This window comes from Polypterus senegalus, chromosome 4 (assembly GCF_016835505.1).
Source record: "Polypterus senegalus isolate Bchr_013 chromosome 4, ASM1683550v1, whole genome shotgun sequence".
In the NCBI taxonomy this organism is placed as follows: Eukaryota; Metazoa; Chordata; class Cladistia; order Polypteriformes; family Polypteridae; genus Polypterus; species Polypterus senegalus.
In genome coordinates this window covers 27,404,992-27,477,080 of record NC_053157.1, presented here as the reverse complement: position 1 = coordinate 27,477,080, position 72,089 = coordinate 27,404,992, and positions in this window count along the sequence as shown.

Below are 72,089 nucleotides of genomic sequence, written 5' to 3'. Positions count from 1 at the left end.
AACTTTTTTTCCACAAAAAGCTCTGTAAATACATGAAACTTTGTAGAGCACAAAAGGCAAAAATGAGTTGCCAGCAAGAGCAATCTAAGGCAAACAAGTCCTGACTAACAATCAAATGGCACCGTCAAAACATGTCAAGTCAACTCAAGTTGGAGAGCATGCAATGGTACAGCACGTTGTCGCACCCACCCCATGACAAAACAACTCAGGATTCCAGTTGGCAACCCCCTAGGCAGACATGCGGTCCAGTATCACCCTCCGGAAATGACTGTCTATCTGCTGCAGCCAGGTGTTACGTGGGCGACCCCTTGGCCTGGTCCAGCCACTCGGTTCCCCAACAATGAGAATCCTACGAGCTGGATCACCTTTGGGGAAACGCGCCACATGACCGTAACTGACGCTTCCTCACAATGCAGGTAAAGTGCCTCATTCAGGACTCCATGAGCAAACACAAAGTCAAACCAACGGTACCCAAGTATTCTCCAAAGAGACACAGTACCAAAGGAGTTCAGTCTTTGTCTCAGGTCACTGGAGAGTGTTCATGTCTCACAACCATATAGCAAGTCAGATAGCACCAGGACTCTAAAGACTTGGACCTTCATCCTATTACATAGATATTGGGAGCTCCACACACCACTTTCTAGCAATCTCATGATCCTCCATGCTCTCTCAATCCGTCTACTGACTTCATAGGAAGAGTCACCAGAGACATGAATGTCACTGCCAAGGTAAGTAAACCTCTCGATAAGGTCAATACTCTCTCCGCAGACAGACACACTGCTGATGGCTGTGCTCAAGAGGTCATTAAAGGCCTGGATCTTGGTTTTTATCCAGGACACTCAGACTCTTCACTCAGTCTCTTGAGAGCCCCGATCAGAGTCTCCATCGACTCCGCAAAGATCACAGCATCATCAGGAAAGTCAAGATCTGTGAATCTTTCTTTACCAACAGATGCCCCACAGGCACTGACCCCATGACCTTGCCCAAAACCCAGTTCATACAAGCATTGAACAGAGTAGGAGCAGAACACACCCCTGACAAACCCCAGAGTAGAAAATGGCTAAAAATCAAATGACTCACAGAGGCACAGAACTAAACTAAGAAACACAAATTTGAAATGAACTGCCAGGAATTCTGGATTTATAGGGTGGAGGTCAGTTCCTGTAGCTGATTGGCAGGTGGCCTGGAGGACCACCCACAAAACACATGGAACATAACAAAAGCAGCTGACGCACATTTACATAAACAACATAAATCAAAGAATCAAAAATGAACAAATGAAACATAAAACATGAACCCTGACACTAAAGATTTGAAATCTTTTTACCTGTGATGTACTGTGTGCTTAATTCAGGGTGGGTTACCAATAGTCGACAAATTTGTCCATGTTTGGCAAATGTTAGATTAAGAGGGAATGAACAGCCATCCCATAAAAGGGCTTGTTCTAATCAAAACCGTGTTATGTATCAATTTGAATTTAGAGGGATTTTATCTTTTACTGCTTCTTTTATTAATTTGATTTATTATTTTTTCTGGGAAAAAGTGGCTGCTATAAGCAGTCCTGGTGAGGAGAAATGTCAAGGGTGCATTAGACATATACAGGGGTGCCCCAATGATGGGTGCTGGGTCCTCCACTCTTCTCTGTCTTCACCACCTCAATGGGCCCTATCATCTGATCCCAGGGTTACTCAATTCAGTGCTGTGCTGACAATACACAGCAGTACTTGTCATTCGCTCCTGAAGACAACATGGTATTGGCTATAGTCTCTGTATGTCTTACTGATATTTCCACCTGGATGAAGGACCACCATCTACAGCTCAACCTGGTAAAGACAGAGCTACTTGTTATCCCAGCCAGCCACTGTACTGTACAGTCTTGTTCATTATCACTAACATCTGCCCAGTCATTCTGCAAACTTGGGGTGGTGATTTTATAAGCAGCTATCTTCCTCTGAATATATTCCAACTGTCTCTCATTCAGACCTTATCTGACTGAGTATGCAGCACAACCACTGGACCAGGCTTTGCGTTTTGTCACATCTGGATTACTGCAGTTCATTGCTAGCAAGAGGACCATCATATTACATCAAGCCAATGCGGATATTACAAAATGCAGCAGCCCATCTTGCATTGAACCAGCCGAGACAGGCACATGTCACTCCTCCATTCAGGTTGCTACTTTGGCTCCCTGTAGCAGCACACATGCATTAAGTTCAAATTCTTGTCTATAGTCAATGGGTATACATGGAGACACTGGTGAGGTGCTGTGCTTCTTCTCGCCCACTCAGGTCCACCAGTGTACAGGGATCAAAACGGCACCTGCGTATTTCAGTCCACGGCAGTGGTATTCATCTTCCAGATATCTAACGTGAATTTGCAAAATTAATAAAAATTAATTCATCTGGTATATGCAACATCATAAACACGAATAACATCACCATACTGGCTTGAAATTCTTTACAGCACGGGACGTCGGTAAATTGTTCAGCACTTGATGGCCAGTGTTTAAAGATGCTTTCAATGGAATCATAACTGCCTCTTTTGAACCCATGCTGACTGTTCAGTCAAACTCCTGTACTTGCCAGGTGTTGCTCAATCTTACCCTTAATAATTCCTTCCATTAATTTACCTGTGATGCACGTTAAGCTTACTGGCCTATATTAACTTGAATCTGCTCGGTCACCCTTTTTACATCACGGGATAATATTTGCCATTTTCCAGTCCTTCAGAATTTCTCCAGTGCACAGTGACATCCTAAAAATATGTGTCAAGGGTTTATATATTGTCACACATGTGAGCTTAGGAGCCAGCCAACAAGTCCTAAGGTGAGTGATCTGCCACGAGATGAAAGGTTGATTTTGGGTAATAACGCCTCTCTCTCTCTCTTAACAGACCCAAAGAAGAAAAATAACAATCCCATGCACTTCCCTTCAGTACTTCTGGTTTCTCAAAATGGCAACTCCACACCAATCCCACTTCCGGCTCCCGTGGATGACATCACTTCTGGTCCCACCATGATGATATCACTTCCGCCTTTCTGTATTGATGTCACTTCCTGCCGAATCACATCCTGTCACCATTTTGTGTATATAAATCCTCATTTCAACACTGTGTTCTGTCAAATGCTTTGGTTTTTGATCATATTTCATTCATTTTTTCCTCACATCCGACGGACATTATACGGGACAATTTCCCCGACTTTTTGTGAAGTTTCGAGAGTGAGATTATTTATTACAATATGATCTCACTAACTGGTTTAACTGTTATCTGGTCCTGGTGATTTGTTTGATTTCAGTCTATTTAATCTGAGTAGCACTTCTCCCTCTACATTTTCTAAATCACTCAGGACCTTCTTAGTAGACCCTTTTAGCGGTGGGAGGTTATCTGCTACCCCACATCTGAAGACCTCAGAAAAATGTGAATTTAGAGTATCTGCTATTCACTGTCTGAATTTTTAATTTCCTTTATTATTCTTGATGTACTTCACTTCCTCCTTGACTGTTTTCTTTACTACTAAAACATGGGGTTGGATTTATATTCACAAAAAGAGGCTCGTAATGTGCACACTCAGCTTTTCAAGCAAAAATTGAGATTTATAAAAGATATATACAGTATATATTTACAACAACTCCATATGAAACATTTTCGATAAACTGAGAAATGACGACACCGTTAATCAAATAGAGAAAAGCAGGCAAACCACCTAATGCGTATAAAAAAACAAATTGCCTAACAGTTATTAGAATGTGCATTGATGTGACAAACATATTACACCTCAAAAAAGATAATTATAATGTGTAAACTGTATTTTAGTTTCCTTTTAAGAAAGACAATGTTACATATTTGCACTTTTTTGTGTGTTTTTTCACTTTATATTGGCAACATGTTGTTACTTCTTAGGGAACTGACCAATTGGTCAAGAATATCTCAGCTAAGCTTTAATCCATCATGCCACTGTGCTGTAAACCATTATCCAAATGGTGAGACCCTACATTCAGTTTCTGTATGGTGCGGGTGCACATACATACAACATAACCTGTTTTCCCAACATAAAAAAGCAATATGCAGCAATGCCCAGTTCTCTTAACATAATTGGAGCGTTCATATTGCAACAAGGACATCTATCAATAATGACACTGCTTTTCTTAAATCTGAACAGTGACATTCCATTAGCACTCAGGTCATCTGCGATGCCAAGAAGAGACTGACAAACACTGTGGCTCAGTGGCCTGTGACAGTATCATATGTGGTGGCTGGTGGCTTATTGGTATGGTCAGTGGCTGAACCCTTTGTGTTTCATTTTGCCTGTACTATTCATTGTAACAGCAATCGTTCATTACATGTGCCAGGTAATAGTACCTACCTGCTGAGATGTTGGCACCTTATGCTTTTCCCTGACGCCCAGAGCATACAGGAGAAGAGCTATAATGTGACACATGATCTTACATTTTCAGTTGCAGTGTGTCGATAAATACTCTTGATTGCAGGGGTCGCGACCTCTGTTTGTCAGGTGGGAGGCTGCTCGACCAGCCAATGAAGTTCTGCAAATAGTAATTGAATATGTATGAGGTTAATTAGCATGCTCCATATTTAGATGTTTCAGACCAGCGTTTGATGTGCATTCGCGTACGCACATTTACCAGGTGACTGTGATCAATAAAGGGTCAATTGCATAGAAATTTGCATATGCCAGGTTTTATAAATTACATTTTTACATGACGTGTATTTTCCTGTTTTTGGTGTTTGTATATTTTCCTGCTGAAATCCACACAACATTTTATAAATGATAATCCCTGGAGTGTTAAATAGCAGGAAGTAAATGATACTGAAATGTAAAGTTAATACTAAGAAAACCGAGGGCATGTTTATTGTGTTGGCAAGGGTTTCATTTGAAATTATAGGGAAGTTCAGTAGAAGAGGCTCATTCTTGGTAAATCACTGCCTGATTGGAGTGAAAATCCGTTATAGGAATTCCAGTTTTTCTTTTCCAAGAAACTCAAAAATCGATTGAAAGGGCAGCATTGTTAAAGAGCCATAATCAGAAGAGGAAGAGGAAGAGCATTGATGTCAAAGATACAATTCATTTCCATTCATTCATACTACAGAAGTACATCTGCTTAACTCTTTGTGAAAAGAGAGGACACATACACGTGGTCTTGTAGTATGATAAGAATGAGATACCCCTAACAGGCATTGAAGAACTTTGAAGCAAGAAACAGCTGCATTTGAAACTCCAGTGCTTTATGATCAGCATGAAAGCGCCTTTACATTAGGAAACGTTCGTGGTCAACTCTAAGTGCTTTACCCTTTTACAACTTAAAAAATAAATGTGTTATTATTGTTTATATGTGTATTTAGCAGACACCTTTATCAAAGCAACTTCCAAAGCAAGTTAAAATAAAAACAAGAAGGATTAGAAGGTACAACAGAGAACAAGATAAAAACTGAGCAAGAGGGAGTTGTACAACTACTGTACGATTTTCCCTGCAACTAGACTAGGATGCAACTAACGCTCCTAAAGTTATTTGTCAGTATATCAGCAGCTATCCTGTAGAAGAGACACTAAGCAGTTCCAAAATCTTTAATGAAAATGTACATTTTTAAAGACACCTAAACATCCATAAACTGGATGCAGTTCAAATAGCCAAAGGGAGTTCATTCCATAGAATAGAGAAACATTATCCAGTCTTATCACTACTGGCGGTCAGCAGGCAAGCAGGTGCAGAACAGATATGTCCTGAAGGGATACCCAAAAACTGGAGATATCGACGAGCAGAGCCATTCAGAGAACTGTAGGTCAAGACAAGAGTTTTGAACTGGGTCCTTACAGCAACAGGAAGCCAGTGAAGAAACCAAAGCAGAGACGTATTGGGCAAATTAATTGAACAAGTGTACTGAAGTGTACAGATCAGAGTCCAGAACAGAACTGATTTGCTTGTCACAAAGATGGTGGTTTTAAGGACAAGCGGAGGAAGTGATGTCATCAAGAGGGCTGGAACCGGAAGTAGTGTTATTGGGCCCTGGACCGGAAGTGGCGTCATCCATGGCATGGCCATCCAAGTGGTGTCATTGGGGTCAGGCAGAATCTCTTGTAACTGGTCTGCAGATAACTGAGAAAAAGAGTTAATGCACTCTGCCACCCCCTGGTCTGGCATGGAATTACTGTCATTTAGGCCTTTTAGATGTCTCCCATGTGAACGTGTGTGACAATATGAAAACTGGAAGCCATACAACCTGATAAATGTTAGATGTGTAGTTTCAGAAGGCATACAGACCTGTACTTACTCAAATATCTCTGGTCAAGTCAAATCATATCTTTCATTTCATTCATGCTTATCTCAATATGGCTGCCGAGTTGTGCTCTTCATTGTGCTCTCTTCATGGCCATGGCGTGTGAGAGAGAGAGGGAGGGAGGAGCAAAGTGACCAGCTTTATCCATTCCTGTTCAAATCCTTAGATCAATGAGGCGTTGTGGTACAGAATGGCCTCTGATTTAAAACTGTTCCCAAAAAGCCATACTGCAGACCAATGGCTGCTTGCAATGCCTTTTCACACACGCCCTCAAGTAGTGGATACCATTTTTTTAGCTGAAGCTTGCCAGCTACTGTAGGTAGTTTTCTGGCCATCCTGCGTGGGTTGGTTTATAGAAACGTCCTGCGTTGAATCCCCCTTGCCAAACCAGTTTGGGACACCTCCTCCCCCAGACCTGTGGGAAACTTCACATCCTGAGTCAGTCCTGAAGTCCTAAGGGTCTGTTAGTTAGACATGAAAGTACAACAAGCCTAATGAAGCTCTAATAGTGCAATTGGTATGTTTAGCTTACAAAATAAAGACATGCAAAATATTTGTCAGCTTATGTCCAAAATATCACTTCATCGTAAGAACCAAAGGGCAAATCAAATCATAAGTTATTATTTAGTGTAAAAGTCTAGAAATCTAGTAATTTTGACAATAATGTTGAAATGAGAAAACTGCAAAATAAATGACTGTCTTTAACAAGTCTTTTTGTTAAAAAAAATAATGCCAAATGAACTGTAAGCCAGTCATAAATAACCTGGCAGCCATGACATCAGATGTCTTCAGACTTCTGAAACTGGCACCCGTATTATCACTAACAAGAAAACAAATTAATAAATACAAACAGGACAAGTACGCTAAATACAAATCATAATTTAAAAAGGAATTGCCTCCATAGATAAATTCCCTTATTTTACGATGTCGTAGGCTAATTTAAGAGCTGATTGGCTGAAGATGAATGACTTTAGTGTTGTTTTAGATATAACATAAAAACAATGAATATCACACTGACTGACTAAAAGTGTTTGGGCTGATTGAAGTCTTTTTCAATAAGATTGTGTTAGCTTTCTTGAAAGATTAGTCTTGTAGTATATGTTCACTTTTATTATGTGTGTTTTTGTCTAGTTTCGGGTTTTTTACACTTAGGAAAACCATTTCTGACCTTAGTTTTCACTCTCAGTTTCATTGTGTGTGTGTTATTTGTTTTACCATCATCATTTTATTTACCTGACACTATACTGTTCGTGCATGATCACGTTTCTTCTGCTGTTATTATGAGAGTCAAAAGCCCTTTTCGGACAGGATTAGTTTTACACCAAGAGATGGCGTAAAGTAGTTTTAACTGGAGGACTTCTGTAATTTTAGTCCCATCCGAATAACTCATGTCAGTAACTATTTATGGATTGTGCGTTCATGTCTCAGGAAAGATTACAGAGCCTTTTACCTTCTATAGAAAATGCATAAGAAAACAACCCCAGGTTAAACGACTCGGTGTCGATGTCGGTAAAATTTTGTCATTTTCTGTGAAAACTGCATTTTTGGATTTTTGAGGTTTCCGTAGGAGGCAATTGAATACCTTGTCCGCACTCTGTGTGACACACATGACTGATTCATGCTGCCTCTGTCAACTGGACAGCTTGCGGGACAAAGAAGCTGGTTGCCGCTCTGATTCTTATCTTGTTATGAGGAGGAGCAATAGTTATGTAGATACAATGCATGCGTCTGTTTTCAGGTGACAACATTGCATGACCGTAGAAATCATGTCTAAACTCTACATTTTCCAGGCATATCTTATCCTATGCAAGTCCATGGTAAAAAAATTACCAATGTTTTGTGGTGACAGTGACTTTACAGAAATATGTCTTGAAAGCTTATCCCATCTGAATAGAGCTTAATTCACGTCACCACTAGTTCTGGTATAAATATGGCCTCATGCATCAACTTTGGTGTCCCTCATGGATAATCGTGACAATTACATTTTTACTATTAGTTATCTTATTTTACAAGTAGGCCTTAATGTTAGGTTTCTCTGGCTTTAACTTTGGTTCTGCCATTTGAGTAATGTCCTTCTCCTTGCCCTTTGGTTTTGTTCATTTTGATTTTCTGTATTCCTGGTTTAGACTTTTTGCTTTTTGTATCTTGGATCACTGTTAAGTTAATTCTCTGCTCACAACAATCATTGGGCACCTGTACAGTTTCCATAACAATTCCCATGTAGTTTTCTACGATGTTTTTAAAGGTAGTTGATGCTGATAAATAAAACAGAAGTGCTTATAGTAGATGAAGAAGAGAGTGAGTAGCCTGAAGTTAGGTGACTGAAGAGAGTCATCTATCAGTCCACTAGACAGAGAAACAGAGAGAAGGAAAGAGAAATGTGACCTGAGTATGTATGTATGGGTGTGTGCAGAGTGGGAGGTGTAAGAGATAATTCCAGCTCATGGGTACTCACGTTTGTTGTTTTCAAGGTGTTCTTCATGGCCAAAAGACCAAAAAAGTTTACTTTGAGCATCAAGTTTGAGGAGCAGCCTAATTTTGTTATAACTGAACAGAACACAGGTCAGCCACAACAATTAAACCACAAGTCTAGTATGTTGTAGGTACTCTCCTACCATCAAAACAGCTCTGAGTTGTTGAGCCATAGTCTTCACAAGATCTCTGATGGTGTCCTGTTGTATCTGGCACCAAGTCATTAGAAGTAGATCCTTTATATCCTGTAAGTTGCAAGGTGGAGCCACCATTGATCAGACATGTTTTTCAGGACATCTTACAGATGCTTCATCAGACTGAGATCTGGGGAATTTGGAGACCAAGTGAACACCTTGAAGTCTTTGTCATGTTCCTCAAACTATTTGAGACCAATTTCTGCAGTGTTGCAAGTCATATTACCCTGCATAGTATGCGGTCTGCGAAAATCTTTAGGTGGGTGGTATGTGTCAAAGTAACAGCCATATGAAGGCCTGGACCCAAGGTTTCCCAGCAGAACATTACCCTGAGCAACAGACTGTTTCTGCTCGCTTACCTTCTTCCCATAGTGGATCCTACTGCATTCTCTCCCCCAGATAAACAATACCCATGCACCTGGCCATCTACATGATCTAAAAGAAAATGTGATTCATCAGACTAGGCCACCTTCTTCCATTGCTCCATTGTCTAGTTCTGACACTCATGTGCCCATTGTAGGTGCTTATGGCATTGGTAAAGGATCAGCATGAGCACTCTGAATGGTCTGCAGTAATCCACAATGCACTGTGTGTTCTGACACTCCTCCCTCATGGCCAGCGTGAAGTTTTTCAGCAATTTGTGCTACAGTAACTCTTCTCTTGGATCAAACCAGCTGGACTGGCTTTCTCTTCTCACACACATAAATTATCTTTGGACACTCATGACCCTGTTGCCGCTTCACTGGGTATCCTTCCTTAGACCACTTTTGGAAGGTACTAACCATTGCAAAATGGGAAGATCCCCCAAGACCTCCCATTTTGGAGATCCTCTGACCCAATCATCTAGCCATCACAATTTGACTCTTATCAAAGTCACTCAGATCCTTATGCTTACCCATTTTTTCCCGCTTCCAAAACGTCACCTCTAAGAACTGACTGTTCACTTTTTGCCTAATATATCCCACCTTTTGACAGGTGCCACTGTAACAAGATAATCAATGTGATTCACTTCACTATTCCATGGTAATGTTGTGGCTAATCGGTGTAAATACATCTGAGTAAACAAAGGGGTTGAACTGCAGATTTTGCGTGTTCATCTTGGTGCTCTTTGCAATGAGTAAGCAGTAAGATGTTTATTTAGAAAAGCTGCTCAAACAAATATGATTAATGTTTTCTGGTAAATGTTGTGTTTGTCTAGACTTTGTTTGTGCAAACGTCTTTTCCACTGCGTGCCTTTTGAGAATAATGAATGCATCAGGGAGACAGTGGTCATTATGATGGATGTTTGTACATACGCCTCTGGATGACCAACCACAGGTACAGAATGTCACCTCAGACATTAGCTACTATCCTTCAGTTGCCACTGACACCCACCCACTTTCCTTGTTTAATGTTTTGTACCAGCGTACAGAGCTGGAGTTGCTTTGGCAGACCTCAGAAAGGTCCATTAGTCACTGGAAAACAGATAATGCCCTTTTAATTGCCTCATTTTATATAACTGAAGCTGCTGTACTCCACTGCCCAGCCCATGTGCTCTGCTTTTTCAACAATGTCCATTTATTGAAGCCATGGCAGGTTGCAGCTTCAGCAACTCTTGTAAATGCTCTGCATTTTCATGTTAATGGACTGTGAGACAATGGAACAAAAAGACAGCACGAGGAAGGTGCTGAAACAATTCAAAATGCATCAAACATGGTTTAGGATTGATAATGTGAAGATGGAATGAAATGACAACAAGCTAGTACAGAACTGAACACTGCCCTACATTGGATATCCAGGGAGGGGACCTGTTTGACACTGGAATGCCTGGGACAGCTGGCAATAGCGACAGCAAAGACCAATAAATATCTAGCAAGTGAGAAATAGAGGAAGAAGGGACATCCTGCACTTAAAGAAGTAGTGCACCTCCTACTACTATGGAGACAGAGGTCTTGTTAAAGTAAAGCATATTATTAAAATTGATATTGTGAAATAGAAAGGGAGCATTCTGAGAAGATATTACCCTTATCAGGGCTTTCAGCAGAGGGTGGATAGCCCAACACATTCTCAGAGGGCGCCAAATGAGGATGACAGGGCCACAGTGAAAGGCCTGCAAGCTGACAAGTCATACCTGGAACCATGCTGGCTTCATAAGACACTCAGCTACCCAGAAGCAGAGAGGATGAGAGAGAGATGCCACCAGGAGCTGCTGATGTATATGTTCTGATGGTCTTATAACTTCACAGGGCCACCCCATACTCCAGATGGGGTATAAAGGACACCCTCTATTAGTCCAGTGTGATAGAGGCATGGAACCACATTTTGGTCATATCATGGTCATGATGCCAACATGTCACCTAGATTTCTTAGGATTATTTGCAATGAAGTCTTGGTTCACAAGAATAATAAGTTTGATTTTATAGCAGAAGTTTTAGTGTCCTTAATCATTCTACAGTTTCTTCAGGTTGTCTGTTTTCATGTTGTCTTCTCATTTATTTTTAATTATGTTGTCCATTATAGCAACAACAACAACAACATTTATTTATATATTACATTTTCATACAAATGATGTACCTCAAATTGTTTTACAATGAAGAAAGAAAAATATAAAAATAAGAGTAGGCAATGCTAAGTAACAAAGAATACAGTAAGGTCGAAGGCCAGGAGGTCAGAAAAAAAACTCCAGAGAGCTGGAGAAAAAAAAAGAAACAAAATCTGCAGGGGTTCTAAGGCCACAAAACCACCCAGTGCCTACTGGGCATTCTAATTAACATAAATGACCTCGATCAGTCCTCATGGTTTTCAGGCTTCACGTGGAAGAACTAAATGATGATGATCATGTGGACTTCTGGCCTTCAATCCATCGATGTAGGGACTGCATGGTGCTTTGATCGGGTGGTGGTGGTGCAGATCGCCACCACAGAAAACCGGAAAAAGAACAACAAAGAAAGTAGGGATTAGTATGGATTGTGTAGCCATGAAAAAAATATATAATTAAATGCATATACAGAATATAAGGGTTACACTAAAATGAAGATATGAGAAAGCCATGTTAAAATAATGGATTTTTAGCAGTTTTTTAAAGTGCTCCACCATATTAGCCTGGCCAATTTCTATCAGTAAGCTATTCCAGATTTTTGCTGCATAACAGCAGAAGGCCGCCTCACCACTTCTTTTAAGTTTAGCTCTTGGAATAATAAGCAGACACTCATTTGAAGATCTAAGGTTACAATTTGGAGTGTAAGGTGAAAGACATTCTGAAATATAGGATGGAGCAAGATTATTTAAGGCTTTGTAAACCATAAGCAGTATTTTAGAGTCAATTCTAAATGCCACAGGTAACCAGTGTAGTGACATCAAAACTGGAGAGATGTGCTTGGATTTTCCTTTCCTAGTTAAGATTCTAGCACTGCATTCTGCACTTGTTGCAATCGATTGATGTCTTTTTTGGGTGGTCCTGAGAGGAGTGTAGTAAAAGTAATCTAGCTGAATGAAAACAAAAGCGTGAACTAATTTTTCAGCATCTTTCAAAGTTATAAGGGGTCTAACTTTTGCTATATTTCTTAAGTGAAAAATGTTGTCCTGGTAAACAATAATTCTAATGTTCTAATGTTCTACCCCTAAATTATTTACCTCTGTCTAGTTTATTTCTAGTACAATCACTATATCCATTTTTGCCAATCACTAAGATTTCTGTTTTCTCCTTATTTAATTTGAGAAAATTACTACTCATCCATTCAGAAACACAAGTAAGACATTGGGTCAGTAAATCAAGAGAGTCAGGGTTATCAGGTCACTAATGATATACAGTTGTGTATCATCAGCATAGCTGTGGTAGCTCATGTTATGCCTTTAGATAATCTGACCTAATGGAAGCATGTAAATCAAAAAGAGCAGAGGACCCAGGATAGAGCCTTGTGGAACACCAGGTAGAATATCATGTGTCTCTGAAGTATAATTACCACAACTAACAAAGTATTTTCTACCTGTTAATTAAGAGTCAAAAATTCTATTCCATAGACTCAGGCTTAGGTAGCACAACAGAAATGCTTTTCAAAGAACGCAACCATCTTGTAGGTAGATTTTTTTTTTTTCCTTATGCTGGCCCGAAGTGAACTGGTCTTTCACCATTCCTGGCCCCTCTTTGTAACAGACAATGACCTCATGAATACATGTAAGAGACAATTGATTTTCTTGAGGCTGTGGCCAATGGTCAGGCTGTGAAAGAAATAGGAAAAAAGTCAGTGCACCAACTGAGCTACCTCATTTTTTTTGTAGTCACTGAGCCAAGGAAAACAAACAAAACTCATTTAGCACTTCTAACCACACAAGAAGAATCAGGCATAAGTAAGGCCAGCAGTGCAAACTGTAATGCAGTAAGTATTACGGTTGTATCAGGAGATGCTATGACTCCATTGGCAGCTGGTTTCAGAATAAGCTGCCATCTTCTGTTTTTATTGTGTCTCAACAGGAAGTGGTGGGGCTATCTCAAGTTTAAGGGGGGAGCTAGGCATCTTCATGGGACAGCCTCTTGGAACTGCATGTGAGACAGAACACAATGTTAGCGACGGCAACCCTCATCTCAGGGGTGGTACTGCTTACCTTGAAAGAGCCAGGAAGGTGATCTCCAGGCACACATGTGTGACACACAGCCACTCGAGACTGATTAGAATCCTGGGGACTTCCAGTTCATTTTTAGAGTGTGTCCTTCTTGTGATCATTCCATTAATTCATGAGGCATCTGGTGTCTCTGACCCCTGTGTTTCTTCACATACTCATGGCTCATTCCTCATGGGGAGAGGGGGTGAACTGGCATAGAGTATAAATGTAACAATATAAGAGCTCTTTTGATAAATGGAGCTGAGAAGATGTGCTTTTTAAAAAGAGGAATAGAGAATTGCCTATAATAAAACAAGAGGCCTCCAAACTAATGAATACTGCCAAATATGACTCAAGTTGGAAAATGTCTGCATTGTGTACAATTCAGGTGCAGGTAGGGATTTGAAAGTTGGAACCTTTTACAATTTGTACTTTCTTCAAAGAGTTAGTTATCATATTTTTGTCCATTAAGTATTTTGTGACAATGAGTTATATTCAAAAATAACAGCGATGAAAGAACACAACTGTATGTGTTAGTAGACTAAATAAAATACACACTTTTTATCAGCACTTAACAATATGGTGTAGTTGAAAATGTAACCAAGGCAGGCTTCTGATGGCTCAAGAGGTTTCATACACAGCAGTTTCCAATTCAAGTGATGTCAAAAGCTCATCAGTTGTTGTCCTGTTGATAGGTGTTGGTTGTGGAGGGCCTATGACGCATTGTGATTCATATTTCTTAAACATAACAGTTTTAAAAGAAGTACACAAGAGTTAAAATCTGTTTACCGGGTATATTCACATATAAGTTATGTCTTGAAACACTAAAAAAAATCAGACCCCGACTTATATGCCCGTTCAAAAATGAGACACTTAAATTTTCATTTTTTTTTTACATCTTCTTGCCTCCTCCAATCTCTCATCAGTTTCTTAGACTGTCAAATTTTGTTGCAGCAGTGCAGTTACCAGTTTATTTTACTACTTCAACGACGTTTAATTTAAAACCAGCTTCATATTTTCTTCTGATCAAACGCTCCATTGTAGATAAGGGATGCTCTTACGATAAAGGTGTATGAGGGTATGAGAACAAAAAACACAAAACACGGCAAACGTCGCTTCAGAATAGTTTGGGTATTACCGTGTGGTCACATAGGCACAATACATAGAAAAACGAGGCAATGTGCTCCGTGGTTACTCTGTCAGGTGGGCGTTAGCATATCATAATCTCTTGGACCAATAGTGTGTGTTTAGTGCTTCGACTTATAAGACCGACATTATAAAATGCCAGAAATTATATAGTAAAATCAAGTCCCAACTTATCCACGAGTATATACGGCACTTCTTATTCTCAATCTGTTTAAGTCAAGCCATTCAGGTGCCATTTGTTCCCCAGATAAAATATGCACACATTATCAGGAGTCCACATGATGCAACAGAAAGTGGGATTCATCTGACCAGGCATCCTCCGTCCATTGATCCAAAGCCTAGTTTTGATGCCTGCAGGCCCATCACTATGTGTCTTGTCACATTACTCCCTTAACCATCATTAAAATCAACTGCGGTTTGTGCCACAGCAGCCCTTCTGTTGGTTAGTACTGGATGGGATACTCTACAATGACCTGCGGCACCAATGTGGCTAAGCCGCACAACACCTTCACTGCAGTTTGATGTTTTTCCTTCCTTGTTCCACTTTTGGTAGTTACTTGCCATGGCTGACCATCCATTCATAATGATTTGGGCCTTTTGACCTTTACACCTGCTCAATACTCCTACACTCAACACACTGACTACAAGTGCCTAATGTCAGCTTACCGTCCCTGACCTTGACACACAACGTTGCTACGAGACAGTCAGTGCCATTCGCTTCATGTGGGATTGATCAGAATGTTTTGGCTCAACAGTTGCCCCACACGTGTGCATGGGAGGCAGCTAAAGGGCTGAACTGAGGATAATTTCACACCAGATCAGGGGGTGGCAGAGTGTGCTAATCCTTTCTCTCTTTCAATGCAGACCGATTACGGGAAATTTCACCTGGCTCCAATGATGTCACTTCCTGTTCCGGCCCAGTTGACATCATTTCCAGTTCTGGCCCCAGTTACGTCATTTCCAGTCCCAGCCCCGACAACATCATTTCCTCTGCCTTCCTTTAAAACCGCCATCGTTGCCTCATCCAAGCCAATTTGTTGTGATATATGGCCAGCCATTCATCCCGGCCAATACCCCCAGGCCACCAGATGGAGCCCTTCCTACAGCATGGAGGTGCCCCGAATTCCATCAGGGCATCATGGACATTGGAATTTTCCTGTACAGCCCTGCTGGATAACGTCGGGGCTGCCATGGGACGCTGCAGGGAAGCTCAGAGACTTGTATTTTCCCAACAGCCCAGAAATACATTCCAGTCACATGGACAGAGGAAATGACGTGCTTCCGGGTTGAAGAAGAGGAGTTTTTACCTGACCTGGAAATGCTGGATAATCACATGGACTGAAGGATCCGAGGCACTTCCTGGTCATGATCTATAAAGGACTGTGGGAGATCCCAAACGAGCGAGATGAGTCGGGAGGAAGGGTGACAACGCGTCTGGGAGAGTGGAGGATTTATTGTTATTGTTATTGATTATTAATTTATGAGTATTGTGGAGTGGAGGGTGCTTTGTGCACTGTATAGTTTAAATAAATGTAATTATTGGACTTTTACCTGGTGTCTGGTGTCTGATCTGAGGGTTCAAGGGGACGACAACGCCCCCATCTGTCACACTGTACATAATTGTGCAATCAATCTACCATTTTGCAGCCGCATTCAAGCATATGGATAGCTGCCCCAAACCTTTTTGACACAGTGTTTATATAGTAGAGTCCTTCCTAGTAACTATACGGCCTGGTATCAAACTTTAAATTCAGTTCAATGAAAAAAACAATCATGGACCAATTTTATTTGCTTCAAAGTCTTTCCTGCCAGGTGCTGTGAAGAAAGTTAAAGTGGAGGAGGCTGTTCAGTCAGTTGTCCTCGCATAAGACCTCTGGGGTCCATGCAGCCAGCACCATCACTAAGGTGAAAGGTTACTATACAATTTCCCTGCCACCGGAGGAAAAATGGCCATTGGTAAATCAATTAGGAGGGTCATTGTTAGAGGAAAAAGTACATCAGGTAAGCCAATGTGTGTTTTGTATTAAATAAAATGAAGTTTTAATACATTCTTTTCTATCATGGTGCAAGTTGGACTGACATTCAAGACATAATTTCCCTGTACTCTCTAAATGTGACAACACTACTACTGCTGCTACTACTACTACTTTCTGGTAGACTTGTCAAAAGCATTTTTATGATAATACCACTACTAAAAATAATATGTTATGGGCAGTATGATGGCACCCTGTCAGTGCTGCTGTCTAAGAAGTCCAGTGTCCTGGGATTGAAACCCATGCCTGGACATTGTCTGCATGCTCGTCCTCCCTTTGTGTGCCACATTGACAAAGAAGTGCAGGTGAGGTTGTCAATTTCAAAATGGCCTCGTCTGTATGCGAACAGGCAATGTGATGGAATGGTGTCCCACTCAGAGCTTTTTCCTGTCTTGTTCCCAATGCTGCTAGACAGATTCCAGCCCCTAACAACACTTTATTGAACAAAGTGATTTTGAGAATTTTATGGAACGCCTTCCTTATACTCAACACTTCAGAGGAAAAGAGAAATCCTGAAATCAGTACCTTCCAATATGAGTGCCTACCTAAAAACAGAGTTTTTTTTGTAGTTTTTTGGTGAAGAACCTCTTTCTTTTTTTTCATGCAGAGTGCAATAATATTCACCCAAGGGAAATTAAAAAAGTAATGACTGCGTTGTGCAATTGTCACTGAGAGGTCCACTGTGAAGGGCTTGTTAGTGGCTATTAGAGAGCAAGGCACCATTTTCCATTTATAAAACTGATTGCTTCTCTGTTACAAAAGCAAAGCCCCAATCAAGATTTGGATATGGAACCCTGAATGATAAATGAGGCCAAATTCAGAGACTAGAGAGAAAAGAAAATCCTTTTTGCAAGCGGTAACCAGTGTGATCAATCAGTGTCGCATAGAGGCACACTACTTAGTTTGCCAAAATTAATGAAAAGAAAAGGAAAATACTGTACTATAAGGTCAGGTGGATTTTTATTACTTTCTGCAAAAATCTTTCAAGTGCTCTCATCTAGTGGGGTTTCTGCCTTCTTAAGAGAACCGATAATAAAAAAAAACTTCCATATGGCTCAGTTCTTCAATAAAACTCTGAAGAGCCCAGTTTCACAATTGGCGTCTCCCACTTTAATTAGTGAAGTGAATTTATTGAGACGTGCCTTTGATGTTTTTTCATTTAAGCCGTGAGTTGATTATAAGCACTACTGAAATAATTAAAATCAAGAACTGCTACTGTAGATGGATATTGAATGCATAACTTAGCCGTGTGATTTTATGTTAATTTTTCTGGCACTGAGATGTATGTATTGAGCAGCAGAATTCAACCTTTGGCACAGCAGTGGAGTGGTTAGCATTGACTGCTCCACAGACAGAATCTAATGAAAGGTTATGGAGGCCAACAGGAAGGTAGAAAGCAGGCCTGGATTACTTGCCCGTTCAGTTTAAAATTGTCTATAAACCTAAATCTGCACATCTACCAACAGATCCTGGCGGATAGTTCTGGACTTGAACCGACACTTCTGTGCTAGGAGGTGGCAGCATTCACCACTGCGCCTCCGTGTTACTCAACTGACAACTGACCGTTTTCAATATTTCTGACCCAGTGAGGCAAGGGAAAAGGATCATCAACTATACAATACAATACAATACAATACAATTTATTTTTATATAGCCCAATATCATACAAGAAGTGGCGCAATAGGCTTTAACAGGCCCTGCCTCTTGATGGCCCCCCAGCCTTGACTCTCTAAGAAGACAAGGAAAACTCCCAAAAAAAACCTCGTAGGGAAAAATATGGAAGAAACCTCAGGAAAGGCAGTTCAAAGATAGACCCCTTTCCAGGTAGGCTGGGCATGCAGTGGGTGTCAAAAAGATGGGGGCCAATACAATACAATACACAGAACAGAACAAACTATAATAATTTCTGTTTTCATTACAATTGAGTATTTATGCATTGCCTTCAGAAAGTATTCAGACCCCTTCAATTTTTCACATTTTGCCATGATACATCCTTCTGTTACATTTAAATTATTTTTTTCTGTCGTCAAGCAACACGCAGTACCAAAGAATGACAAAGCATAAACAGGATTTAAGTAGTTTTCATTCCAAGCCAATTGTTTAATTAGAAACCAATGACTGCCAGTCTCAGACCTAATTTAATTTTATGTGTTGTTAGTCTGCAATGTTAGGTTCTTTGAAGCTTTAAAAGGGATAATTTTCAGTCTGTCACATTTTTCTCTTAAGTATTTTATTAAACCAAATAGTGCATGTTGAATCCACACAGGTGTAAACTGAAACAAGTTAGATGGAGAACTGTTGGCTCCTTTGTCATCTGCATCTTTCTGCTAATTAGGAGCCATTAAAAACACTGAATGCAGCTGTTTAAGACTGAAATAAGCGATTAAGGGTGGGGAAATTTAACAAGCGAGACCACTAAAATGAAGCAGAAAAATGTCACTTAAGCAATAAGTGCTTCATCAGCAATAATTGACTTCTCATCCAGAAACTGAGTTGGAACAAAAACCTGCAGCCACTGTTGCCCTCCAGGACTGACGCTGCCCACCACTGACCTAAGAGGATGCCTTTCAAAAATATGACATGCTGCAAATTTTCCACACAATGCCAAACAGTCCACACTGCTTTGTTTTCACTATAGGTAAATCTCCCTCTCCAGGGTCATTAGGCTAGAACATTTACCACTTCCCAGAGGGAGACCTTACTGAACAGGTTTAGTTCCTGTGATCTTGCTGGGTGATGTTTCTTTCTAGAAACTACCAGTCCCTCCTGTAAGAAAGCTTTGAGTCATCTGGATCGCCTCCCTAAACCCACACGGGTCCTTCCTGTAAGCAGGAAGCCCACCCCACAATGTTGCTAAGCAACTTCTCTTGAGAATTGAGGAAGTTGAGAATATGATCTGTCCAAGTTTTGTGGAGCTTCAAGTTTGAATTCTGCCTCTGATGCATCTTTAGTATTTTGATTTCCTAGATTGTCATTATCTTTGGCAAAGTGGGCATCGTACTACTCAACTAAATGACTACACATGACAGGAAATGAGTCTGGTGATTTTTTTTTTCCCTCTCACTAGAGATCTTTATTTAAATACTACAAGTCTGGGAAACACACATGGAATTAGAGCATGTAAATGTTTCCAAACAGGAATGTTTTCTTCATGTCAATGACACAAATTTTTGCAGGTCATGAAACATCATTGGTTTCACAAATTATACTGCAAATTATTTTTCATGTGGATCATTTTCCTAACGGCTGTCTTCTTGTGTCAATTACACGATTTTTTTAGTGAAGCGAAACACCAAGTTCCACTGTGAATTTAATTTCAAATGAATTGTTTGACTCATCACCACAAGTCCACTTCCCCCCTGTCATACACTTTCTTTCTACTCATTGTCCTTTAGTCACACTCTTCTTCCCAAAGCAGCCATTAACCTAATTGTTACCTCCTTCTGTCTGCCCCCTGGTGTTCCTATAAAGTTGTGCTCAGTAGAACCAGCCTGGCTGCTCTCCCCACTGCTCTTCCAAGAGGATTTCTGAGATTATAGAAAGAAAGCTTAAAAAGCTCTCAAGATGGACTTCAAATGAAGGAACTGGCTGAAATGAAAGTCAGCAGCTGCTGTGTCCCTCCAAGAAAAAGATGAGTGCTCATGTTATGAAAAAAATATGTCCATTTTCTTCTGCAGAGAAGTTTTTTGTGTTGGAGTTAGCAATCTGAAACAAATCGAACAAAAGTGCAAACTGGTCATCACCACAGATACAGTACAGCACAGCAAAAAGAAAGAAAGATTTGTGAGAATCATAGTGGAAAGCTTTTATTTGATATGGTTTACTGTTAAAAATAACCAACTGCAGTTATAGGAAAATGGAAAAAAAGGAATTAAGCTTGCCAGCTGGTCTTCATCTTGTCCTTCTCCTGGCAGAGTATGTTTTAATATAATACCTCTGCCACCCCCAACGGTGTGTCTTCAGAGCTCAGGAACGGCGGGGTTAATTCACTGACACATTGGATGAGTAATACTCGGTCACCATAGCAACAGTGACACAAAATTTCTGCTGCCTGTTCCCTTGCAGTGTGCTGACGATGTCATGAATGGGAAGTGATTTTCAGGAGCGAGCTGTCCTAAGCAGCACCAGAGGCAGGAAGTTAGAGAGATATTTGGAGGCAGATGTCACTCTGTGTCAATAAGCACGGCTTTTGTTATCTCGCATGCTATATGAGCAAAAGGTGAGTGTATCTCTAGTAAGAGACGCCCTGAAAACAATTAGCCCAGTGCGGTCAGGTTTTCATTATATACAATGCACCAAGATACAGGCCTGTAAAAGGAGTAGATTCTGGTAGATGAGAAAGTTTAGAAAGTAGCAGATCATCTTTGTGCAAACTTTTATTAGTCAAGTCAAGTTAATTTTATTTATAGGTCAGATCAGGTTGGAGAGCAGGCACTGGTACAGCGCTTTGCCACACCCACCATATGACGAAACAGCTTGGGATCCTGGTTGGTCACCCCCCAGGCAGACACACGGTCCAGTTCTGGAGAATAGCGAGGCTCCTGTGAGCCAGATCACCCTCGGGGAATTGCGTCGCAGGTAATGTGCCTCATTTGGGACTCCATGAGCAACCGCTCATTCGACAGTGTCAAGCCAGCAGTACCCAAGGATTCTCTGAAGAGGCACAGTACTGAAGAAGTCTGTATCTTTGTCTCAGGTCACTGGATAGCGTCCATGTCTCCCAACCATATAGCAAAACAGGAAGCACTAGGACTCTAAAGACTTGGACCTTCTTCCTTATGTAAAGATATCGGGAACGCCACACACCCCTTTCCAGTGACCTCATGAGCCCCCATACCCTCCCAATCTGTCTACTGATTTCATAGGAAGAGTCACCAGAGACATGAATATCACTGCTGAGGTAAGTAAACCTCTTAACAAAGGTCAACACTCTCTCCGCAGACAGACACACTGCTGATGGCTGTGCCAAAGAGGTCATTAAAGGCCTGGATCTTGGTTTTTATCCCGGACACTCGCAAGCCCAGACACTTAGACTCCTTGCTCAGTCTCTCAAGTGCCCAGATCAGAGTGCTCTCTGAGAACCCTTAGTATCAGGACATGATCGATGGTAGACTTCTTAGGTGTTAAACCAGACTGTTCCAGTCGCTGGTAGGTGAGCAAGTGATCACGGATCCTATTATGGATGACCCTAGAAAGGACCTTATCTGGCACAGAGAGCAGTATTATCCCCCTGTAGTTACCACAATCCAGGCGATCATCCTTTTCTTTCCAGATAGGGATGACAAGTCCTGTCAAGATGCCCATCTCCTAAATGGATGCAAAGATTGTTTGCAATGCCAGGAGGACAGCCTTACCACCAGCCTGGAGAAATTCACTCTGAATACCACAGATCCCTGCAACCTTCCCTCAGCTGGTTCACCACCTGTGCAATCTCAATGAGATTGGATGATTCATAGCTAATTGGAGGATCAGCCTCAAGAACTGTGGACCCAGAGATGTCCAACGTTCTAGCTGGAGGATCAGCTTTAAACAGCCGCTCAAAGTAGCCAGCTCAGCGGGTCACAACTGCAGTGTCATCTGTAAGGACCGTTCCATCATTCGCCCTGACGATGACTCTGCGAGGAACAGATTCGGATGTGCATAATGCCTTGAATACTTCTGCTGACCCTGCAGTTTTGCAAGAGCCTCTGATGTCTACTCACGAGGATGTGATCAATCCCCCTCACTGCACAAACAGTATTGGAGTACCAAGTCCAATGATGTGGCTCAGGGTGCTGGAACCAAGATCTTTTGATCTGCAGCCGACCTTTTGCAAAGTCAAGGAACATGGAGTCACTTTCACCACAGTCACCAGACCCACGAGGACTGACACAATCCTCATAGCCAGTCCTATCAGTGACATTGGTCGCATTGAAGTCAGTCATGACCAGAGGAGTGTCACCTCATGGGCACCCATCAACCACCGAGCAAAGTTGTGAATAAAATGTCTCCCTCACCAAGTCATCACTCACTGCAGTTGGAGCACTGAACACTGAGACAGCAGACAAGGCACCCAGGAAGTGCCGTAATCTTAGTCTCATAATACGCACGTTGAAAGGAGTGATATCGGACACCATCGGTAAGAGCCAATCTGCCACAGCAACAGTATGACACCCATTAGAGTGACCAGACCAATTATAGGTGTACCCACCTACAGAGATCTGGCAAAGAGTACTGCCACTGAAATGTGGAGGTTACGAAGCTCCTCTGACAGCAGAGGAAAATGATCATATCATGCCTGAGAGACCCTGTCATCTCAGAGTTGCGTAAAGTTTTTATTTATGGTAGCTGGATTGCCAATCCTGCCACCAACCCACATAATTTCCCTGCAAATTGGAGGACCATTTGCAGGGCCAGATGCAGTTTAACGTCATACCCAGGACACATTTTATTTATAGAGCACATTTAAAAACAATAAAAGTTCTGTACAGTTTACATAAATACACCAATACATACACTCACTTGCCTCTTTATTAGGTACACCTGTTCAACTGCTTGGTAATGCAAATATCTAATCAGCCAATCACATGGCTGTGGAAAACATCCAGTGAGTGGCAGTTCCCTGGGTGAAAATGCCTGTTTTGATTCCAGAGGTCAAAGAAGAATGGCCAGACTGGCTTGAGCTGGTAGAAAGGCAACAGCAACTCCAATAATCACACGTTACAACCAAAGTATGCAGAAGAGCATCTCTGAATGCACAACACTTCAAACTTTGAAGCAAATGAGCTACAGCATTGAGAGAGCAAAAGCAGGTGCCACTTCTGTCAGGTGAGAACAGGCAACTGAGGCTCAGCTCACCAAAACTGGACAACAGAAGATTGGAAAAATGTTGCCTGGTCTGATGAGTTTCAATTTCCACTAAGAAATTCGGATGGTAGGATCAGAATTTGGCATCAACAACATGAAAGCATGGATCCATCCTGCTTTGTATCAATGGTTCAGACAGGTGGGTGATGGTGTGGGGGATATTTTCTTGCTACACTTACCAAATAACACAAAGAGTACATGACATGTTTTTCACCCTAATTGGGGTTCATCAGGTGTCGGTGCAGACAATAAAACAACAGTAATCCCCAGAGTCACTTATTAATATGAGATCATTTAGAACCCTTAAAAGTGAATGCTCCGTGCTGTGATGTGCCTTAAAACCTGACTGAAATACTTCGAAAATGCCTTTTCTCATTTAAAATATTTGCAGCTGTAGAAAGACAACTTTCTCCAGAATTTTAGAAAGAAAAGACAACTTGGAAATGGGTCTGAAGTTTGAAAAGTCTGTAAAATCCAGATTTGTTTTTTTTAATTAAAGGCTGAACCACAGCATGTTTGCAAAAGGCTGGGACTGAACCAGCCTCAAGACAACTATTTACAATTTCTGAAATGCTAGGCCCGACCACTTCAAAACATCTTTAAGAAGACAAGTGGGAATAATATCATGCAGACCAGTTGTGGGTTTAAGGTGACTAATTGCTTTTGCTAAAAAAGGGAGCGATACAAGGAGAGATTTTATATTAACTTAAGTAACAAGAGCAGGGTGCAAGGGCACACATAGTTGAAACTATTATTTAGATTTTTGCACTTTTCTATATCATCTTCTTGTAATCATGATGATAAGATGTGAGACATCTTAAACACACACACACACACACACACACACATAATTAGATCAAATTAGCATTTAAAAAGCACTTCCGCTTCATTAGTACTTCTCCAAAACAAGCTGCTAAGAGGCCTTCATTATTATAATCTTGGATTAAACTGACTGCTTCCTTTTTTAAGGAGAACATACTAGCATATAGCATACTTTTCTCACTGAGTGAATTATTAGGAACACCTGTTCTTTTGCTTCTCCATGCAATTAAATATGAATACAACAGCAGGTCATGTCTTTTGCAGAAATTCTCTGATGACTCTGCACTTCTGGGGAGTATCTATAAGGGGGATGAGACAGAAGAGAAGCAAAGGGAATTGTTTGCATCTTAACATCACCAAAACCAAAGAACTGCTTGTTGACTTTCACCTAGGGGGTCCACTCCTACAAGTACTTGGGGGGGTCCACATCAAGGACAGGTTGGACTGCTCTTGTAACTGAGAGGAATTATATTTGAAAGGTTAGACTGTGTTCCTTTAGTGTGAGTAGTGACATCTTTCACATCTTCTATAACTGTGATGGCCAGTGTGATTTTATATGCTGTGATGTGCTGGGCTGGTAACTTCACTTCAAGAGAGGCCAACTGAATCAAAAAGTTTATTAACAAAACATGCTCAGTTATGGAACATATTCTGGACCACTTGGAGGAGCGAAGGACAGTATTAAAATAAAACTGAGTACCATTATGAACAATACTGCACATCCTCTCTGTGACATAATAACACTGAGGACGTTCAGCAAACAAACAATTTAACAGAAGTTTGTCTAGAAGCGCTACTGGGGCTCCAACAGCAATACACCTGCATAATGCTTCACTGGGACTGAGATTGCTAAGTCAGATATTTTTTCTTTTTCATTTTCATCCTTTTTAGTAATTCTGGGGTGTATTTCTATCTATCTATCTATCTATCTATCTAAAGAGCTTCTATAAAAAGTCAAATTTCCCCCTGGGGACAAATAAAGTTCAAACAGAAACACGCCAGAAGGTTCAGTTAATGTTTACATCAAACACCAGAATGGTGGAAAAAATGCAATCTCAGTAATTTTCATCCGTGGTGTGATTGTTGGTGCCAGACTAGTTGGTTTGCCTATTGCTATAACTGCAGATCTGGGATTTCCACACACAACATTCTCTAGAGTTTACTCAGAATGGTGCATAAAATAAAAGCATCCAGTGAGTAGCAATTCTGACTGAAACACCTTGTTGATGACAGAGGTCAGAGGAGAATGGTCAGACTGGCTTAATCTGACTGAAAGACTGCAGTAAGTCAGATAACCACTCTGTATAACTGAGGTGGGCAGAAAAGCATCTCAGATTGCACAACACATAGAACCACGAAGCAGATGGGCTACAACAGCTGAAGGCCATGTCGGGTTCCACTCCTGTCAGTCAAGAACAAAAAGGTGAAGCTCTTTTAGGCATGGGCAAAACAGGACAGTTGCAGACGAATAACGTAGCATGGTCTGATGAGTCTCGATTTCTGATGAAACACGCAGATAGTAGAAAGTTGACGTCAACAGCATGAATCCATGGACCCAACCTGCCTTGTGTCAGCAGGCCAGGCTGCTGGTGGTGATGTGATAGTGTGGGCGATGTTTGCCTGGCACACTTTGGGTCTGTTAATATCAATCAATTATCACTTGATGAACTCAAATGAATCAGGGAATGATACACAACTGGAACAGTCAATGAGCCATGAAGAAGTATGTATTAAAGTAAATTTGATAACAAATAATTATTAAAAATTCTAATAAAATTTCTATAAGGTTCTATTTTGTGTGACTAATTTGTTGAATTATAAAGGTACATAACGATATTAGTTCAATAGTATGGTGATATATTCCTTTTAAAACAAGTCCAAGAACAAACTGTACAAACAATTCATACATTTGAACATAAATGTGTTGTTGGTGTAATTGTACCTGTCATGACATGACGGCCTTCTCTGGTCGAGACTAAACAGGTTTAATTCTCTGAGTCTGTCACAGTATGACGTGTCCTCAAGTCCTGGGATGCACCTGGTTGCTCTCCTCTGCACAGCTTCAAGTGCTGCTATGTCTTTCTTGAATAGTGGTGACCAGAACTGCACTTATTATTATGGGCATCATAGTGGGAGAAAATGGGTAATTATTACCAAGGGCCCACACCAGGGGGGCCTTGAAGCCTGGATTGAAATATTTGTTTTTGAGAGGAAGGGGAACACAGAGACTGCTTATGTATAAGGTCCAGAGTTTAGTGCTACACCCCTGCTCATTACTCCATAGTACTGAGCTTTGCTTAGATGATTAAAATGTTGTGTCAAGATAAACCTCCAAATCCTTTACAGAGGTTGCTCTCTCTAGGACAGTATCTTCCATCTTTTTGATGTTCCTCTTTACTAATGTTGTGCATGAACTACTGTAATTCAAAACAGCGCCTTCATTAAACAAGCTAATTTTTCTAAAACCATGAACTTAATGAAACGTATTTGCAAGTAAAGAACTTGAATGTGACCAAGTTCAATTTTATGTGACATTCTGGATCTGGTTTAGGTCCACATTAAACGTTTTGCCTTACCCTGTAATGTAGGGGTGGAACCGACTCCGAATATGGTATTTGGATAGATAGATAGATAGATAGATAGATAGATAGATAGATAGATAGATAGATAGATAGATAGATAGATAGATAGATAGTGTGACAGATTGGGGGTGCTATCACTCCCTTGAACCCTTGGACAATACACCAGACACCAGATAAAAGTCCAATAGTTGACTTTATTAATTAACAACTGCACAAATCAGCCTCTTCACCACAATACTCATTAAATACACTACAATAAACCAATCCACCACTCCCAGACATGTTGCCACCCTTTCACCCAGCTCAGCTCAACATCTGGGATTTCTCACAGTCCTTTTATAGTCCGTGACCCGGAAATGCTTCTGAACCCGCAGTCCATGTGACTTCCTAGCACTTTCGGGTCAGATCAAAACTCTTCTTTTCATCATCAGCCCAGAATCACTTTATTTCTTCCATCCTCATGACCTGTAAGTACTTCCGGGCTGTATGAAAACCAAACGTCTCTGTGTCTCCCTGCAGTGTCCCCTGGCGGTCCTGACGTTATCCAGCAGGGCTGTGTATTAAAACTCCATAGTCCATGATGCCCTGCTGGAAATCAGGGCATTTCCACATTGCAGGGAGGGCTCCATCTGGCGACTTGGGGGTCTTGGCCGGGATAAGCTACCGGCCATAGTCCACAATACTCCCCCTCCCCCCCAGCGAAGAACCATGGTTCGAAGCGGGCAGCCTCACGAGGGACGTCTTCCTCCAGGAGGATCCACCGGACGGGTAATGTTGGTGACATTCTCTTGAAAAAACTAGGAAGAACATTATAAAAATGAGTTCTTTGCACCCCTGTCCTCCTAGGACAACTTCGCCACCCATGGCCCGGCCTGCGGCATTCGTAGCACAGCTGCGGTCCCAATGGTTGCATCCCTCGGCGAGACTGGAAGCACTTAGGAAAGTCTGTCTCCGCCCCTTTTCCCGCTGAGGAGGATTCCAGAGCTGCCTCTGATTTTTCCGCACCCTTTTCTTGTTTGTCAGGAGACCCTTGTTTTATTTTAGTGGTCTCCTGTTTAATCAGGGGCTTGTTCACAGTTTGGGTCTCTCTATGAGTAAAAGAGAGCCCCTTTCCTGTCTGCACCCCTTTGGATTTACTTATTAATACGGGTTGGAGTCTTCAGGACCGAATCGCTCCGAGAGGCAGCACCATCCAGCTGCTCCGGCTCAATCGGCCCTTCCCCCGATCGCTCTGTTATCATCCCACTCTCTTTTGTAGGACTCACAGTGACTTGGCACCTGCTACTTATCAATCGCGGGCCCAGATCACACTGCGTCCCTGTATTCTGTACGGTACCGGCATTAATCACCAGTACCGCTAAATTATATAATACGGGAGGCTCTCGGCCTAATCACTGCAGGTACTCATCCACTTTCCGGATAGGCGCTTCGGTCCTCTCTCCCAGTTCCCCGACGATCTTCTTTATCACCGTTAGCATCTGCAAAACATATTGTACAGGCTCTATTAATTTTTCGAGGTCCCGTACATTCAAATTATTATTTAATTCAGCCGGAGGTAAACTTGCTTACTTGTTCGCCTTACCATCCGGCCGGGAGCCAATGAACACTCCCGCTCCTGGCACGTGTTCTGACGGATCTCGCGGAGGCTTCTGGGATTTGAAGTTCTCTTGGGAGGACCGGGCCATCATCTTTGGCTGACTGTGATCCGCCCGTGTTAATTTGTCGGCGGATTGATCAGCCACTTCCCGGCCCTCATTACATTTTTGCAGGGTGAGCGGTGATTCGCTAGCCTCCCCCTTCCCCTTCGGAATGTCCGAGTCCGTCTCCTTGCGGGCAAAGTTAGAAGCAATGGGACGTGGACCTTCTCCTTCCCACAATGCACCGGGTTGGATCATGTGTCCCTCACCGGTACCTGACATGCAGAAGTCCATTGTTTTCTCCACCAGCTGAGTTACTTTAAATGGATTTTCGATTAAATTCCTGGCATGTACCTCAGAGCGATCTTTTGTCTCCGGGGGCTTCTCCTGTGCTGCGCAGTTGCTCTGTAATCCCTCTAGGGGTGTCCGTCATGGTGAGTGGAACTCCTCCACTGGTGCTGCTACTTGGCTTCAGCTTCTTCTTTACCATGACGGACTTGAAGAACAGGGTTTCAGGCAATGTTGCTTCGTGTTCCAAACACTGCCTTCTTAGGGTTCTCTGTCGACAGACAATTTAAAAACAGGTCCTCTGCCAAAATGAAGGCCAGAGAATCCTGCCGACTACGCCACTGTTACAGATTGGGGGCGCTATCACTCGCTTGAACCCTTGGACAATACACCAGACACCAGATAAATGTCCAATAGTTGACTTTATTAATTAACAACAGTGCACTAAGCACCCTCCTCTCCACAATACTAATTAAATACACTACAATAAACCAATTCACCACTCCCAGACACGTTGCCACCCTTCCATCTAGCTCAGCTCAACGTCTGAGATTTCTCACAGTCCTTTTATAGTTCATGACACGGAAGTGCTTCTGAAGCTGCAGTCCATGTAACTTCCTAGCACTTCCGGGTCAGATCAAAACTCTTCTTTTCTACGTCAGCCCGGAAGCACTTTATTTTTTCCATCCTCGTGACCGAGGCTGTATGAAAACCAAACGTCATTGTGTCTCTCTGCAGCGTCCCTGGTGAACCCGATGTTATCCAGTAGGGTTGTGTATTAAAACTTCATAGTCCATGATACCCTGCTGGAATTCGAGGCATCTCCACATTGCAGGGAGCGCTCCATCTGGCGGCTTAGGGGTCTTGGCCGGGATAAGCTGCTGGCCATAGTCCACAATAGATAGATAGATAGATAGATAGATAGATAGATAGATAGATAGATAGATAGATAGATAGATAGATAGATAGATAGATAGATAGATTAGGGTAAGCACAAATAGTGGATTTTTATGAATATTTATTTTGTACAAATTTTTTGCCATTTGTTTGTATTTGGAAAAAATAACTGCCCTGCGGTGGGCTGATGCCCTGCCCGGGTTTTGTTTCCTGCCTTGCGCCCTGTGTTGGCTGGGATTGGGACGACCCTGTAGTTAGGATATAGTGGGTTGGATAATGGATGGATGGATGGATGGATGGATGGATGGATGGATGGATGAAAAAATAACGTAAAATCAAATAGGCACTGTCTGTGTCTGCCTGCTTGTGCTTAAGCTGCACCCCTGCTGACACCAGCACGCGGTGAAGCTCCTCAAGAATTGCCTTTTATTTAATGCTATCCATTTTTCCTTCAATCTTGAGCAATTTTCCTGTTCCTGTCGATGAAAAGCATCCCCACAGGATGATGCTGCCACCACCATGCTTCACTGTGGGAATGATGTTCTTGTGGAGATGGAAAGTGTAAGGTTTGCGCCACACATGGCATGTCCCATGATGGGCGAAAAGTTCAATGTTAGTCTCATCTGACCGGAGTACCTTCTTCAATGTGTTTGGGGAGTCCACTGTATGCAGTTGGACAAACTCTAAACATGTTTTCTAATTTTTTTTTGTCTGTTTATACAGATATCATGTGACAAATCATGTGACACTTTGATTACACAACCTAGTCAACTAATTATGTGACTTCTGAAGTAAACTGGATGGACCCAGAGGGGGCCTAACAGGTGTGCGGGGCCTAGGGCTGACCAACCCCACGCGGGGCTGGTTACGTCAAACGCTGTTACCAGTATGCGTGGACTGTATAAACTTGCACACAAATTTAATAAAAATAATATTAACATAAATCGGATTTTCTCATTACAACATTCAGATAACACGTGGACTTTATCAAAATGTAACAATATAATCTCTTAAAAAGGTGAAAATCATTATTCATGAAAATACCACGACAGGGTGAAATGCGATGCTGTGTCATGCAGAAATTAGCAGGGCCTCCTCTAGAAAAGTACCCAAATTGCAAGTATACTCTGAGTCTCGATATGCAATATTTGATTTCAGCCGGTTATCATGTTTTTGTGCATTAACATTGCAACACGTTTATGGCCTACAAATAAGATGGGAGTTTCAGTGTTTCAACAGGAAGTGTGAAATTAACGTAGAGGTTTGATCATGAAATCTATTACCAGTTTCCAGGTTCAGAGACGAAAATCCACTTTTCTTGCCTTCTGATTGGAAAAGTCATTGATGACATCTTCGTAGTCTTACCTGCTTACAATGTCTTTTTCTATAGATAGGAGAAGCCAATCCAACGACTAATGGGCTATACCTATTTAAGGAAGGGATTATACTGGCGACCCTTTTCGGGCAATGAAGGTGGACTATGGAATGTTTTCAAAGACGTACCCGTACGGAATTTGACCTTGAAGAGAGATTTTAAAAAGGTTCCTCTTAGAAGCATCTGAAATATATATGTACTGGAGAATATAACTTGACAAATCCGCTCGAGTGGGACACGCCAACCTCAAAAGCGGGTCCCCCTTAGGTGTGAGGTTTGGGGCGGTCGCCTGACTTGCCATCCCCTAACGCCACTCTTGGATGGACCAGATCTGATTTAGGGGTTTCATAGCAAAGGGAAGAAATACACATGCACTCAGAACCTTTCAGTCTTTATTTGCTTTATTATATAAATGCTAGGTATTTTATTTTGATTCCACTTCAACAATTTTAACTATATTGTTAAGTTCGTTATACAAATCCTTTTTAATTCCAGATTGTAATGCGACCAATCCGGACAAACACTATGGGGAATGAAAACTTTCACAAGCCACTGTGGGGAAATTCATGCAAACGTGTTGCAGAGTTTGCCATTGATTTTCCTTTCATTTTGGCTGATATTTGCCTTTTTTCCTGTCCAAGTGATCTCACACAACTTAGTGATGTTAAGATCAGGGCTCTGAGATGGCCACTTGAAAACAACACTCAGTAAATTTCTCCATGATGCTTGGAGCATGCATATCCACTGCTGCCTCCAAAGAGGAAACAGGAAAGTGCAGTGGTCCTGCAGAGAAAACACACTCATGTGCATGATGTTGAGTTTTGGTGTGTCTTTGTAGGGAAAATATGCAGCATATTACAATATGCAAAGAAACACACACTGGGCCGATTCTTAAAATGGGATTGCTTGACTGCTGTGCTGCAGATTACCTTCCTTATGCAGCTGTAGAAAAAAGATATGAGAACAAGGGAGCAAAATTCCTTGTTTCCCACCCGAAAACAAAACTTTTGAACCTATCAAAAAGCTCCTTTTAAGTTAATTTTGTGTTTTGCAATTGCAAAATCAGAAGCGAAAATTAATTTCTAAACTATATGGAAAATGAAACTCGGTTGTTTTCCTTATCACTACTGATGAATTTTCATTAGGGTTCCAAATCTCATATTGCACTGCATAAGTAACACAAGGCCACCTCTTTGGCAGGAAATCAATGGTGGGCAGTCCAGAATAAGAAGAGGAGGAGCCTCCAGCTCTTAGCTCTTTGTATGCATTTGGCTTTCGGTTGGGTGACAATTGGCTGTTATCTCTCACCAACACAAGAGCCACCTGTACAACTTGTAACCTGCTCTGAGAAGATCAGTCAAGTTTAATTGTTTCGTAGTTATTAGCAGATTTGAAGGGGTAGTTAAAAGGGCTTTGACTGTGGGGGTAAACAAGAAGGCGGCTCTTCAGTCCTTCAAGCTCATTTGTTTGGCTAATAGCTCCTGCTGTATTCCACTTGAAATGGGACGTCAGAATTTTCAACTGGAATGTCCCCTTAAGTTAGGGTTCCATCTCAGAAACTCGGGTTATTCATCTAACTTCAGATCATGATGTTAATCCAAAATGGCGATGTACACTTAAACTGTCTATTTGTGTTTTATCAAATCATTCGTACACACCGCACTGTTCCACTTCAATCTGTGGACATCTTGGTATGGTGTTTGTACACACAAAATAACACGTGATCTGTTAGTAACTGCTGTTTAGTCCGATGGAGCAAGCACAGCAAAGGTTTTCCGTGATGTGTCCATATTGTTCTCTGAATGCTTTACTGGAACTCAGGTGTGATGTCATTCCCAGCTCCAACATTCAACTTGTAAATGGAACGCAGCATAATCTGTCTCAATATCTCATGAATATTCTTCAAAAAAGGTTGTCAAGGTTTTTGTTCAACTCCATGTCTCAGTAGTTTGTTGCAGAGTCCCACGACTCTTTACATAAAGAGATGCTTTTTTGGTGTTAGTCCTAATTGCATTTGCCCTTAATTTCCACTGAAGTCCACAAGTACATGATTCAAGGTGGAGCTGAAAGAATACTGCTGGATCTCCTTTATCAATGCCTTTGAGAATTTTGAAGACCTGGATTAGATCCCCACATAGCCTCCTCTGCTTGTGACTAACCAGGTTTAATTTTCTGTGTCTGTCACAGTACGCCGTGTCCTCAAGTCCTGGGATGCAAAGCTTCAAGTGCTGCTATGTCTTTTCTGTAGCGTAGTGAGCAGAGCTGCACACAAAACTCCAGATGTGGCCTCACTGGTTCATTATATCATCTGAGTATAACGTCCCTTGATTTCTATTCAAGTCTTTACGATATAACCTAACCTCTTTGCCATTTCAATTGCTTCTAAGCATTGCTTAGACAATGAAAATGCTGTGTCAACATAAATGCCTAAATCCTTTTCAGATGATTTAGGGTGTCACACTACTAACAGTAACAGGCGCACATTGCGAATGTCCACAACTCTCTGTGATTTTATTAAGATTAAGTAATGAAGGCTCAGACTATGTGATAACGGCTTTAACTTTAATTAAAATTAAAACCAAAGTGAGTGTCATTATGAACAATGCTGCACTTCCTCTCTCTGACACACTACCAATGAGGACTTTCAGACAACAAATTATTCAGCAGAATTGTGTCAAGAAACACTAAGGGGGCTCCTTTATACCAACAGTAATACACCTGCATAATTCCACACTGGGAATGGGATGGACAATTCATTTAAATTTTCTTTCTTGTGTGTATTCAGACCATAGTGTGTGTGTATATATATTTATTGATCTATCTATTTATGGATTTATTTATTTATTTAAAGAGCATCTGTAAAAAATCAAATTTCCCCCTGGGAACAAAGAAAGTTCTATCTACTAAAAGTCTTATTTATATTACAACAAGTAACGGCAGACTGCACGATAACATGCAGTGAATACACGACTTGTAGTTATCATCCTCTTTCTCTGTACGTTTAGCATTCGTTTGCTCAGAGGTTGATGTGCTTGCTGCGTTTTGAGCAGAACTTCTTTTCTCCACCCTAGCAGCCCACTTCTTCCCTTCTTCCGTCGGCATCTTTTCACGTTAAAACTGATTATGTCAGTGTTTGTGTTGCAATTACTTAGTACATTTTTCTTAATTTTTCACTTACGATGGCACTTAAGTGTTTAATCTGCCTCAAGAATTATTAAGATATGAAGAGGTAGGGGAAGTGACAGCGAGTAGGGATGAGAATGGCGCCCATACACATGAGCTGCACGGCCACCCTGCTGCTGACAGTTGATTCTACAATAAAATAAAATAAAAATAAAAAAAGCAATAAAAAATACTGTCACCCCAAAAGTGGACAGTAGAGGTCACTTAGTATATGCGTACCAAATTTCAGGTCAATAGTTCAAACAGTTTGTGAACTACAGGTAATTTAAAATCCTGGACAGACAAATGAATAGCCACAGTAGCGTATTATATAAGAATTGTTTATTTAATTACACTTCTTAATATTATTTGCATTCTTTACATATTGTACCTAAAAAAATCATGGCAAAGCTGAGAATTCTGACCCTTATATTTAGCAAACACACTGATAGCAAAGGGTGCATCGGGATGCCACCAAAGAAAACTTTAATTGCTTTGCTTTTATCTGTTTGGGACTGAAAGCTGGGTCATCAAAGGTTGTGACTGCAAATATAATTTGCATGTCAGCTTAGGATGACTCAGGTTGTTGCTCTGCGGCATAAATAGATCTGCAAATGCTTTATAATACAAGCTTAAGTGCTCATTTCTGCTAAAACAGTAACTGTCAGGTCGGGTAGGGCCTGAATCACTCAGGAAATACACAAGTCAAGTGATTCGAATAGGCCAGACAAAGAGGCCATTTCATATTAATGGAATATATGAACATAAAATATGTAAAATTAAGAGCTGGAACATGACTTGTCAGTGGACAGTGAGATGTCAGTGTGGAGTCAACACATTTTTGGAATGCAATGATTGATCAGCATGTGCTTCAATTTCTTATCATTCAATTCTTTGTGTTGTGGATCAGCAGAAGACTGCCGCCCAGCAAATCAGTTAAACGTTGCACTAAAATGCTCCTCTAAAATAACCAAACAATACGTATTTGACCAGAGAATGATTCAAATATTTTAAAAAGGGTCGACATTTTTCAAATTAATGGGGTGTGTCACTGTTAGCATAAATTCATAAATAAATTAACTGTGTGTATAAAAGTTAAAAAGTCAGGAGCATGAAAAATGAAAAAGTGATCTAACAGGGACACAAAACCATCTCTATTTGATGGGAGATAATTTTATAATCCCACAGGATAGTTAAGATTCTAATTCAGGATACATATCCATGAACTGCAAGGGGTAGGAAGAAGCAGGTGGGATAGCTGACATGCCTATTCCTTTTAAGGGAGAGTTTGCCTGGCCTACCCTGTGGTCAGCCATAAAGAACACTGTAATGGCAGGCTCAGGCTTTTATTTTTTAAAATAAGCCCACATCACTAGTGTGGGAGGTTTTGTTCATTTGGTGTGCCCAACACAAAAAAAGGAACAAATCGCTAAATGTTCATTTTAGACTGAAATGGCACAATGGCACTTTGGGTAGAGATGCCACCTCACAGCTTGAAAATCCCACATTCAAATAAAAAAAAAGTTACATTTCCATGCAAAAGGTGTCTTTAAAAATATAGTAAAAGAAAAATGACATTAACAAAGCAAACAAAAAATAGAAATATCCCTAATAAAAGTGAGGGGAAATAAAATACTTTCATTTAGACAATTGTTGACTCACTTATGGCTATAATGGGAGATATCAGTGTCCATTTTGAGAAATACACAGTGGATTCAGGAAGAATTCCAGCCCTTTCATTTTCTTCACAGTTTATTATGTTTTAGATTTCATTTTAAATGGATACATTTACTGAATCTATCTTATCAATCTACACTCAATGACCCATAATGACAAAGTGAAAACATATTTTCAGAAAGGTTTGCAAATTTCCTAAAAATCAAAACTGAAATCTCTCATTGAGTATTCAGATCCTTAATTCAGTTCATGGCAGGTTCTCTGGTAAGTCTCTACAAGCCTTGCAAACCTGGATTTGGGCAGTTTATGCTATTCTTCTTGGCAGATCCTCTCAGACTCCATTAAACTAGATGAGAAGGGTCTGTAAACTGCTATCTTCAGATGTTCCACATTTTCAGAACATCCACAGATGTTCTGTGGTGTTTAAGTCTGGGCCACTCAAAGACAATCAAAGACGTATTCTGAAGTCATTTCAGTGTTGTTGTTTTGGCTGTATGCTTCAGGTCATTATCATTCTGAAAGGAGAGCCATCACCTCAGTCTGAGGTCATGTGGACTCTGGAGCAGGTTTTCTTGAAGGACCTCTCTGTATTTGGCTGCATTCATCCTTCCCTCAATTCTAACTGGCGTCTCTATCCTAGTCACTGAGAAGCACCACCATAGCATGATGCTGCCACCACCATGCTTCACCAAAAAGCTGATATTAGGCAGGTGATGAAATAGTCTTCGCTACCTTGGACTTCAGCACAAAGAGTCAAGAAAATCCACTTCCTCATGCTCTCACAGTCCTTTAAAAGGGATTTGGCAAACTCCAATTGAGCTGCCATAAATGCCAGATTGGTGGAGTGCTGCAATTCTTCTGACAGGCTCTCCCATTTCAGCAGTGTACTTCTGAAGCTCTGTTTAAGTCACCCGTGAGTTTTTGGGCACCTCCCTGTTCAAGGTCCTTCTAGCCTTATAACTCTGTTTGGCTGGATGGACATCTCTAGGAAAGGTCCTGGTGGTTCTAAACTTCTGCTATTTCACAGGTATTGAGGTCATTGAGCTTCTGGAAACACTCAGAGCTTTAGAAATGGTTTTACACCCTTGTCATGACCTATGCTTCACCACAATTTGATCATGGAAGTCTATAGAAAGTTCCTCAGACTTCATGGATTGGTTTTTATCCTGACATGCAGTGTGAATTGTGGGACCTTCTATGCACAGGGGTGTGGTGCACCTTTCTAAATGATGTCCAATCAATTCAGTTTGCCACAGGAGAACACCAATCAAGTTATGACACATCTCATTATGAATTAAAGTAAACAGGATGCTCCTGACTACAACTTGGAGTGCCACAGCAAAGAGTCAGGATACTTACAGAAATGAGAGATTCATCTTTTCAATAAATTTGCTAATCTTTCTGAAAACACATTTTCACTTTGTCATTATGGGTTATTGAGTATAGATTGATGGATAAGAATTATACATTAAAATTAAATCTACAACACAGTAAAGTACGCAAAAAGTGAAGTGGTCTAGATACATTGTGAATCCACTGGATGAGATGATCAAATTACCAGGGAGCAGAGGAAAGCCAAAACTCCAATCTGCTTGAATGCTGGAGTAAATAAACTGACATGGGCTCCCAGAAATAATGACCAGACAGCAGCATCAGGCATTCTGCAGTCTGAAGAAATGTCATGGCAAATGCAGGTCTCATCGTAGTAAATCCCAGGCCAGAGGCATTGCTAGTGTGGTGTTTACATACCCTGGCTTACTACTGCAGACTCCAGTTTCCCTTCCAAGACATCCACGTTGATGACTCTAAATGTACATTATGCGTTAATATGTCCTGTCCAAGATTTGTTCCCACTTTGAGGCCAGTACTGCTAGGATGAACTGCAGCCATCAACTCAATTACTGGATGAGAAAATGAATGATTAAATTCAACTTTTAATTTAAAGCTCCCTATTGTATTAGTCCCTTTTGAAATCTGCTCACATTGTGGCCCGTATTCTTCGCAGACTGCAATATTTCACGGTACCAGGTTAAGCCATGATATTAAAACTTACCCCCTGTACTTCCAGATATGAACATGAATGAGCAAATTCCCAATAAGACTGAGCAGCCGCTCCTTTGAAAGTTGAAGGTGAGGATGAAGAGTGTGACACATCTTGATGCTGCTAACAGTCAGCAGGCTCACTGGAGGTGTAAAAGGCCATCCTCCATTAAGAAATATCATACTGTGTGTAGGAGGCAGATCTTACTGTACCTGTTGCTGGCAGAACAGGCTGCAGCTCTCCACAACCCTGTGGAGGAAATGAATAAATGGATGAGCTGGAGCAAAAGTAATAACATAACAAAATGATGTGGCTCTTTAAGTGAAATCTCAGTTTCTGCATAAGAAGCAGTAGAACAGCTGTGTGTCCTTTCATCTACTGACATCATACTGCCAGAAGGGATCCTACTCCGTTAGGCCCTCGAACAAAGCCCTGAAACTGAAAATTTCCTCCAGGTGCTCTGTACAATGGCTGACCCTGAGCTCAGACCAAAAAAGTTCATGCGAAAAGACAATTTCAAATTAGGGATTAATAAATTATATACAATCAAATTCCACTAAACTGGAAATAAACTGGGAGAGAGTGGTGATCATTGGGCACAGTGATTAATATTCAGATTTTAATCATTGATTTTAAAGGGACATGGCAATCACACCTGGCTTCATTGTAATACCGTATATTTTCAAATTTAATCTGCATCCAAATCTAATCTGCTTTAAGTTTTTGCCGATTTCTTAAATGAAAAAAGTTAGTTTGTGGTTGTAATCCACACCCTTCCTTCAACCACCCCTTGCCAGTTTGAAAAATCAAACGCACAGCTCCTTCTGAAGTAGCGAGGTGGGTGTGAGCTGCCTGGAAATCCACCCAGGAGAGCATTATCATCAGATCTTTCAAGAAGTGTTGCATAAGCAATGCTTTGGACAGATCCAAAGATGACATTCTATGGGAGGATGAGGGGGAAGATAAAGATGATAGTGACTGAAAGGAGATCACGGACAACAACTCAGTTATGAATGATGACGTGAGTCTAATGAATAATAAAGACTGATGCCTTTTCCCTTTTCTTTTATTTTTAATTCCTTTACTTTCAGCCAAAAGACCTACCGCAAGAGGTGGGATAGCTAATAGCACAAATAATTTGTTCTTACAGCTCTCGACTGCGAATCTAATCCGCACACAATTGTAATCCGCATCTGATTTTTTAGACCTCTGAAAATGTAAGAAGGGTGAGGATACACATTTTAAAATATATGGTAGATAGCACCATGTTGTAGGGATGCAGTTCAGTAGCAGGGAGTGGCAGTCTGGTCAGCACTGATGGGAGGATGAATGCTGACCAATACAGACAGACCCTGAAGGAAAACCAGCTCTCCTCTGCCAGAATTCTTAAATTCAGGATGAAGTTTATCCTTCAAGAGCACAATAACCCAAAATACACTGCCAGAGCAACAATGGAGTGGCTTAAAATGAAGAAAATTGGTTTGCATGAGCCCTGACCGTAACCCCACTGAACTTCTGTGTCTGCTCTTTTCCTTAATTTACTAAACTTACAAGGTGTGATCCAAAAGTTCCCGGAATGCATTTATTTAAAAGCATACACACCAAATAACAATTAATTATGAACAGTTCCTTCAAAATAGTCACTCGCTGAGTTGATACACCAATCCCAGTGAGATTTCAACCTTTCAAAACACCTCTGGAAGTTGTTTTTTGTCAGTGTGTTCAAAATGTCGGTTGTTACTGCTTGGCTCTCCTCCACCATCTTAAATCTGCGTCCCTTGACCCTCATCTTCATCTTAGGAAATAAAAAAAAATCAGACAGCGCTAAATCAGGGAAGTACAGAGGAGGGGGAATGGCAGTAAAATTTGTAGAAGCCAAAAATTCGCGCACAATCAGAGATGTGTGAGCTGGTGCATTGTCGTAATACAAAAGAAATGATTTGTCAGCCCACATCTGAGGATGTGTTCGGCGAATTCGACTTAGAACATCCCTGTAGAATGCTCCATTCACCATCTGACCTTGTGGCACAAATTCCTTATGGATGACACCCTTCACATCAAAGAAGCAAGTAAGCATTGACTTGGTGTTGCTGTGAACTTGTCGAGCTTTTTTGGGTCTTTCAGATCACTCATTTTCACAAACAACCTTTCACAGACACAACCGAAGTTTAAATGAGAATTGCGACTTGAAAAACAACTGCGCTGACGTTATTACGCATGATAACAGCTCTCAAGGACAACTTGAACTGCTATCTAGCGGCGATTGATATATATGAATCGCACCTTGTAGCTAAGACTCATCCTATGATCTGAAATTCCACTCTGGGGTAAATTCTCTGTAAAGGGCTGCTATTGTCCCTCCATCCATTTATTAATATTTTTACAAGAATTTACAGGATGACTTCTATAAGACACACACACACACCAAACATTGTTAAACCCGACAATATTCCAGCTAGTAGGAGATATGCTAGTTGATCTGGTATATCAGATTAAATTCTTGATTCATAATGGAACTTTTTACCAGTATGATAAAATTAGAGGAGAACTTGCACGCATATTTAAAAATAACATATAAAACATTCAAATCTGTGCGTATGAAAGGAAACAGGAAATGTGCTGTTCTGTCAATGTAGAAGTTGTTGTGCCATTGAAAATAAGTCACTGGCTTTTAAATGTGTGATCAGAAGAAGAGGCTAGGTTTTAAACAAAAGGAAACTTTGAAATCAAGAATATGTCCTTTCTTTTAACAACGTTAAAATTCAAAGGGAAAAAGTAGTACTCGGCACTAAATCAGGAACCAAAATTAGCTAAAAATGTCTCAAATGGTTTTGAATTTCCACAAACTTGAAAGAGGAAGGTCCCACAACACAGGTTTATATATATTATTGATATCTCTGGAACAAACTCCCAAGTCATGAAATTAAAAGCAGAAGCCTTGCCAACCTTTAAGAAGTATTTGGATGAGATATCAGGACAGCTTTGCTGTTATCTAAACCAGTGGTTCCCACTTTTCTGTATGCCCCGCACCCCTAGAAAATGTTAAATTTATGTTTGCACTTTCTTCAAAAGTAAAATCATATTTGAGGAGAAGCAGTCAATTTTCTCATTTTTGAACCACAATCTGAAGGACAAGCAGTACTGCATGTAAACAAATTGAACAAAAAAGTACATACAAAATAAACATAAACTTAGCAGTTTACCTTTATAAATCTGAATAATTTTGTAAATGTGTCCTCTGCAAAGCTCAGAAACCTGATCCGAGGGTTAGGGTAGCTCACGAAGCATCTAGCACCCAAGGAAATGATGCAAGATGAACGATTGAGTGGTTTGAGGGATTGGAGACCCTTGTGAAGCAAAGGGTGCTGGCATGCTACACAATCAACAAGCTTTGTTCTGATAACACCTGCACTGCAATTCAAAAACAGATTCACAGAAAAGTTAAAATTGCTGTGCTACTGCCAGGACCACCAGCAGGAGAGATGGGCTGAGAGTAAGCAGCAGGTGTTACATCCAAATCAGTCCCCCTTGTCCCCTACCTGACAAAAATGTCAATCATAGCTTCCTTTATTGTCTTTATTTCTTTAGCTAGAGACACTATGACTATCTAAGGCAAGATCAGTCAACTTTTTTCGTATTTCTTTTATTCTCTCCTCATAATCCCCTTATTTTGCTATAAATGTGTCTCTTCTCAAGGTCACGTATTTTGGGATATGTGTTAATGTTATGTCAGCAAAAAGTGTAAGAAGGGCATTTGAGTGTAAAATTAATCAGTAGTTCATTTGTTATTTATTAAAAAGTCTGAAAAATATGTAATTACAGTACAGTATAGTGTAACAAATCAGGCAAAAAAAAAAAAAGGTTTGGGGTCCCACCTCATAAATTGTAAATACAGCTGTGAAGCAAACAGCTTCAAAAGACTGAGTCCAAATCAAGACTTCTGAGTCTGGAAAGTTGTAGGTTTTAATAGCAGGAAGGAAGGAAGAAGCGAATCTCTGGAGCTGTAGCAGGAAGTGACGTCAGGATCTGGGTTGTGATTGGAAGTGGAGGAACTGAAGGACAGATTAGGCAGGTTTTCGGGTTCTGTAGAGAGAGGAGAAAATTGTTACAACACTTTGCCAACCCCCTATCTAGTCCAGTATGTTTGATTAAGCCCCTTGAGTGGCTCCTATGCACACGTGTGTGATAACAGGTACCTACCAAACCATCAGAATGTTTAATTATAGAGTAAAACCCACCCCAGGATCTTCTGATTTGGTTTCCCTGGTTTCACTTAATCGTGATTTGCAAAGGCCTGAAAATATGAAATGGATATTTCCAGAAATAAATAATTGCTGCTTTTCGTGCACGTTTTGGTGCAAAAACCCAGCATGTGCCGGCAGTACCCAGGGATATGCCTAGTTGTCCGACATCATTTTCACTGCAGTGACGCGTTGAATACAGTATAAACCAGCCTTTAGCTTCTAGCATTCTCACAGTCTGCATTTGTTGCTGCATCATTTCAGTGTTGTTGTGAAACTAATCCATAATGATGACCCCAAAGTGCCAAAGTACATGAAGTGATGCTGGCAGTTCTTCAAAGCCTAAGAGCGCTTCCTGTCAGTAAAAACAATGAAGAATAGAGAAACCAATGAATACCCACAACAGGCCAAGATATTTCTTAAAAATACAGTGGGCAAAATAGCATTGTGACCACGTGTGTGTGCTGTAACATGTGAGTCCCTGTCATGCACCCCAAAACACGAGGCTGAGTCTCAGTACTTTAGTGACACCAGCTTTATTCAGCTTGAAACAGGAATAGCACGGTTAATTTATTATAGTAGGATCTACCACTCTCCTATAAACAGACACAGCAGTCAGGCAGGGGTGACCAGGTTAGTGGCCAAGTAATACTATGCCCTTGCATTTATAATATTCCTTGCATCACCCATCAACAACGGTCACTTATTGAGCAACCACGATCTTTTTGGATTCACTTTTATGGCAAACCGCTACATCGCTGAGAGCCTGTGTTTGCTTCGGGACACTCTTCCACGTGTTGTCCTGTTGGGGAGAATCCCAAAAGAGTTTAGAATCTTTACAGTGCGTAACGCATTTTTTAAACTTTTGTGTCCAAGTGTAGTGACTCTTCAGGCAAAAGCAACTGTCATTGGATAGGTTCCTTGTTAAAGTCGCAGATAAAGAAGAAGATTCAAGTGAGCCAACAGATAGCAGTGACTCCGTTAGAGTGAAAATCGTCCCACAAAATAACTCTCCTCCTCCTCCTCCTCTCGTCTCCCTCACACCAGCCACGATTCTTTTCAAAGGTAAAGTGCAGGATAATTTCTTTTACATATTTTTACTTTATATTTTGTATAAATCATTTTTATATGAATATTTTGGGTTGTAGAACGAATCATCTGTTTCCATTATTTCTTATGGGGAAATTCGCTTTGATATAGGAGTGCTTTGGATTACCAGCACGTTTCCGGAACGAATTATGCTTGCATACCGAGGCACCACTGTAAATGTATTTCTAATGGGGCTATTGACATGAAATTCTCATCACATGTCAGTAACAGTCCAAGTAATCCACATATACAAAAAAATCAAAACAAATAAGTCCATAAGTTAAGTTATGCGTAATAAAGTGGAATGACACAGGGAATAAGTATTGAACACATGAAGAAAAGGAGGTGCAAAAAGGCCTGGAAAGCCAAAGGAATCTGTCAGGATTTAGAAATCAATCCTGCCCCCTATTAGTGCAAAATAATATCAGCTGGTTTAGTCCTAATTTATGGCTTATAAAAAGGGTTTCTAATTGCCAAGGTGTCACACGAGTAACATTTCATGATGGGTAAAAGCAACAAGCTCTCTCAAGACCTTTGCAACCTTATTGTTGCAAAACATACTGATGGCATTGGTCACAGACGTATTTCTAAACTTCTGGATGTTTCATTGAGCACTATTGGGGCCATAATCCAGAAGTGGAAAGAACATCATGTCACCATAAACTAGCCGTGGCCAGGTGCTCCTCGCCAAGATTTCTGTCAGAGGAGTCAAAAGAATAATCAGAAGAACTCGCAGAGAGCTTCAGAAAGACCTGGAATTAGGTACAGAAACAAACAGTAATGTACTCAACCACCATGGCCTCTATGCATGCTCACCACGCAAGACTTCACCATTGAAGACAAAGCACATTAATGCTCGTTTAAAGTTTGCTGCACAACATTTGGACAAGCCAATGAAATACTAGGAGGATAGAGTCTGGTCAGATGAGACCAAAATTGAACATTTTTGATGCCATTGTACACACCATATTTGGAGGAGAATAGGCACTGCACATCACCCCAAAGTCACCATACCAACAGTGAAGTTTGGAGCTGGGAACATCATGGTGTGGGGCTGTTTTTCAGCTCTTGCGGACTTCATAAAGATCAAAAGAAGGATGAATGGAGAAATGCACCGGGACATTCTTGAACAGGAATCTGCTGCCACCTACCAGGATGCTGATGATGAAATGAAGTGGGGGAATTCAGCAAGGCAAAGATCCCAAACACACAGCCAAGGAAACTCTCCATTGGTTTCAGAGAAAGAAAATAAAGTTGCTAGAATGGCCCAGTCAATCACCTGACTTCAATCCAATTGAAAATCTGTGGAAAGAACGGAAGATCGGAGTTCATAGAAGAGGCCCCCACAACCTCAAAGATTTGAGGACAGTTTGTGTGGAAGAATGGACCAAAATCATACCTGAGCAATGCATGCAACTCGTTTCTCCATACAGGAGGCGTCTTGAAGCTGTCATTACCAACAAAGGCTTTTCTACTAAGTATGAAATAAATTTCAGTAAACGTGTTCAACACTTATTCCCTGTGTCATTCCACTTTATTACATATAATTTATGGACTTATTTGTTCTGATTTCTTTGTATGTGTGGATTACTTGGGTTGTTACCAACAACAGGTGCAAATTTCCTGTCAACAGCCCCATTAGAAATATATCTACTGAGAAAAACATTTACGTGTTCAATACTTATTTTCCCCACTAAACATGTAACAATGTAATGTAAAAATGTATTTAAACAGTGTGTGTGTGCAAGATATTTTTCATTGCTCAATCACTCGTTGAGGGTAACACTAAAAAGTCAGAATCCCATTCTTTCGAGAGTGAGAGAACACACAAGCACAATAATGTATTTTATTATTATTACTATTTAATGTTGGTAACGCCTTATTGTGTGTAATTATCAATTAAACTTTATCACAGATATGTATGTAAATGAAAAACAACTGATATATGGAGGTCTCTACTATCTGCGATTTCAGGCAGGACTTGGAACATACAGGGCTATTCAAAATGAAAAAGCAGATTTCAAAAATGTATTTCAAACAAACTGTATAAGATAGAAACACATTCTGCACATCACTGGTTTAAAGTTCAACTGTCCACATAACAGTACCAGTGAATGCCACCGAGCAGTGACTTCATTTTCATGCAAGATGGTGCCCCGCCTCATTTTCACTTGGAGGTCCGGCGTTACCGGAACAACACCATTCCAGGACAATGTATTGGAAGTGGTGGACAACAAGATCTTGCTCATCATCTATGGCCTCCCAGGTCTCCAGATCTTACTCCCTGCGATTTTTATTTATGGGGGTACATTAAAGAAAGAGTGTTTGTTCTACTTATGCCCGCTAATCTTCAAGAGTTAAGACATCGAAATGAGGACCAGATGACTTGTGTGTGGCAAGAAATGGTCTACCATTTTGTTTGTCACGCTACACATGGTGTTCATGTTGAGTGCATGCTACCTCAAGGACCATAGGACCAAACTTTGAACTTTCCTCTATCCAGTGATGTGCAATATGTGTTTCTATCTTAAACAGTTTGTTTGAAATAAATTTTTGAAATCTGCTCTTTCATTTTGAATAGCCCTGTATTACCTGCGGACGAGTTGGTTTTACTTTACTATAATATTCATTTTTGGCTCTACAGCGAACTCCTAACTCTAACCCACTTAAACCAATTCAGATTAACACAAGCCTAACCCAGCAGCAAAGGGTGCACATTCATCATTGGGTTTGCTGCTCCATGCTGGGCCAATTTAGACAACTTGACATACTCATGACGCCAGCCCTAGATGGAGACGCCAGTCTGTCACAAGGACCCTTATTTTTAATCCATCAGTTCATCCATTTCTGGTGCTCTCTGCCAGTGAGAGGATGAAGGGAAACAGAGCAGGACAGGAAATGCATATAAACCACTCTTCAGATAAAAAGTTTCATTTTCTTGCCCTCTAACCTGATAACTTACAATAAAAGCTCCAAGGAACATTAGCAAGAAAGAATGGCCTTTAAGAAGTGAATTAAAGTGTCAGGTCAATGAGCTGCAATATGAGTCATGGAGCTTTTGAACAATGGAGGAAATTTGTTCGTTTACAGCATGAAGCCTTTCTGGAAAGAGACAGCTGTCAAGCTTGTGTCGCTTTCCCATTAGTACTAGCAGTGCATTTGCGCCGCCTCCGTGTCTGTTATTTGTTTGACATGCTATCTTGTTTACTCAGTACTTTGATTAAGTGAACTGAACTTTTCTGATAGGCCTGATAATACAACTGCAGCTGCAAGCATCCAAAAAAAACTGTTTTAGAAACCACACTGGAAAATTCTTGTCTGGTCAACTATGTATATTTGCAGTAAATTTAATTTGTAAATGTTCTGGTGTAAAGTTTGCGTAAATTAAAATTCTGTCCAGATATTTGCTCCAGTTGTCCTTCCAAGCCCAAACATTTACTTTATATATTAGATTAATCAGCGAGTTTAAATTGACAGTAAGAGTGAGACTGTATGTGTTGAGTGGATCCCACGATCAACTGCCATTGAGTCAAGAAATTGGTTCGAGGCTTGTGTTTGACATTGCCAGGTTTTGGAAGCCAACTCCACGCATCCCAGAAATGATGTGAAGTGGTTTCAGAATTGGACGGCTTGAATAATTTTGAAAAAAACCAAATGATCAAGTTGAATGTCCCTCAAAAGAGATTTTTTAAGTTTCGAGTTAAGATCAGATGACAGGCTCGAATGGAAGGAAATGAGATGGGTGCTACAGCCTATTTTATGGCATTGTCATAATCTAGCAATGTTTGATTAGCATGCGGTTTCACAAAACTGACACTAAAATTTGTTTTGTAGGTCATTTCATAATTTGGAAATGTAAAACTCACTAAAGAGCTTTTTGGGGTGTTTTAAAGGTTTTTCTTTTGGGGTGGAAAACAATGAATACTTCTCCGTAAAGCCTCGTTCACAATTCAGTGTGCACTTGGTTTCTCTTCAGCAGCTGCATAATACATGTAATCCATGCTGTAATGGTTAATCAATTTGATTTATGCCTCTCGTTCATATAACGGTGGAGAAGTGCGGTGCTCCAGAGCATTTGGGGTGAGATGATGAGGCAATCACCTCAGGTGGCACTTTGGTAAGGGAAGCATTTCTTTTTAATATTACAGAACAATAATAGCAATTTAAAATCGCTATGTGTGAACCATGAGAATCAGATACATATCCAATGCCTTATTTAAAATTTTTGAGAAATATTTTCATTTTAAAAGTTTAAAATTTTGCATAACACCATTAAGCAACACCTAAGCACACTTCGAACGTCTAGGAATCAAACCAACACAAAAGCAATTTGAAGTCACAGGTCAGTACATGATATTGGCATTCATCTTCCTGATTTTTACATTTCACCATAGATAGCAAATATGGAGTTGCAAATCAGCTGGAGCAGTGCTAGAGAAAGTACAAATGTGTTAAAAAGTCCATACTGGCTGCGCTTGACTCAACAGCCTACTGCAGTGACATTCAAACGTGTAGCTCTGTTTTGCAAGTTATTCACATCTGAAATTACTATACCTATAGTATACCAGATCTGATTATGCAATTTTCATTACGGTATAACTTATTAATTTTATTACACAGAAAATCAACCAAAAAATCCCAGACCATCGAGAAGTGTGCGAAATGACGACATGAAGAATCATCTTCGCGCCAAACTGGAATCATCCCCGCATAAATCAAAGTCATCTAGACGATCTGGATCTGCATAATTAGATCTGGGCCACCCTGTATATCTATAATGAATCTGCAGATTTAAAAAAAAATAATAATTCATCAGAGAGATGTAAAGTAGTAATAGAAAAAAACAACATGAGTACCAATGACATGCTGACTTCAAACTGCATTCAATACAGAATGTTGTCAAATTGGTCAGCTCACGATAGTCAGTGATCAAGGATGTTTTGAATGAAATCATGACTGCAGAATGTGTTTGCCAGACTCTCTAGGAAAAATATGCATTTGAGACATGAAATTGCACAAACATGTAGAAACTAGGCCGTATCAGTCTAGTTTTTTCACATTACTGTAAAAAGATCAAATCTGTTTCAAGTGATTGACAGTTGTCTTTGACTAGCAACATATTTAAATATACAGTACGTCAGGACAGCTCTTCATTTACCATACATGCCTACCCGGTAGCTTACAGTGATGGTGATAGTGCCATTATAATTTTATTATGCAGCCCCAAAGACTGTAACCATATACAATATTTAGGCCCTTGAATTAAACTGACTAGCATAAGATAATCACATAATTCAATAAAATTGAAATTTATTATTATCTCTAAACATTTACCTATGATTTATATTTACCAAATCCTTTTTAGTGTATGCAAATAATGCAATATCACTTTCCAATGAACGCATTCAGCTATGAAGAGCTTTTGGTAGCCTGCCAGGAGTAGGTGTAAATATGAGGGCCATCAAGTCATTGATGATGGTGAACAAAAGAGGATGGGATTAGTGGACTTTTAACATCCATCTATCCATTATCCAACCCGCTATATCTTAACACAGGGTCACGGGGATCTGCTGGAGCCAATCCCAGCCAACACAGGGCGCAAGGCAGGAAACAAACTCTGGGCAGGGTGCCAGCCCACCGCAGAGTTTTAACATTAATGTTGTTAAAGCTCATTTGAGAGATGCTTTAAATTTGAATTAAATTGGCCTTTAGGAGTGCATTCATTAGCTGTAATTAATCATTTAATTTTACTTTACCACTTCTGTGTCTCCTATGTTACGCCAGTTTAGGGAATAGTATTAAATTGTTTTTGTTGTTGTTGCTGCTGCTGGATTATTATCTTTGTTGTCACCTATCATTTTTTGTTCGCCCCCTCCTCATTTTTTGATGGTCACCACCCATGCATAGTATATGTATGAATATATACAGTATATACTATGGGGCTTGCTGCCTACTCTCTTCGCTTGCCAACACCCCTGGCCTGTGATACACGCCAGCCACTTCGCATCTCTGCTGCTCGTGTTGTGAAGCGGGGGGCTGAATGCACCCCAAAGAGACATAATTGCTCCTCTAAAACCCCCTTTTAAACAGTGATACAATGGGAAACAAATATAGTTTTTTTTACCTCTTCTTTGCTTGATCAGCTGCTGGCTTGCTGCTGCTGCTGCCGTGCCATGTGATCTACATCTCGCGCAGCACTTCAAATATTTAAAAGCCTGTATAGCAGCTCTCCTACTCTTTGTCTTTTATTTCTGGCCCCGGGCATGGTTAAACCTCTTGGCACAAAGTCTTGTCTCATGAGACGTGAGTTCTTGATATTTTAGTTTATAATTTAAAAATGGAATAAGAATCTGAAAATCTAACAACATTAAATTTAATTTGATAAATTCTGAAAAAAGTCACATAAAATCGTTGAACTTTTAGGTTTAGGATTTTATATATATATTTATATATATAGAATATAGGGAGGTCCAGATCTAATTATGCAATTTTGATTATTTAATAGCTTATTAAGTTTATTACATAGAAAATCACCCGAAAAATCCCAGACCATTGAGAAGTGTGCGAACTGAAGACATGAAGATTCGTCTTTGCGCCAAATTGGAATCATCCCTGCATAAATCAAAGTCATCCAGACGATATGAATCTGAATAATTAGATCTGGACCACCCTGTAGATTTTCTGATTATGCCATTTTGTAAAATTTGGATGATTTCTGCAAACTGTTTAAGGTGTCAGTCACAATGTTTCTTAAAAGTCTCTTCGGTTTGCACTGTGTGTGTTAAGTTAAAAAGGGCAGGTGCCTTTTAGTTTGCAAAACAGTTTGAAGAAGCCAAGGCATTTAAATTGTTGTGCAGGATGAGCAATCCAGGCGAGTTTCTTTTTACATTCAGCTTCATATTGTACAATTGTATTGTTCTTAATGCTTATTTTATCTTTCATTGTTGTAAAGCCAATCTTTTTCATTGTTTCACATTTTTTTCAAAAATAACATTGTGGAGATGAGCCTTGACACAGACAGGCAGACACCAATGGTTCAAAACACCACACACTTTTATTTACAATTATTTACAAATAACCAGTCCCGCACAGAACCCAGTTCCCCTGCACCACACACCCTCAGTCCTGGCTTCTCAATTGCCCTGCCTTCCTTCACCGCCTCCACTTCTCTCCTCTGAGCATCGTCCTCTTCCACCCGACTCCAGTTGATGACTGAAGGGAGGCGGCCCCATTTATTCCAACCCGGATATGCTCCAGATGCCTCCTGATGAGCTTCCTGCGGCACTTCCTGGTGTGGCTAAAGTGCCACATGAGCACCCGGAAGCACTCCAGGTGTCCCTGTTAATACTTCCGCCAGCACCTCCAGGTGTGGCAGAAGTGCTGATGTCCAGGGCTTCACAGTCTTCAGGGCACCCTCTAGCAGTGGCCACGGGCCACTATAGGGTTGAGCTTCCAGACTCAATTCCCGTGGCCTCCACACAAACCAGGGCGACTGCCCTCTCGTGGTCCGGGGGAGGCATAGTCCCTCTCCTGGTCCTTCTCGGCATCCCGGCTGTACACAATCCCCAGCTGCCCGCCACAACATCTGTACATATTGCTTTGTATATGAATTAACTCTGTTATCTCACAGCTAATAAGGTTTATATAGAATTAGGAAAATACCAGGCTTCAGCGGAGAAGTAGTGTGTTAAAGAAGCAATGAAAAACAAAAGGAAACATTTTGAAAATAACGTAACATGATTGTCAATGTAATTGTTTTGTCACTGTTGTGAGTGATGAGTGTTGCTGTCATATATATATATATATTTACACACACACAAACATATATATATATATACATATCTATACATATACACATATATATACACACACACATATATATACATATATATATATATACATACACACATACATACATACACACACATATATACACACAAATACATATATATATATACATACACACACATATATAAACATATATATACATATACATACATATCTACATATATACACACACAGCTATTTCGTATCAGTGCAATACGCTGTTTGTTAAAACGGATGACACCCGCTCTTACGTGCAAGTCTGCGTGGATATTATGAACTTATATTAGTATTTGTTCAAGTTCTATTTAAATTTTAAATAGAAGGAATTTTTATTTAGTCGACAGAAATATCTTTGGTAGGAATGGTAAAAACAGACAGGAATATTATTCCTGAATAAATCAACTCAAACCTTAAACAACTTATAATATTTTGCTCTCCATAAAAATATATCCTGTCTAAATTATACAAGTTAGAAATAAAGTAAACATTAAAAGAACATTCAAATTTCTTTACTCTTATGTATATTTATATTTTATAAAAATAAACTTAGATTTTAAATATCCCAAAAGATTTTGCTCTCCATAAAAATATATCCTGTCAAAATTATACAAATTCAAATATGAACATGCTGCATAACAAAACCTGTAAATATAAATAAAATGTGTTCCTTTCAGCAATAACAAATCAAATCATTCAGTTGTCTTTGCTCATATGTCATTTTAGAGCTGGACGCCTGGCATCTTTTTTTGGCCACAAGTTCGTTTCTGTTTGGTGTGAAGTTCTGTGTTGTGGAGATTCTCAGGATGGATTGCAGGTGCTCATCAGTGAGGCGACTCCTGTGTGCTGTTTTGTTAGTCTTTATCACTGAAAAGAGCTTCTCACACAGATATGTGCTACCAAACATGCACAAGGTTCGAGCCGCATGTAGACGGACTTTTTTTGTTCTTTAAAGTCACCAAAGCGCCGTGCAAACTCAGTGCGCAATATCTCTAGCTTCGCAATAACTTGCAAACGCGGTTAGTGTTCGGCAAGGCAGCTGAAGCGCTGCATTATGGGATCTGTAGTTTATTGTGTTACCAGCGCTTCATATACCCGGCTTTAATAACAATAATACAGTATATAAAATGATCTCGGGCCTGATATAATTACACGCCGGGCGGATGTGGCCCGCGCCCTTGAGTTTGACACATATGGACTAAATAGAACTTGAAAAGATATATTTTTCAAACGTGATCGCGCATTTCAGATAGAGTTGACGTGCACTACAGCCTGCATGCCTCAATTAGTCATCCTCCCTCGCTCTTACTTTTTTACCGTTCATCTAATGAATACACTGAGTATGGCTTTACCAAAACAATCATTGATGGCGAATAAAGTATCCATTATTCGAGTATGTAGATCGGGTTATATATATATATATATATATATATATATATATATATATACACACATATTGTAGCGACCGTGGAGGAGTCTTTTAAGATTTCGAGCGAACTCTGCCGCACCTCTCCGGCTGTCGGATAGCGCTTGCCAGCGTCATGCACGCAACTGCACCCAGCTCTTTAAGAAAGAGAACACTCGTGCCCCATACACCGCACGACTCCGAGTGTCTCGTAGTTTGCTTAGATAAAATCTTAGCAATAAAACAGCTCTGTCCTGTTGTATCTTTTATTACAGAAGATAGTCAGAAACAAAAGCTCAACATTATTGCTCGCCATTGCCAAGGTCACGCACAGAGACACATTTCAATAAATTGGTACTTTTACAAAATAAATAACCCCCGGACGGCGATGTCCCAAACCCACCCAACCAAATAAATACAAACACACCATTATTTACAACACAAATGACAATACGTAAATGTCGACATACAATAAGCTTTTTATAAATTACCCATAAATTCCCCACAAACTATTTACATAAATTACCATGAGGCGTCACTCCGCCAGCGCTTGCTGCCGGGTTGTTACAATATATATATATATATACCCGCGTATCGCAGCGGAGAAGTGGTGTGTTAAAAAGCTAGAAAAGAAAAGGGAACATTTTAAAAATAACGTAACATGACTGTCAATATACAGTATTTGTTTTGTGAGTGTTACTGAGTGTTGCTGTCATCAAGGATTTGATTATCATTATTTCTTTCAATCAGGTTCGTATTTGTAGGATGTGTTGTGTTCAAGTTACATTCCGTGTTTGTCAATCGTTGTAAAGATGACAGGTTTCATTCACCGATTCGTTTCTTACTGCATCAATAAACAGCTCGTCTTCTTCTTTATCTGAGACCTGACACACTGCATGCATGGGTTTTTACACTGTCTTCCTTTAGCGGACATTGACTTTTCCAACGTGTGCTTTGTTTCCGCAGTAGTTGGATTTATGAATATGCTTGTATGTATGAGACGCTTCATATTTTTGCTGCCTTTTCAATTGTGTAATTCGGTTTTGTTCAGTGCTCTTTGGAACTGATGCTTTTGTCTGTGCACTGCGTCAGTTCACGTGAGCCACTCAGTGTACATGCATCGAAGGTTCCCAGCTGTGCTGGTGCCATCTCCTGCTATGTCCATGGCTGTATTTAATGTTACCTTAGTCCTGGCACTTAAAACTTTCTCTTGCAGTTTCGCTGAGTTTGTGTCAAACACCACCCTGACCATCTCATCTTCCTCTGCATAAGCACAGTCCTTCACCCGTGAATATTTAGTGGCAGTTTGCTATTGGATTGCCGCTGACGGACGGCCTTATATGGGCAGGCACTAAATTACAAACGCCAGCGCAGCCTGTCTATGAACTTAATTTAAAGTGTAGGTTTACATCGTGCTTTGTTTCAAGTAGCAGAACTCATGAATATGGTAGTATATGCCACTCGCCGCTTCTTATTGTTTCGCTGCCTTCTCAATTATATAATGCATGTTTTCTTAAGCGCTTTTTGAGCTCTTCCTGGTTTTCTATGTACTGCGTGATTACGGGAGGCGTGATGATATCACACGAAACTCCCCCACGGCGTTGAAGCTCATCTCCATTACAGTAAATGGAGAAAACTGCTTCCAGTTATGACCATTACGCGTAGAATTTCGTTATAAAACCTGCCCAGCTTTTGTAAGGAAGCTGTAAGTAATCAACCTGCCAAATTTCAGCCTTCCACCCACACGGGAAGTTGGAGAATTAGTGATGAGTCAGTGAGTGAGTGAGTGAGTGAGTGAGTGAGGGCTTTGCCTTTATTAGTATAGATTAGGAAAAATGGGTGAAAAAAATACAACTCCCCTCAGGGATAACTTCATTCATCAGCCCTGCCTACATCTCCATGTATTGGATAATATCTACCATAGTGACTTCAAGGTGTCCCCTCAGATCTTCTGAAAATACAGAATGTCGATTGGAACAATTGCAGTGGCAATATCAGCTATTTTTTTTTAAATGAAAATTTCCCAACAAATAGGTAAAATGTTATGTTTAGTCAGCGTGGTGATCTTTATCTAAAATGAAATTTTGACTTGAAAAATTTGAAAACATTCAGTGTCAAAAATTTGCAGTAACAGAGGAAATCAGGAAAGGGGTGCATACAGTACTTTACACTTAATTTTAATACATTACTCTGCATATATGTTTGAGGAATAGATTTTGGGAAAAAATATGATTAAAGATGTATACTCGATGATAGTAGTTATGTAATCAATTTAGTTCCCACCTAAAACATCTGATTTCAGCTTCAGGATCTTGTGAGTTGTACCCCTGCCATTAATTAATAAGCGCAGTTTACAGTTGCTACCCTGATTGGGCTGCATTGAGTGTTCATTGGCAGTAAACAGCAAGGGACAAAAGAAGGGAACTCCGGTACTTGGTGGTAAAAAGGCATCACCTGGGAAAACTTACCATGGTATACTGTAGGTGCAAGTCTGCCTGGCTACATTATTTATTTTAATATTAAACCAACAAATTGGGTGGGTTTTTAGAATTGTAGTAATGTTTGTTTCCTGTGTACAAGAACAATGATGGGAAATATCTTACATTAATAATTGTTTGTCATCAGAAGCTGGCCATACCCATTTGGAGAAGAGGGATGTGACTCATTATGTGGACAAAGATAATTCTCAAATGAATTTCAGAGAAATTTCATCACACAGATTTTTCTATGCAGCTGTCATTCAGCCACATTTCAGTAAGCTAACTTAGAAGGAATTGGCATACGTACATTTTTAAATTCCAAGGATTAATAAGACTGCTTTAGTTAGTGTATCCTATTGATATAGATCCTCCATAAATTAGAATGACATGCTTGCTGGTATATGGGCACCACATTGCAGTTCACATTTTTATCATTGCTAAAGGCCCAGCACACCTTGCCCATACTGTAGCTGTTGGCTTGGAATTTCACACTTCTAATTATTTGTTCGTCCATCTTCTATTAAAATTTTGGTTTGGAATATGTTTTTGTTTACTTTTTTGTATATTATGTCTTAGTTAATATTATTTGATCAATTATTTTGTATTATTGTTGTACGTTGGTTATTTATGTATTAGTTTTCTATATTATGTGCCTTGCAGTCAGTATGTTGAACCCCAGGGGGCAGACCCTGAGGTTGGTAATCTTTAGGTGTTGTGTCTGCGAACAGACAATATTTGACACCCAGACCAGGAAATCAAAAATAATGTGCATCTAAGCCTAAATGTAAGTACAAAACCAAGGTCAAGGACGTGAGCAAAACTCAAAATACCAGAGAAACAAATTAAAGAGAATTTGAATAGCGATTTGAGATTTGCATATCGAATCTGCAAAACAGATGAGGAAGTATTTTCACAGATGAACTTTTATCCCATTCCACTGGAATTAAAGGTCACAACTACATAGGACACACCCCTAACAACTGCCACATTACTCCTAACAACGGGATGCCAAAAATGTGCTGGTAAATGGCTTTCATAGACAGCAGACTGCAATTCAAGTGATGTAAAAATGGCATCAACTGATGTGTGCTAGTGTTACTGTTAAGAATAACTGTGCTACATTTCAACACAATTCATCCAAGGCTGCTGAGTGTTACATGCTGACAGACAGATAGACATGGGCTTTCACAGCAGGTGCAACTAAAAACATAAATGAAAAATGATTAATCATTTACACACATGCAACTACACTACAAAAAGCTATGCAGTAAAAAGACAAACAAAAAATAAATGACTTCCTTCTTCCAGTTATAAATTAACAAATCGAGCATGTATTCCACAAAGAACAAAACAGACAAATGAATAAACAAACAGCTCATCACTTCTTCCCCAGCACCTCCACTAATCTCGCCAAATCCGACATTTAAACTGCACAGCACTCTCTTCTCTTCTCAGAAGGTCCAAAGTCAAAAGATCCAAAAGACAACCTCTAGTGCCCACTTTATTGTTTTATAACATCACGAGATTTATCCAACCAATCTCCTCAAGGGCTTCCCTATACTTTCCAATTATATTACACACTGTGATAGTCACCAGTAGGAAATCACCATAACTACTCGCTCAGTCCCATGTACACGTTCATGTACTGTACTCATGCATGTGAGTTTCCTCTCTCCACTCCATGGTGACTTTATAAACTCAGCCAGGGCCCTTTCTTCCTCTCTGTTGGCAACCATCCATGCTCCCTCCTCCCATAGTGGCAGACTAATACTGGAATGTCTGTCTCCTTTGTGCCAGAGAAGTCCAAAATTTGTAGGCTTCCAAGTTTCCCGAATGCCCCAGGTGAACCTTAGCTGAAGCGTGTCCTTGTGCCATTACAGGGCCATTTTCAACAGAGCACCCATTCACACCGCAACCTTTCCATCATTTTTCTCTGGATATACTGTTTAGAAGCCCCAGAGGACTAGTGGATGTCCCGCTCAGGACGGAATATAATCCTTTACCCAGCCAGGATGACAAAACAGAAGGATGGAATACATAAATAGGAGCAATACCCGGCCAGGACGCCTTATGATTCCAGTCCTGATTGGGATTCCCAAACATGTCAGGAACCAGCAGAGGAACAATTCATCGATCACCATTATAGGTGTCAGTGTTCCTCACATACCATCCCATTCTGGATACATGCAGGGCTGAATGGGAGATGGAGTTCAGAAGTGCAGCCCTGTAGGGTTCCCTGGGGGATGATATAGGGTGCTGCCAGAGGTGGTTCTCCTTGGAGCCCACTTCCATAGATCCTGGAGAACAGAAGGAGGAAGATTCACTGGTTTATAATATTATTTATAATTGTGGATTGTTATTGAAAGGAGAGTTGGAGAGGTGCTTCAGAAAGGAATAAAAATCCTTTATTTTATCCTGTCAATGTGTGGTGCTTTACTGTGTCTGTGGTTTGGGGCTTTCTGATGCACTTTTGTGGTTATAATAGTAAATAGTTACACTAATAGAAACATTTCCTAAAAATGGCGCCTGGGTGATGTGACCCATCAAACAAGGATAGCAGTAGCTGCAAATGGCTAAGCACCAAAACACCATCGCTGCTGAGAAGCATCGATCAGACAGTTATTACTAATGCTTTGAATATTCATTTGTGGCAGATTGTGCTTATATCTCCACTTACAGCCACTCAGCAGGCAGTCAAGCCCTTTGTAGATCAAAGGTAACCTGCAAACGACTTTCTGAAACTGTTGTAGTGTGCACAGGAACATCAAGGATCGGACACGTGTATGAAATCCATCAGAATTCTGTTGTATTAAACTCTCCGCAAGGCACAAAATCATGACAGGCATGCAAAGAGCAACGACGCAACAAGAATAACTCTGTAATGTGACAACGGCAAACAGAAGCTGAGTCCAACATCAAAATGTAAGAGCAGGCGGCGTGTCTTAAAAAGCAAATTATCAGCAGACACATTAAAGTGTGTCAGCGAGATACTAGAGTCTATTCTGGCCCATTACGACCTTATCAGGGTTAGTTAAATATTAGAGCTATGAGCTCAGACTCTGAAATTACGGGGCCAGAACTGCATTATTAATAACAAGGACAAAAACTATCATTAGATGTTGCTGCTTCATAGCTCCAGGAGATTGCATTCAAATCCCATCCCAGTCACTATCCACGAGCAGTTTCCATATTCTCTGTGTTTTGTGTGTGGGTGTTTTTTCAAATATCTCAAAGACATGCGGTATAATGTAATTCATTGGTTTAAAATGTCTGGTTTTGAGCAAGTGAGCCCTCTGAAGGACGGGCCAGGGTTGTTTCAACTTTTCCCTTGTGATAATACTGCTGAAATAGCCATGAATTGGATTCAACAGGTTTGAAGATGGATCAGTTATTGATTATTATTGGATACTCTGCTTTGGACTGTTTCACCATTCAGGGTCGGTTCCTCCTTTTCATCCAATGCTGCAGTCCACAACCATTTTTTGGATTAAGCAGGCTTGAAAATGTCATGTTATGAAATTATTAGTTTTGAATTAGACAGGCAGAAATATGCATACTTATTACATCGCAACTATCCGTACCATGATCCAGAATTCTTCTGTGTTCTATACTCCTTTTTGATGGAACACATCACAATATAGAACATTGAGTGCCCTATGACCTCTGTTTTTATTATAGAAAACTGTATGAGGGATTATGGTGAAAGCAATGTTCTTCCACTTACTTGGAAATGGAGGCACACAGTCAGTTTCTGAGGCCATGGTGAGGCAGGTTTGACACTTGTTGAAAGAGATCAGTGACAGCGTTAGTGTTTGGTCTGGAGGTCAACAGACTGGACATTTCCTGCAGTCATGCTGTGTTGTAGATGAATATGCAGCTGTTTCCCTGGTTTAGATTCTCTTAGAAGAAAATACAGCGGAGGCATTTTTGGAACATATGGTTGTCCCGGAGTGGCTTGCAGACTGCTGATATTATGTTTCAATTTTTGATCAAATATCCCAAGATGAACTGAATTTACAGGACTCTCAAAAGAAAATAAGCTACACAGGCAATTTACATGTAAAGTTTTTCTCCTTCATACATTCTACTTGTATTGTACTAGTAAATTATAACTTTACTGCATCTGTTTCAATTACTTCAATTAAAGATCCCACAGAACTAGAAGCTGTTTGAATTAGTTATTAACCTGAAAATGGAAAAAAAAATCTACAGACACCACAGTACTAGAATCCGTTTCAATTAATTTATAACCTGGGAAAGGAAAGAAGAGCAAGGTGCCCAAAAAGTTGTCCCATAAACCCACATGTACATTATAACATAAATATGTCTTGTCCGAAGGACAATAGTAGGCGATGACAGAAATACAGCGACAGAGAAAATGACATCAGAGTTCGAGACACATGATCATTTCATCTGGATATCAGAGAACTTGATCTAAGAATAATATCAACTGCTAAACAAAAAGCCACCCAAGACAACATCCACTTCTTGACATTTCTGATTTTCAGTAAGCTTTTCTAAGACTGTTTATAATACAGACATGGCTATCTTGTTTTATTTTTATCTTATACTAGCCATCCCCCGTGGCTTCGCCCTCAGAGTAGTGAAACAGGACAGTGAGGATGGCCCGGCCCAGCTCTCTACTCCAGACATCACTCTTCCCCTCCCCTTGGCCCACTGCCTCTGTCTCAGATTAGCGTGAATATATCACTCCTGCAAATGAACTACGATGTCGCAAAATCAACCGGAATGTTCAAGCAAATTATAGAAAAAAAAAGATCTAAATCCTTTAAGTAGTTCTTTCGTTCGCTAACTAAGCAGAGTTAAGATTATGCCCTGAGGCAGGCGCATGAGTAAGGAGGGCCCATAGCCCGATGAGTGTCTCTCGGATTTGCGCTATTAAATCAGTACCGCAAGCGAATGATGAAAAAGTTGCAAAATCAACGGAATGTTCAAGCAAATTATAGAAAAAAACCCGATCTAAATCTAACGAAAAGTAGTTTTCTTGTGAAAAGCAGACAGACACACAAACGGGTCTAAAAAAAACTACAAGAAATTTCATGCTTGGACCACAAAATTTTTAAAACCATTTCTTAGCGAGTACCTATGGGCCAAGGGTAACCTACATTCCAAATTTCAAGTCCCAAGTCCTCATGGTTCGGGAGATTTCGTGATGAGTGAGTCAGTGCTATTTGGCTTTTATATATACACTCACCTAAAGGATTATTAGGAACACCATACTAATACGGTGTTTGACCCCCTTTCGCCTTCAGAACTGCCTTAATTCTACGTGGCATTGATTCAACAAGGTGCTGAAAGCATTCTTTAGAAATGTTGGCCCATATTGATAGGATAGCATCTTGCAGTTGATGGAGATTTGTGGGATGCACATCCAGGGCACGAAGCTCCCGTTCCACCACATCCCAAAGGTGCTCTATTGGGTTGAGATCTGGTGACTCTGGGGGCCATTTTAGTACAGTGAACTCATTGTCATGTTCAAGAAACCAATCTGAAATGATTCGAGCTTTGTGACATGGTGCATTATCCTGCTGGAAGTAGCCATCAGAGGATGGGTACATGGTGGTCATGAAGAGATGGACATGGTCAGAAACAATGCTCAGGTAGCCCGTGGCATTTAAACGATGCCCAATTGGCACTAAGGAGCCTAAAGTGTGCCAAGAAAACATCCCCCACACCATTACACCACCACCACCAGCCTGCACAGTGGTAACAAGGCATGATGGATCCATGTTCTCATTCTGTTTATGCCAAATTCTGACTCTACCATTTGAATGTCTCAACAGAAATCGAGACTCATCAGACCAGGCAACATTTTTCCAGTCTTCAACTGTCCAATTTTGGTGAGCTCGTGCAAATTGTAGCCTCTTTTTCCTATTTGTAGTGGAGATGAGTGGTACCCGGTGGGGTCTTCTGCTGTTGTAGCCCATCCGCCTCAAGGTTGTGCGTGTTGTGGCTTCACAAATGCTTTGCTGCATACCTCGGTTGTAACGAGTGGTTATTTCAGTCAAAGTTGCTCTTCTATCAGCTTGAATCAGTCGGCCCATTCTCCTCTGACCTCTAGCATCAACAAGGCATTTTCGCTCACAGGACTGCCGCATACTGGATGTTTTTCTCTTTTTACACCATTCTTTGTAAACCCTAGAAGTGGTTGTGCGTGAAAATCCCAGTAACTGAGCAGATTGTGAAATACTCAGACCGCCCGCCTGGCACCAACAACCATGCCACGCTCAAAATTGCTTAAATCACCTTTCTTTCCCATTTTGACATTAAGTTTGGAGTTCAGGAGATTGTCTTGACCAGGACCACACCCCTAAATGCATTGAAGCAACTGCCATGTGATTGGTTGATTAGATAATTGCATTAATGAGAAATTGAACAGGTGTTCCTAATAATCCTTTAGGTGAGTGTATATATATATATATATATATAGATAGATAGATAGATAGATAGATAGATAGATAGATAGATAGATATTCTTCAAATTGGTATCATTATACGTTAATAAATAACTCATAGCTTTTATATTTTCTATACTTTGTCCTTCATCTAGAGTGAATGAAATAATAAGAGATTATTATTAATAATGCTTGCTGCTTTCTTGCCCACAGGGCTTATTAAGGCTGCCAGGTTGCTCCTCAATAATTAGAACAAGTACAGTAAAAATCAGACATTGTTTAGTTGGGAAGTAACATAAAACCAAAGGAGTTGTACTTTCATGTGTGTCACAAAGACACCCCCTATATTAGTGTCTTTGAGTCCCTATTTAGAGAATCCCATGTGAAATATTGCAGAGTGACAGGAAGTCAGCACTGCTTGAGAGTCTTGTCTGAACAGGACCTCTATGTGTACAGTATGTGTGTGTGTATCTGTGTAATCTTCAAGGGCAGGAGTAGATGAACCCAGTAAACGTACCTAATAAGTCTCACAAATCGTACGATAGCACACCGCTGTGTTCAATGTGTGCCATTCTTTAACAGCAGACACGTGCACATGAGTAGGGTACAGCCAAGTAAACATGAGGCTTGGGGTCAGTATTGTGCGCGTGTGTCTGTGTGTGTGTGTGTGTTTTGAAGGTTATTCTGGGTGATGTTTAAGGCTGGGTCAGGTCAGCAACCCCTGGCAAGGCTGTCGTCCTTTTTTCAGGAAAAAAAACAATGTTTCCTTTATTTAAATTAGGGAGAGAAGGGAATAAACAAGATTAAAGGAACTTCAGGGCAGAGGATTACGAAGAGCCCTAGTGTGGGCTGAATTTTTGTTTTTTTTTTTGTATCTTTCACACTGCACATAAATATAAAAAGTAAGAATAACCTGAAATTGATACGTGATTTTTTTTAACTTGGTACAATTTTGTCACCGATTTTATTAAATTTGCCCCCTCATGTATTTTGGAGTGCCTGTCCCCTTGCATTCCCAGCTGTAACCTATCATCTTCTTATATTGGTTTCCGTATTATTCCAAGAGATAAACATAAAAGAAGTGGTGAGGTGGTCTTTGGCTTTTATGCAAGAACTTGAATACTTGAATACCATGAAGAAATCAATTGTCAATTATCCCGTCATATCCTGACAACGTGCAAAACACATGCATTTTTAACTAAAATTTTGTTAAATAAATGCTTACTGAAAATCAGTGGAGAGTATGAAACAGAAACACAAATGACACAGGGCTAAGTTTTTCAACTGATGATCTGTCATTTGTTGACCAAGAATCCCCTCTTCAAATCATCATAGACCACCATTCTATCATTAACGTTTTTATTTTGTTTCTGCACAAAAACATGACATTAAACATTTTTACTCAGCCATCACTACAAAACCCATGGGGTAAGTAAGTTAGAAGCACACGCTGATACAGCCCATTGCCACATCCAGCGTATGTCAAACCAACTCAGGATAACATATAGAAAAATATTTTTGGGTGAAATATGCATTTAATAATGAAGAAGGTAAATTTTAACAAAAGTTAAAAATAAAACCATGTTATAATTCTCCCTGTCCTAACCCCCAGGCTCATGTCCTTCAATGCACTCACATATATCCACTATAACTCCAATAGTCTTTGAACACCAGACTATCACACCTATATGACCATTTTGGACATCTCATTCCAAAACCATAGGCATTAATGTGGAATTGTCACCCCCTTTCAGATATAACACCCTCCACTCTTCTGGAAAGACTTTCCACAAGATTTTTGGAGTGTATCTGTGGAGATTTGTGAGGTCAGGTACTGATGTTGGTTGAGAAGGCCTGGCTCACAATCAGCATGCTAATCATCCCAAAGGTGCACAATAGAGTTGAAGTCAGGACTCTTTGCAGTCCACTCAGGGTCCTCCATATTTTTATGAACTTGGCTTTGTGCACAGCGAAACAGTCATGCTGGGATACAAAAGGCCCTTCTCCAAAGTGTTTTCACAAAGATGGAAGATCACAATTGACAAGAATGTCATTGTAACAGTACCTTTCATTGAAACAAAGGGGCCTAACCCAGACCCTGAAAAACAGCCCCAGACCATTATCTCTCCTCCACCAAAATTTATAGCAGGCACTACACAGTCCAAAAGCTAGAGTTCACCTGGCATCAACAAACCCACATTCATCCATCAGCCTGCCAGATAGTGAGGCGTGATTCATCACTGCAGAGAACACATATCAACTGCTCCAGAGTCCAATGATTCGCATGGTTTATTCTACTCCAGCTGGTGTGCTTGACATTGCGCATGGTGATCTTTGCAGATCTTCAGTCATGGAAAACCCATTTCATGAAGCTCCCTATGATTAGTTCTTGATGCTGATTTTGCTTCCAGAGACAGTTTGGAACTATTGTCTGAGTAATGCAACAGAGGATGGAAAATTTTTACATAACATTAACTTTAGCGCTTGTCAGCCCCACTCTGTTTGTGTGGTCTACAACTTTGTGGTTGAGTTATTGTTGCTCCAGGACATTTCCACTTTAGCATAATAAACTTTCAGCTTATTAAGGCAGATCTAGCAGTGCAGGAATGTCACATAGTGACTTGTGGCAAAGGTGGCATCCTATGCCAGTGTTACATTTAAAGTCACTGAGCTCTTAGGTCAAACCCATTCTACTATCAATGTTTGTCCATGCAGATTGCAGGGCTATGTGCTGAATGTATGGGTGTGTCTGAAATGTTGCAACTCAATAATTTGGAGGGGTGTTTGCATACATTTGGCCATACAGTGTGTGTTTAACCACATGACAGTTTTCTGAAATTATAATTTGAACCCAGAGAGCCCACAAATTAGGAGTTGAGCCAGGGATTCTGGTGTCCCACTTTTGCAGAACCTATATTGGGATATGAGTGCAGAACCCTGGCGCCCCCTAACCATTTTGTTATCTGGACACATACCTTCTTAGACTTGTCAAATCCCCACTTTTGCTTGTGGTTTTACTCAAAACAGATTGCGTTTTACATTTTCATTAAACAATCTGTGAAATTAAGCAGCCTAATTCCATCGAACGCATTCAATTATCTCTTGACATTGATTTAAATGCCTTCAGGTAGTCTTTCAAATAATTATATAAATAAACAGCCTTGGTATGCAGATGTTCAAGCAGATTCATTAGACACCTCCGGCAGCTGCGTTATGCAAATCGAGAAATATTTGGGAACAATGACAGCAGCCTACTAACATTCCTATGACATTGCAGGACATTTTCTGCCCTGTGTTTACGCCCACGCCACACCACTGCCTAATAATGTTGTCTAATAATTAAGCAATACATACCATGAGGACATTATGACACAATGAACAGCCCTTTTAGGGTGAAAACAATGCTGCCACCTACAAGAGTTACTGCATAACCTCTTGCATTTTTATGCATGCAATTAGAATAAATTAGAATTGTAATATTGGGCAGAGAAAGTGAGACTCAATCACCAGCAGCAGCAGATCGGTAAAGATAAAGCAAGCATACAGTCTGCATGTAGATTTCAGTATACAGGCTGTTCACCATGCGAGTTTTTGTTCTGATTTATATTATCATAAAAACAGCAGAGTATCTTCTTTGGGTGGTTTAAAGTATATCCTGTAACTGCACATGACAGTTATCTGTCACATTCAGGTTCATTTCTATCTGCTATATGAATACAAAATGTTGCTCATGGTGTTGGGGAAACATCTAGCAGTGGACCTGATTTTGAAAATGTCCAAAACTGCAAGCAACGAGGGGGCTTTAGCATTTCCATTCAATTCCATTTCAATTACTAAGACTGTCGTCATAAATGGCAAAGTGAGGAATGGACTACCAGAACAACCACAATACACTGCTGACGGCTCAACAAAATGTCTGTACAAAACAGGTGACTTTTTTTTTTCCCACCTGAGATCTTAATATAAATACTTAATGATAGGCAGATGCAATGCATCTAAACATTTCCAGAAAGGAGCTAATTGCCTTTCTTCGTGTGTCAATTGCACTGGAAGCATAACTCCAATTGTTTCACTTTTTTTTTGTAAACCAAAGCATTGTGATTCAAATCAAATTCAGTGTTGTGTAAACCATTTTGCTCATCATTACTAACCATTGGCAATATTTTTTTCAGTCCTTTGTAATTTGCTGTGTTTTGGAGATCTTCAGTACTTCAGAATATTTTATAACTGCTGTGGTGTGAATATTTGCATGTAAGTTGATAAATATTTTGTCTTTATTTGTAACTTAGACAAAGCAATGTAATAGTGTTATATCATTGATAAGAACATCAATCTTCTTATATAATACGTTACCGTGGCTGTTCATTTGTCTGTCCAGGATTTTAAATCACCTGTAGCTCACAAACAAGTTTCACCTATTGACTTGAAATTTGGTACACATATACTATGTGACGTCTACTATCCGCTTCTGGGGTGGTGATTTTTATTACTCTTTTTATTTTTATTTTATTTTATTGTAGAAACAACTCTCGGCAGCACGCAGCAGGGCGGCCATGCGGCGCATGCATACAGGTGCCGTTCTCATCCCTACCACCTTCGCTAATCATTCTTGAGGCAGATTGAAGAATTAAGTGCCAGCTTAAGTGAAAAATTAAAGAAAATGTACTAAGTAATTGCAACACAAAAACTAACTTAATCAGTTTTAACGCAAAAAGATGCCGACGAATGAAGAGAAGCAGCGGGCCGCTAGGGTGGAGAAAAGAAGAACTGCTCAGGAAGCAGCAAGCTCATCAACCTCTGAGAAAACAAATGCTAAACATACAGAGAAAGAGGATGAAAACTAGGAATGCTCAAGTCAAGTGTATTCACTGCACATTATCGTGCAGTATGCCGTTACTGGTGGTTTGATAATTAAGAACCCCTTCCCTCCTTTTTAGGACTGAGTCTCTTTGTAATTTTACGACAGGGTTGAGGGAAGTGTCTCAAACAAGTCTGGCAAATGATTCTCTGCAGGACTCTCTCAACTAACCCCCACAGGAAAGCCAGACTGCCTAACTGGCAAGCTTCAGCTCAACAAATGGTTTTAGAGGCAGGTGTGAAGGTATTCTATGCCCCATTGATTTGAAGTATGGCTGTTTAGAATAGGCATGTAGCAGAAGCCTTTAAGTACCATGACGCCCTATTGGCTGTAGGGTGTGGACACAGAATCTATAAATGTGTTTGCTTTACCCCTCTCTCTCTCTCTCTCACACACCATACTGATGAAAGAGCATCTTACACACCATGAACTGAAAAGGACAACACAATGAAGATCACAGCTAGGCAGCCATATTGAGACATGCGGCCTGTTCTGAAGAAAGCTGACCACAAAACGATGCCTTAACTAGAGACATTTTAAGTAACTAACATGTCTGTGTGCTGCTTGAAACTACACATCAGCATTTATCAGGTTGTATGGTTGCCAATATTCAAATGTACTTTGCTTATTGTTATTGCTTATGAATATTATGAATAATACATTATTCAAAGTGTAACTTAACTCCTGCTTGTCTTTTACTACACCTAATTGCCTGAGGTTATAAATGTATAAGAGAAGGTGGTGAGAAGTTATATGGTACAATACCTTATAAACAGTGGTAGTCTGTGAGATTTGAGGCATTCTGACAAAGGGTACACATTAATACTACAAAAGGGGAGAGTAGAGTGATATGTTACTATTACTATTATAATAATAATCTACTGTATACTATACTGACTGACTCACTGACTCATCACTAATTCTCCATCTTCCCATGTAGGTAGAAAGCTGAAATTTGGCAGGCTTATTCCTTACAGCTTATTTCGAAATTCTACACGTAACGGTCATAACGGACGATAACGGTCGACAACGTCCGCCATGTTGAACTTTCTTATTTATGGCCCCATCTTCACGAAATTTGGTAGGCGGCTTCCCTGCACTAACCGAAACCGATGTACTTACTTATTTCGATGGTATAACGCCACTGTCGGCCACCATATTGAACTTTCCAACGTCACCAATTTTCAAACTTCCTGTGTAGGTAAAAGGCTGAAATTTGGCAGGCCCATTCCTTACAGCTTACTTGCAAAAGTTAAGCAGGTTTTATTTCGAAATTCTACGCATAACGGTCATAACGGTCAACAAAGTCCGCCATATTGAACTTTCTTATTCATGGCCCCATCTTCACGAAATTTGGTAGCCGGCTTCCCTGCGCTAACCAAAACCAATGTACATACTTATTTCGGTGGTATGACGCCACTGTCAGCCGGCATATTGAACTTTCCAACGTCACTAATTCTCCAACTTCCCATGTAGGTAGAAGGCTGAAATTTGGTACTTATTTCGGTGGTATGATGCCACTGTCGGCCGCCATATTGAACTTTTAATGGAAACCGATGTACGTACTTATTTCGTTGGCATGACACCACTGTCGGCCGCCATATTGAACTTTCCAACGTCAATAATTCTCCAACTTCCTGTGTAGGTAGAAGGCTGAAATTTGGCAGGCTCATTCCTTACAGCTTACTTACAAAACTTAAGCAGTTTTCATTAAGAAATTCTATGCATAACGGTCATAACGGTCAACAACGTCCGCCATGTTGAACTTTCTTATTTACGGCCCCATCTTCACGAAATTTGGTAGGTGGCTTTCCTGAGCTAACCGAAACCAATGTATGTACTTATTTCGGTGGTATGATGCCACTGTTGGGCGCCATATTGAACATTTCAACAGTCTTTGTTACTTATGGGCCCATCTTCAAGAAATTTGGTACACGGGTTCCCAACGCTAACTGAATCCTACTTACATACATATATACGTCCATAGCCTGCAGCTCGGTCACCGTGTGAGGTGGTGTTGAGTCCCCCATCCCAACGCCTCCCACGTTGTTGGCTGCCTGCCTATATAAGACCTTCTGTCGCTCCGGTCTCTACATTCCCTTCCTTGCTTCGCCACAGGATTCACGTCTCCCTACTGATAACTACAGCCTTTTTGTTTAATCCATGGCTTCTTCGCTGTTTTATTGTTCATTTATTACAATTATAGTTATTGTATAGGTACTTTAGACTTACTTTACATTTCTCAGGTACCCATTTCCTTTATCATTCCAACCCCCATTACCATGTCTATAGAGGTGATCACTATCGATCAAAGAACTGTCACTTACCGAGTGGTTTCCATGCCCGGAGATGGCACCTACCTTTTTCATTCTCTTTGTTACATATTGCACGGCCATATCAGGCTCATTCTTGATTTCCGGAGGAACATTGTGTCTTATGTATTGAATGACTGGGACAGGTTCAAGGTGTGGACTGATGATGGTACAGGAGATAATTATATTACACAGGAGCACTATAAGAGTGAAATGCTTAAGCCCTTCACCTATGGTTCTGCGTGTGAGTTGATGGCTGCCGCTGAATTGTTCAGTTGTCGCTTTCAAGTGTACCGAAATGGCCAAATATTTTACACCTTTCGACAACCGCCAATGCCTCTTAAACATCTTAGATTCACAGATGACGATTTCAGTAGTAGACACTTTGATGTTTATGAATGTTTAAACTCTCAAAAGCTGGATGTGATTTTATCGATGAAACCGGTTGTGTGCTTACAACGCTTGACAGATGCCGAATGTCACTTCAACACAACAAATCCTGCAAATACTGTCGTAATTGAAACAAACCATGAAACTGAAACCGATTAAAGAGTAAGCTCAGCGCACAGCTTGGTCATGTTACAACCGGAGGGCCGAACTGACAATATGGTATACAAAGAGATCCTTAACAAATAATTATTGGCATATTTTCCCTATTTTCCCACAGTTTAAAAAGGTTTCATTTTCTTCTTAATAAAAATTTTAATGCAGTACTTCGCCGCTGCGAAGCACGGGTATTTTGCTAGTATTATAATATATTACTCTACCAAGACAAAACAATAACCTTTCTCTGACTAGTACATTCCAATCGTTGGATCTCAAGTGTAAATACTCTTATACTATTGTTTTAGGATGTGCTTAGGTGAGCTTGCGTTGAATTTCAGTCCAAGATTTTAGCAATAGAGCGTAAGTTGAAGATATGGTTTTGGAATGTTAGTTTTATCTGAAGGGACTGATAAAGGCAAGAAAAAGTAGTTATTTTTTTACTGATCATGGTACCACAGGGCCAGCTTAAAACAGCTGCAAGTCAATCTCTTCATTCTTTTGTTGGAGGCAGGATGTTCCTCCTGAGCCTTTTTGATTATACCACAGAAGAAAAATATCATGATCACCAATTAATGTTTGTTTTTTTTTTCAAACAAGTAATATGATGGTTAAAATGGGACAGTTCAATATACACTTAACATTAAACTTGAACTTGATGCCCAAGCACTGATTTTTGGGGTGAGTCTAGTGCCCTGACTAACAAATTTGTAGGCCGTGGCCAAAAAGCCTCTAACAAATGAAAAGTAGCAGGCATGCAGATAACAGGGACTAAAGAAAAATAATTTGAGTGAATGTAAAATGTTCCTGCATTACAAAATACAATTGGAAAATGTGCAGTGAAGGAAAAACTGGATAAGGGAAAGGCCCTTTAAAGCTTTAAGAAGAGAAAAAGAGCTGATGCTAGCAATGCATGTTGTGAAATCAAAGTGAAAGGAGAGCACAGGAAGAGGTAAGAGTATCTCAAAAGTTATGTGATCCAGAAGGAGTCACCTAGCATGAGTACCAATATGAAGCACATGTCCTGTTATGAAGGACATGCAGGGAGGGAGTACCGGTACCTGGTCCTTTATTTATAAACTAGGCCTCAGGAATGCAGGGACACCTAAGAGCACATGAATGTTATGTTTCATTCATGGGTTCGGGGTTCAGGTCTTCATGACTTCTTTGTTAATTTTTGGATTCTTTTGTTTGTGTTAATTTTATTTGCTGCCAGAGTGATGTCATGAGGTTGGTGCCACCTTCCTGCTTCTGCCCCTATTATTGCCAACGTGTGGCCTGGAAGAAGTCATCCAATTTCAGATGCAAAGAGTGAGTATGGCTACATAAATCCCACCTCTTAGGTTATTTTTTACAGGTTAGATGACCAAGCCAGTAGGTGGTCCACCAGTTTTGTTTACCCCACTGGAACTACCAAGAGGTGCTTTTGTCATCTCACCTGCTCAGCCTGATCCAAGTGTCCTTGAATCATTTGACATGCTTTGTTCCTGTCATCCATTTTTTGTCTTTCCCACGGGGACAGATGTGCATTTTGGACTTTTTGAAGGGGGTCAGAAAGCCACCCCTTTAGCAGGGGGTTATGTTATGTTTCAGCCAGGGTTCCTTCCCTGTCTGGGGTTCAAATCTTTGTATTATGTCTTCTTTGTTCACTTTTCATTCTTTTGTTTGTATTAATTTTATCTATGTTTATTTGCATTTTTATCTGTATTTGATTTTGTCTAGGCATCAATGCCTTTGTTACACATCTTCAAAAGGTGGGACCCCCTGCCCATCACCACCAGTGACTGCCCTCAGCCCTATAAAGATGAGGATGCTCCACAGGTCCTGGTGGTTTATTATTGAATGCGCTAGAGAGTGGTGAGTTCTTGTCCTTTTTGTGATTTACTTGTGATTTTGTGATTGTCTGGATTTTTGAACCTGCACTCTGTTTTAGACTTCACTAGATTTGTGACCTGGACTTGCTTGCCTTGGATTGCCTTGCCTTGCCTTTCAAGGCAATTCCTTTTTGCTAATGGTGCCCTACAGAAGTTTCTTTTGTTACAGAGCATCTATGTGCAGAATAAATCTTTGATTTTATAAAGATTTTACGTGGCCCTCTGTGTTACTACCTGGGGGTTGATTGGATTTCCCCCTTTAATTGACACTTTCAGAACAGATTGGAAGTTAAATGCATGGGAACCCTCGAACAGCATAACAATGAGCAAGATCTGCGATTTTCAAGGAGCATCATTGGCAATGACTACCCCGAGTGTTTCAAATGTTGCTCCCTACAATCAGCTTATTGATGCTGCCTTATATGGGAATTATTTTGAAATTCTCACTTTTAATGCTTCACTTTCCCAGTTTATTGCATTCTAGTGAAATTCAGGTCAGATGTTTGGGAGAAACATCAGGTCGATATTAATTTGGTACTTGGTCTCGACAAAAAGCAGCTAAAGATAAGTTGTAATTTATTTTATGATAGTAAAGAGCAAACTAATTGAATTAAAAGTGAATCACTTTGCTCCAAATATAATTAACCCACAAAAATTTAATTTCTGGCTGACCAGGTGTAACCTCCATTATCTTGTTAGGATTATTCATTTTTCTATTTCCCTGTGCGTCAGGCAACAAAGGACAAGTACACACGGTAAGTTGTTCTGCTTAATTAGCATGAAACCCAGGAAAGTACCAAAAATACTCTGTCTGTGGCACAAAAAGTTCCAAATTGCCGTAAGAAGAGAAGAGAAACATTACAAAGTTTGAACATGTCATTTGGAAGTATATAAATAAACTTTAAGACAAAGTTTACAGAGCTCAGCAGAACTCATCCTATGTACAGCATGCCAAAGAGGAACCCTGCTGAAGGTTAATAATAAAGTTGCATAAAATATGCACTGG